Source organism: Pleurodeles waltl, chromosome 3_1, assembly GCF_031143425.1.
Source record: "Pleurodeles waltl isolate 20211129_DDA chromosome 3_1, aPleWal1.hap1.20221129, whole genome shotgun sequence".
Lineage (NCBI taxonomy): Eukaryota > Metazoa > Chordata > Amphibia > Caudata > Salamandridae > Pleurodeles > Pleurodeles waltl.
Genome location: NC_090440.1, coordinates 1,499,855,524 through 1,499,927,612, shown reverse-complemented (window position 1 = coordinate 1,499,927,612; position 72,089 = coordinate 1,499,855,524). Strand labels below are relative to the sequence as shown.

At 45.8% G+C, this 72,089-nt stretch overlaps 1 long non-coding RNA gene across 1 annotated transcript; it reads right to left on the bottom strand.

Moving 5' to 3' along the window:
* Nucleotides 1-18,095: 18,095 nt before the first annotated feature.
* On the bottom strand, nucleotides 18,096-61,822 carry LOC138283378 (uncharacterized). Its single transcript, XR_011201223.1, has 4 exons — nucleotides 61,770-61,822; nucleotides 19,797-19,931; nucleotides 19,174-19,272; nucleotides 18,096-18,597 (listed from the first exon to the last, which is right to left on the bottom strand). It is a non-coding gene; the product is annotated as an uncharacterized lncRNA (long non-coding RNA).
* Between the last annotated feature and the right edge of the window lie 10,267 nt (nucleotides 61,823-72,089).

Here is a 72,089-nt window from a genome sequence, read left to right as displayed (position 1 = left end):
GTTGTGCAACATACAGCATGCCACGATATCTGGCAGACCTTCTTGTGTGACTAGCACAGGGATCCACCTGTTAGATGGAGGCACCAAAACCTGGGCTTCAGGAGGCCAAAGGTACTTTCTATTATCCTTCTTGCATGCCCATGTGCCTCATTGTAACTTTCTTCTGCCCTTGTCCTGGGATTCCTCATAGGGGCAGAAGCCATGATAGGTTGGGGTAACCTGAGTCACCTGTAAATATGGATGGACAATAATTAGCCACACATTATCCCATATGGCCTACACCATACCCATACACCAACATCCACTGTGTGGGAACCAGGGCTCACCTATTAGACACACCCTGTGCCTCTGTAGTTGGGCCATCACATTTGGGATGAAAACTCTCTCGATTTCTGAATATCTGTTCATTTTTTCGGGGTGGGGGACAAATGCAAAATGTGTTCCATCAATTGCCCCAATTATGTTGGGGATGTGTCCTATTGCATAGAAGTCAGCCTTCACTGTGGCCAAATCCTCCACCTGGGGTATTACAATGTAGCTGCACATGTGTTTAATCAGGGCAGATAACACTCTGGTCAGCACTATTGAGAACATTGGCTGTGACATTCCTGCTGCCAAGCCCACTGTCACTTGGAAAGAACCAGTTGCCAGGAAATGGAGCACTGATAGTACAACAGGGGGGATACCAGTGGGGTGACGGATAGCAGATATCAGGTCAGGCTCTAGTTGGGCACACAGCTCCGTGATTGTGGACATGTCAAGTTTGTAGGTGAGGATAATGTGCCTGTCCGCTATTGTTGTCAAGTCCACCAGGGGTCTGTACACTTGGGTATGTCTCCATCTCCTATTCATCCACAGCGGTAGTAATCTATGGGTCAAAACAGTGAGGATTTGGTCACAAACTGAACATTGTAGCCACAACAGTACTATGCATGATGTTAATTTTAAATGTATAAGTGGCATTTGTCCTGTATGTCCAATTGTGAACTGTGACACAGTTATAGACCAGGGCCTGCCCCCCCCCCCCTTGAAATGACCTCCACCTGTCCTGTGTGAAGGGACAGGTGGAAGTGGGGTAATTCCGCTGACGTTGTGCGCCAGTGCAGGAGGCGGTCGGGAACCGCCGTGCAATGCCTCATTGGATAATATTGGCCCCTATGGGGTACAGTGGCCAATGGTGATGTACGCCAGCAGTGAACGTATGCATTGCTGTGGACTACACCGCCATTTTCTATCTGTTCTCTCACTTGCTACTCGACCATCAACAGGAGAGGACCTACAGGGCATGTGCTGCTGCGACCTGTGTCTGGAACCTACCATGGCGAGTGCGACTGGGAAAAGGGCCCCTGCCTTCACCTCAGCAGAGTTGGAGAGACTGCTGGATGGGGTCCTACCCCAGTAGTGACTGCTGTATGGGCCTCCAGACCAACAGGTGAGTACACTGTGAGCACGATGCATGGGGCATGAATGAATGGAGTGGTGTGTGTGAAGGCTTCGTGTAGGAGAGGTTGGTGGATGTCCCCTGGTGGCGTGCAGCTTGTGTGCTAGGCCTGTGTGTGCAAATGGCGATGTGAAAGGGTATGGTGGGCCATAAGTGTAACAGGCTGGATGGTCTGACTAATACCTTTCCCTGTATGTATCTCTCTGCAGGTCAGCACCCATCAAAAGAAGGGTATATGGTGTGCCATAAAAGGGATATCAATAATTTGAAGGGGTTGGAGTGGAGCAGGAATTTGGGAAGAAGGGTTGTATAACTGGCATTTGGGACATTCCGCACAATGTCTACGTATTTCACCATAAACCCCTGGCCAATAAAACCGTCTAAGTACTGCCTCTTCAGTTTTCTCCCGACCCAAGTGTCCTTCCCCGTTATCCCCATGTGCTAGTTGTAATACCTGTTGCCGATGACTTTTGGGTACCACTAACTGAAGGTCATTTCACCGGGTGGGTGTGGGATTGCGATACAGTAATTGGTTATAAATTATGAACCTGGGACCTACCCCTTGTATTTCCCCAGACTGCGCCTGCTGCCATGCGTATTTTAAGGAGGGATCCTCATTCTGATTCCGCCGGAAATCTCCTGTAATCGTACAAATTCTCCCTGATAGAGTAGAGTCTTCATCGGACGGGTGGGTTTGCAAATATGAGTGTCTTTGCTCTCTTTTTTGTCTTTTACTGAGGGTAATCCGTATCCTTCCTGGTCCCTCCGTCATGTCTCCTTTGGGTGCTTCCGCCCACCAAGACGTCAGCATGTGTTCTTGCCCTGCTCGCTCCAATAAGGAGGAAAAATCCAAATAGTCAGTACCAAGGATTATGTCCTCCTCTAGTTTGGAGAGTACCCCGACTCTGAGGTCCTTTGACCGCTCCCTCCACTGCAATTTTATTGTAGCTAAGGGATAGTACCGCTGATCTCCATGTACACATGTGATTAGGACTTGTTGCCCTTTTTCTATTTGTCCTGGCAATACTAGATTTCCTCTTATCACGCTTTGGCTACAACCAGAGTCAATGTGGGCTGTTCTTTTCTCATTATTGACAACAATGGGAAGGATATATTTGGGTTTGTCTCCTCCAGACCAGAACACCCTTCCCTTAGTCAGCCCGATCTCCATGGGTTCTTCGGTTTCCTTCTTATGCGGGCAATTACGGGCAATAAGTCCCCACTCTGAACAACTGTAACATTGGGGTCCAGGGCCCGCATTTCAGGTAGCCCTGGGCCTATGGCGGATGGTCTATCGGTACCATGTGTCAATAGGGGTCGCTGGGGATTATTTCTCGATATAGTTGGTCGCATAGGAGGGGGGGACCGACTAGTGGTAGCACGGAAGTCTGAACCTCTATGATAGTCACAGGCAAGATCTACTGCATTTTCGTTTGTTAGCCCGGGATGTTGTCTTACCCAGTTCCTGGTGATAGGTGGTAAAGCATCCAAATACTGTTCTAATACTATGACATTAAACATATCTTCTTTTGTGTTTTCTGTGGGTTGTAACCACCTCCCGGCAGCATGTTGAACTCGGTAATATAAGGTGCGGGTGTTCTCTTGATGCTTCCATTTCATCTGTCTAACCTTGGTACAATAACTTTCAGTATCTAAGCCCACTCGTTCTAGAATTGTCTTTTTAACGTCCTTATATGGCAAGGTCCCACTTGGATTAATGGCTTGGTATGTGGTTTGTAATTGTCCAGTGAGCAGGGGGGCGATATATTGACCCCATTTGTCCTCAGGCCAGTTAGCAGTGCTGGCCACTCTTTCAAAGTTTGTGAAAAAAGAGTCCGGATCGTCCTGCTCCTGATATTTTTCTAACACACTACTGGGCACCGTAGTATGTACTTTAGTATGAGCAATGGTATCAGTGAGCTTTCTGTGAGAAAACAGGGCTGATTGCAGAGGCCCCCTAACTTTTTGCCCCCATTTTCCACTTTTTGCTGGTGTTTTCCTGACTCTGATGGTGCCCTGGGTACTGCTAACATCAATATGCAAATTAGGCTAATTATAATTGGCTAGGTTAACCTACCTATAAGTCCCTAGTATATGGTAGGGCATGTAGGTTTAGGGACCACAGCATAGGTAGTGCACCCATAGGTGCACTGCTGAGGTGCCCAGTGTCATTTTAAAGGCAGGCCTGCCTTGCTGGCTGCTTTTAAATTAAAGTTATATGCAAATTCGACTTTGGAATTAAAAGTAGTTCCAAAGTCTTAAACTACCTTATTTTTACATATAAGTCACCCCTAAAGGTGTGCCCTACGTGCCCCTAGGGCTGGGTGCCATGTAACTATAAGCAGGGACTTTATAAAAATAGTTTTATAAGCCCTGGTGAGGTAAAAACAGCCAAATTCGTTTTTCCCTCATTGTAGTAAATGGCCTTCATAGGCTAGAATGGGGAGACTTTATTTTAATTTTTAAAGTCTCCTTAAATGATGCATTCCAAGAGTTTGGTATCAAATTAATTGTTGTAATAAATCCCACAACTTCCAGTTGTGGGATTTAATATAACTTGTTCAGGTAAAGAGTTTTAAACTTTACCTGAAAAGTTGGCAATTTCAGCCCTGCATTGTTTTTGCTGCTGTGCTCTGATTGGCCAGCCTTGAGCAGCTTGACCAAGCTGCCTTTATGAGGTGTGAAGTGGCCTGGCTTCACACAAAGGAATGTGCCTGTGGGAGGGAATCTCCCCTCAGCAGATGGTGAGGCAGGAAGGGGGAGGGCTGCCAAACTGGTCTTCAAAGGCAGAGAAGGACATTTGGAGCAACCAGCAACACCCCCACATTCTGCAACCCCAGACAACTAGGTGCTCCCTTGATTAGATTAGGAGAGGGCAGGAGAGGGGAGTGTTTATGATTTTTAGCCACACCAGTGGGTGGGCTCAGCCAGATGTAACCTCCAAAAATCAGATTCAGCCATGATGGATTTTTAGAGAATGTTGCCTCCTGGGACTGATTTTTGCCACACTTCCCAGGAAGTGGTCATCACAGGGGGAAGGACCCTGCACCTGATTGGAGAACCAGGACCCCCCTGCTTTTCCCCCAGGAGCAAGGATAAAACTGGCAGACCTGCACCCACACCTCAGTTCCCTACCACATCCAACAAGGAAGAACAACAGAAGAAGAAGGACTGCCCTGCTGGACCCCTGGCCTGCACCTGGAACCTGCACTCAGAAGGTCTGCGCCAGCTGCACACTTGGGCTTCACCACAAGAAGGACTTTGCCTGGCTTCAACTGGTTCAAGGAGGGACTCCCTGTTTGCTACAGGTGAAAAATTGCTATCCAGAGTCCCCTGCACCAACTCCTGAAGAAAGCGACCAGCTGACCACTGTCCAGTGGCCAAAAAGGAGTTTGTGCCAGGTGCATTCTGGAAGTTGTAGTCCGCACCCCCCAAGGACCATCTCAGAACTTCTGGACCCTTGGGTGAGCTGTGGACCCCAAAAGAACCTTAAAAGGACATCTGGGAAAAGCCCCAGAAGTTTGGAGAAGTTTGGAGAATTTTTGAAAAAAAGCTCCATAGAGGGACCGACCCGCCGCAGCAACTCTAGCCGGCTTGCCTCAACCGCGACCCGGCCTGATTTGCTGGTTCATCCCGGTAAAGAAAAATCTCAGAAAAAGAGACTAAGTCCGAAGGTAAAAAGTTGACCGGGACATCCCAGCCATCGTATCCGAGAAGGGCTCCATGGACGTCGGATCAAGATCCATGTTTACCCCGGTCGAAGGATTTTCACCTCGAAAAAACGACTATGTCCGAAGGTAAAAATCTCCACCGAGGATTCCAGCATCGCGTATCCGGAGAAGGGCTCCAGGAGGTCGGATTGGACTGGCAGGTTCGTCCCGCTGAAGAAAATCTTCGAAAAAAAGACTAAGGGGGTTATTACAACTTTGGAGGAGGTGTTAATCCGTCCCAAAAGTGACGGTAAAGTGACGGATATACCACCAGGAGTATTACGAGTCCATTATATCCTATGGAACTCGTAATACGGCTGGTGGTATATCCGTCACTTTACCGTCACTTTTGAGACGGATTAACACATCCTCCAAAGTTGTAATAACCCCCTAAGTGTGAAGGTAACATTTTAACCGAGGCTTCCCGCGGCCTGTAGCCGAGAAGGGCTCCATCGTGGTCGGTCTGAAACTTTGACTTTGCCCCGGTCGAGGTGCAACCAGATGACCCGATTGGCGCTTTTTGCTTCTAGGCGCAAAAAAAAAAAAATTCTTTAAAAATTCATATCTCCGGTTCCCATTATCTGATTTTATTCGTTTTGGTGTCATTTTAAAGATAAAAATATAATCTATTTATATAAATTGGTTTTGGATTTTTAAACTGTTTCCTGTGTTTTTTTTTTTAATTACTGTCTTGTGATATTTGAATGCTTTACACTCTGTCTCCTAAGTTAAGCCTTGACGCTCGTTGCCGAGCTACCAAGGGTTGAGCTGGGTTTAATTTACTGAGACCTAACTGGACCTTAGTGGAGGTTAGTGGCCTATTGCTAAGTGTAGGTACCTACCTGCCCTTACCAATAACCCATTTTCCAACATTTTTGGTGAGCAGTGGTGGGATCTGTACTTGTGTTCAGTATCACGTTACAGTTTTAAGTAAAACAAATTAAAAATCCTTTAAATTGTCCTAGTGCAAAAATTGTTTTTAATTTTTAATTTGGATTAATTTCAATTATTGAATCTTTGTGATTTTTCTAAATTCTTGTTTCCAATTTTTGCAAAAAGTTTTTGTTGACACAAAACTAGGGAACCATGGAGCTTGATCTGGCTAGCCTACCCACACTGACAGTAGTCCAGTTTAGGGGGTTGTGTACTGAAAGAGGGTTGCCTGCAACCACTGACCTTAGGAAGCATGTCCTGATCAAATCCCTGACAGCATGGGCTGAGGCCCAAGAGGTAGACCCAGAGGAAGCTCCAGAGGAGGGAGAAGTAGGGGAGGATGCTAGCTCTCACCACTCAGGGGAGGGAGGGCATCTGAGCCTAAGTGAGGATGAGGAAGACCGGTCCTCATTACATACAGTCACTAGGGGCAGTCCCAAAGCTAGTTGGGGGAAGGGGGTCCCTTCAGGAGGAGAGAACCTGTCCCTCAGAGAAAGAGAGACGGAGGCCCAGCTAGCATTCATAGCTTTGGAGGCAGAGAAGCTGGCCCTAGAAAAGAAAAAGTGGGCAAAGAGAGAGAAAAGAGATGGTGGCAGCGACAGAGAAGTTGAGGTGTCCCTGGGTGGGGTTTTTTGCCCCAGATTACCCAAGGGGGTGGTTCCTGCTTATGTAGAGGGGGATGATATAGACAAGTGGTTGGAGGCCTTTGAGAGGGCACTCCAAATGAGAAGGGTTAGGCCTCAATACAGGGGTTCCCTTTTGTGGGAGTTGGTCCCCAACTCAGGGAGGGATAGGCTTCTGACCTTAAGGGGGGAGGAGGCAGATTCATACCCTAGTATGAAGAGGTGCTTAACCAAGAAGTTTGGTCTAACCCCAGAGCAGTATAGAGTGAAGTTCAGGGACACCCAGAAGGTCAGTACCCAGTCTTGGGTTGACTTTGTAGACACATCACTTAAGGCACTAGAGGGCTGGACTATTGGTAACAAAGTAAATACTTATGAGGGGTTATACAATCTGATAATGAGAGAGCACATCTTGACCAATTGTACCCAAGAAAGGTTACGCCAGCATCTAGTGGACTCTAAGCTGACCAACCCTAGAGAGCTAGGGGAGGCAGCTGATGAGTGGTTGAGAACCAGGGTGGTTGTCAAGTCCCAGGGGGGAGACTCCAAGAAGGGGGGGTCAGGTCCCCAAAAACCTAAGCAGGGAGGTGGTAAGCCCACCACAGAGACTCCCTCTGTACCCCAGAACCCTAAGAAGGAGGAGAGTAAATCCCACTCCCACTCTGACAAGCAGAGACAGGGAGACCCAGGGTTAAAAAAGCTCTTGGACAGTAAGGCTTGCTTTGACTGTCAGCAGACAGGTCACTTCAGAGGAAATGCAGCCTGTCCAAAGAAGGTGGTTAGCACTGGGCTGTCCAGTGTAGCCATGGAGGAGGACTCCTCAGATGATGAAGTCCTCCTAGCATTGAGCTGGGGGACAGGACGAGATGGTAAGCTGGTGATCCCTGGGGGTGGGAGTAGGCACTTCCACCCCATTCGGGTGAATGGGATCCCTACCACTGGCCTGAGAGACACCTGTGCCAGTCACACTATATTGAGTGACCGGTTAGTGACCCCAGACATGTATGTCCCAGGAGAGACTAGGAAAGTCAGGATAGCCACAGGGGAGGTCACCTCCAAACCAATAGCCATAGTGCCCCTAGAGAGGGAGGGTATCCTTGACTGGTTTAGGGTGGTAGTCAGTGCTGACCTCCCCCTAGATTGTATCCTGGGCAATAACCTCCCAGAGGTGAGTCTGGTCCCAGATGGGGCGGTCGCCCAGTGCGCCCCACCAAACCAAAGTCCTGGGGAGTCAGTCCCTACAGTTAGGAGACAGGGGTCCCCAAGAAAATGAAAGAAGAAAAGGAAGGGTAGGCCACTCTTAAAGAGAGTTCCAGGGAGCCAAAGGCCTTCTGCCCCAGTAGGGGGAGAGCCCAGAGTTGGCACTGGTGAGGCCTCACCTGACCCCAAGGAAGTCCTGAGTAGTCAGGCAGCTGTCCAGATGCAAGGTGTTGCCCCTGCACTGACAGAAGGGAGAGTGGAAGGAGGGTGTCTGCCACAGGAGGTGGTAGCCCCCCACTCTAGACAGCAAGAGGGGTGCCAGGACCCCACAGTTGCCCTTAAAGCAGCTCAGCCACCTGTCAGTGGAGAGCTTAGGGTGTGGTTCTGGGTACTGACAGCTGTCAGTAGCCTCTGCTGGGTGCTAGCCTTCCTGGCAGCACTGTACTTGACCTGGGAGGCAGACCCCAGGGCCAATAGCAAAGTAGGCCCCCTGACCCTGTTGGTCATGGTGGGGTTGCTCAAGTGTTGGGTGACCTCTTTGGGTAAGCTAGGTGTTGCCATAGCAAAGTTAGGAGTAGGGGAGGTTGGCACCTCACTACTCAAGTTGGCAGAGAGAGAGGAGGAAGACCCCCCTAGAGGGAAGTTTCAGTTTGAGATGGGTCCTTTCACTGTTGGGGTGGGTTCACTACCCAGAGGGAGTGACCCTGACAGGAGGATGTAAGGCAGAGTAGGTCCTGCAAAGAGACAGCCAGTTTTCTTCACTGTCTTCCTCGCCTAACAAGCCAGGAAGACTCTCCCAGGGTGGGCTGAGTCTCCTGGGCGTGTGGGCTGGGGGGGCTTGTGTGAGAAAACAGGGCTGATTGCAGAGGCCCCCTAACTTTTTGCCCCCATTTTCCACTTTTTGCTGGTGTTTTCCTGACTCTGAAGGTGCCCTGGGTACTGCTAACCAGTCCCAGGGCCTGTGCTCTGTATAACATCGATATGCAAATTAGGCTAATTATAATTGGCTAGGTTAACCTACCTATAAGTCCCTAGTATATGGTAGGGCATGTAGGTTTAGGGACCACAGCATAGGTAGTGCACCCATAGGTGCACTGCTGAGGTGCCCAGTGTCATTTTAAAGGCAGGCCTGCCTTGCTGGCTGCTTTTAAATTAAAGTTATATGCAAATTCGACTTTGGAATTAAAAGTAGTTCCAAAGTCTTAAACTACATTATTTTTACGTATAAGTCACCCCTAAAGGTGTACCCTATGTGCCCCTAGGGCTGGGTGCCATGTAACTATAAGCAGGGACTTTATAAAAATAGTTTTATAAGCCCTGGTGAGGTAAAAACAGCCACATTCGTTTTTCCCTCATTGTAGTAAATGGCCTTCATAGGCTAGAATGGGGAGACTTTATTTTAATTTTTAAAGTCTCCTTAAATGATTCATACCAAGAGTTTGGTATCAAATTAATTGTTGTAATAAATCCCACAACTTCCAGTTGTTGGATTTAATATAACTTGTTCAGGTAAAGTTTTAAACTTTACCTGAAAAGTTGGCAATTTCAGCCCTGCATTGTTTTTGCTGCTGTGCTCTGATTGGCCAGCCTTGAGCAGCTTGACCAAGCTGCCTTTATGAGGTGTGAAGTGGCCTGGCTTCACACAAAGGAATGTGCCTGTGGGAGGGAATCTCCCCTCAGCAGATGGTGAGGCAGGAAGGGGGAGGGCTGCCAAACTGGTCTTCAAAGGCAGAGAAGGACATTTGGAGCAACCAGCAACACCCCCACATCCTGCAACCCCAGACAACTAGGTGCCCCCTTGATTAGATTAGGAGAGGGCAGGAGAGGGGAGTGTTTATGATTTTTAGCCACACCAGTGGGTGGGCTCAGCCAGATGTAACCTCCAAAAATCAGATTCAGCCATGATGTATTTTTAGAGAATGTTGCCTCCTGGGATTGATTTTTGCCACACTTCCCAGGAAGTGGTCATCACAGGGGGAAGGACCCTGCACCTGATTGGAGAACCAGGACCCCCCTGCTTTTCCCCCAGGAGCAAGGATAAAACTGGCAGACCTGCACCCACACCTCAGTTCCCTACCACATCCAACAAAGAAGAACAACAGAAGAAGAAGGACTGCCCTGCTGGACCCCTGGCCTGCACCTGGAACCTGCACTCAGAAGGACTGCAACAGCTGCACACTTGGGCTTCACCACAAGAAGGACTTTGCCTGGCTTCAACTGGTTCAAGGAGGGACTCCCTGTTTGCTACAGGTGAAAAAATGCTATCCAGAGTCCCCTGCACCAACTCCTGAAGAAAGCGACCAGCTGACCACTGTCCAGTGGCCAAAAAGGAGTTTGTGCCAGGTGCATTCTGGGAGTTGTAGTCCGCACCCCCCAAGGACCATCTCAGAACTTCTGGACCCTTGGGTGAGCTGTGGACCCCAAAAGAACCTTAAAAGGACATCTGGGAGAAGCCCCAGAAGTTTGGAGAAGTTTGGAGACTTTTTGTAAAAAAGCTCCATAGAGGGACCGACCCGCCGCGGCAACTCTAGCCGGCTTGCCTCAACAGCGACCCGGCCTGATTTGCTGGTTCGTCCCGGTAAAGAAAAATCTCAGAAAAAGAGACTAAGTCCGAAGGTAAAAAGTTGACCGGGACCTCCCAGCCATCGTATCCGAGAAGGGCTCCATGGACGTCGGATCAAGATCCAGGTTTACCCCGGTCGAAGGATTTTCACCTCGAAAAAACGACTAAGTCCGAAGGTAAAAATCTCCACCGAGGATTCCAGCATCGCGTATCCGGAGAAGGGCTTCAGGAGGTCGGATTGGACGGGCAGGTTCGTCTCGCTGAAGAAAATCTTCGAAAAAAAGACTAAGTGTGAAGGTAACTTTTTAACCGAGGCCTCCCGCGGCCTGTAGCGGAGCAGGGCTCCATCGCGGTCGGCCTGAAACTTTGACTTTGCCCCGGTCGAGGTGCAACCAGATGACCCGATTGGCGCTTTTTGTTTCTAGGCGCTAAAAAAATAATAATTCTTTAAAAATTCATATCTCCGGTTCCCCTAATCTGATTTTATTCGTTTTGGTGTCATTTTAAAGATAAAAATATAATCTATTTTTATAAATTGGTTTTGGATTTTTAAACTGTTTCCTGTGTTTTTTTTAAATTACTGTCTTGTGATATTTGAATGCTTTACACTCTGTCTCCTAAGTTAAGCCTTGACGCTCGTTGCCGAGCTACAAAGGGTTGAGCTGGGTTTAATTTACTGAGACCTAACTGGACCTTAGTGGAGGTTAGTGGCCTATTGCTAAGTGTAGGTACCTACCTGCCCTTACCAATAACCCATTTTCCAACACTTGCCTAATGCGGTTTCATGTACCAGCTGATTATTGGCCATAATTGTTGCCTGGCTTTTAGGTGCAGTCTGCAACGCCACTCTTTCTTCTTTGGCTTCTTTCATTTGTTGCTCCCATATCATTTGGAGATGCCGTTGCCCTTCAGCCAACTGGGAGATAAGTTGTCGTTTTCTCCTCCATGGTGGCGGTTTCCTTCAAATCCCACTTCTGACACCACTTGTGACCGGATTGTAGGGAAGGAATCACTCCGACAGAGTTCCAAGTGTAAAAACAAAAAGGTTTTATTGGAATAATATGGATGAAGCAAGTGCAGGTACGTGTTTCTGGTCATTAATTGCTGGGTAGAAGGTGGTGAGGGTTTGTCTGTAATCAGGTTTTCACTCTCCTCTTCTCTGTTCCACTTCCGTAGGCATTCCCCGGGAGGTACATGCAAAAAGAAGAGAACAGGAGTGGTAAGTGGTCTAGGTATTCCTGTCGTAGGGTAAGTTTTGAGTTTCTTTTCCTTTTATCCTTACTTTCTATTCCTGATACTAGTCATTCCAGTGTTTATTTTATGTTTAACATCCTTTCTTACTATGGTTTTGTTTTCTCCCCCCCCATAGTGCTCGTGATCCTGTGCGCGATGACTTTGGTGATTTAGATTCTTATTGTACTCTACGGTGTTAGTGGTAAGTGGAGTTTTCAGTCCTCCCCCCTCCCTTCCTTCCACTTCTTTCCCCCCCCCTTGTTGTGCTGTGTTTGTGCCCTCATTTGACTCTCTCTCTCTCTCTATCTCTCTCTCTCCGCTGTTACTCAGGTTCAGGCTCGTGATCCCACGCACCTGTACTGCAACGCTTCTCTGGAAGCGTGGCGGGATGCAGCAACTCGTCCTCCTGGTCCCTGGGCTTCCAGATGTCCGATGCTCGTCCCCAGCCGTCACTGCCAAGATACGAGTGCTCCACCTGCCTCCGTGTAGTCCTTTGGCTCCGTCCTCTGCTCCCGACGTCTGTATGGTTGTCGTCCGTCTCCTTGTTTTGATGGTATTTCACTGATCCTCGATCGCCTCTAACTCCTTCCTCACAAACCCTGGACATCGTAAGCTCCGGTAGCGGCGATTTTAACTTCCTGACCTCCCGCCGCTTGCAAACGTCCAGCCAATCACGGGACGGTAAACTGGGCTGCCTGGGCTCACCAGTGGCAGTGTCAGCACAAATGAAGTCCGAGTACGGGCGAACAGTTTCCAGCCCGTCACAGTGCCAATAAATGCTAATGGGTTTAATAGCAAGAATAATCAGAGACTGGGATAAAGGGCACTCACCAGACATTGAGGTTATTCAATAGACTCATTTTTGTGATAAAAGGGAACTTAAATATATATACGGACACTTCCCATTCCATGTTACCTCCTCTCAAAAAGACAAGGAAGGTAGAGGGGCTCTCATCAGTGGTTTACTCCAGCGATTCCCAACCTTTTGACTTCTGTGGACTCCAACTTTATCATTATTGGAATCTGGGGACCCCCCACTGAGCCATTACCGAAAGCTGGGGATCTAATATGTTAATATTGTTTAATTTTCTAAGCAGTTGCGGACCTCCTGAGGAGACTTTTTGGACCCAAGAGGGATCCCCAAACCGCAGGTTGGGAATGAGGTTTTTCCTCAATAATTCCAGAATACCATAGCTACAATCTATGCTCCTGTCCCCAATGACCCAGCTCCAATGGCTGAACTTTTCAAGGCACTGTTATGCATTCCCCGGCTAGTGGTTGTTGGGGGAAATTTGGATTTTCTTCTGAACCTAGTGCTAGACTCTTTGTCTCAGATGTGATAGCAGAATAAGCAGCAATATATTAGATGACAAATCTGAGCTTGGTTGATCTTTGGCATGAAAAATATGTGGAAAGGTTGGAATACTCATGTTCCTCTGGGAAATATAACTCTGCTGCTAGTTTGGATTTGTTTTATTCTCCCGCGAGTTAAAGCTTACCAGTTATGCACTTATCTCCAATCGTTTTTCTGATTACTCCCTGGCAGAGATGGAAGTCTTAGGGATTGGCTTTAACAAAGTGAGTCTTGGGGATGAAAAATGGTGTAAGGAGATACATAGACCCATATTTATACTTTTTTTGTGCTGCATTTGCATCATCTTTTTACGCAAACGCGGTGCAAATGTACAATATACAATTATATTTTGTAAGTTTGCACCGCTTTTGCATCAAACAATGACGCAAATGTAGTGCAAAAAAAGTATAAATATGGGAAATAATGAGATAACAAGCTATTCTGAGGTGAATGAGCTTACAGACAGGGTAGAAAATACATGGGATGAATTTAAGGCAACTAGTCATGACTGCATAACCTTTCGAGATATCATGCAGAGGAAGCAGCTATTAGCCAGCAGGTCTGGGTTAAAATTTGCACTCTACCATGAGAGCCTGCCATTGTACCACAGTAGAACTTGTCACAATGAATTGGGCCTTGGACATGCGAGAGCACACATGGAAGATTACTATTATGAGCGAGGGTACATTGCTAATACTGTTACAGCCAAAAGGCTTATGATGAAAGTGAATATGAAGGCAAATTCCTAGCCTGTTAGGTTCATGAGCTCCAAGCTCAGAATATTCACATCTCTCTTCAATGGGGAAACAAAAACTTCTATTTCACACCACGTGCTGATTCAAGAAAAGTCCCCACGGTGCTGTGAAGCACTATACAGTGTACAACAGCAGGTCCATGTTGCTTGACTCAGGCATTTTTGAACCCATCTTCCCATTCCAAAAATATGACACAGTCAAATCCAGGACCTACCAGCCAAAACATCCCTCGAGGAAATTGGGGAGGTTGTGAAATCATTGTCTAATGGGAAGGCCTGTGGCGAAGGTGGCCTACAGGCTGAGTTTTCAAAGACATTTGCACTGGTTTTGAATCCAGAGCTATTAAAGTTGATCAAATAGAAGAGGGTGAGGTTCCAGCATCATTTTGCACTGCTATATTGGTCAATTTTCTGAAAAAGGACAAGAAGAAAGAAAATATGAATTCACATAGGCCTTTCAAATGTGGATAACAAGACCATTACAAAATTCCTGGCCAATTGAGTGAGAAGAATTTTAGGCTCTATTATCCATCCAGACTTATGTGGTTTTATTCCTGGTAGGCAGCTACTTTCCAACACAAATGTTTGATAGAAGCATTAGATTATTTCTTACAAAAAAGAGTCCCTGCCCAGGTTCTTTTATTAGATACAAAAAAAGGCATTTGATCTGGTCTGTTGGGAAAGCCTTTTTGATATTCTTAGGGAATTTGGGTTTCCAGAGAGACTCTATAAAGGGACAACAGGCAAAATAATTATTCAGTTTTGTAATATTGGGTTTGGGGCTTGTAGGTTACTAGAGGAATGAGGCAAGGATGTCCACTGTCACCTATCATTTTTGAATTATTTATAGAATCCTTAGCAATAACAGTGCTGACCGACATGTGCATTGGGCTGCCAATAAGTGGCATAACCAAAATTACATTAAATGCTGATGATATAGTTCTATTTTTAAAACCAGACACAGCAAATCAACAGAGAGCTTTTAAAGATTTCAAAGAGTTTCAGGAGCTGGGTAGGTAAAAGATTAATAAACTGAAAATGGAGATTTTATTATGCAACTGCACACTTGACACTTTACCTGCAGAACTTCACCCCTTTAGTTGTCTAAAAGGGCTAAACGATATTTAGGGATAACATTTTCAGAAAATGGAAATGACATTTTTGGTTTGAATTATTCCCCTTTGATTTGCAAGGTGAAGACATTTTTTGCTAAATGGATCGACCTACCCCACTCAATATTGGGGCGTGTTGCTCTGATTCAAATGTCAATCCTACCTTTGTGTACTTTTATATTTGCTGCTACATCGTGTGCTCTCCAGATGAAGTCTATCAAGGAACTGGAGGAAATATTTTCCACCTTTATATAGGACAATAAGAAGCCCAGACTGACAATAGACTAATTACATAACCAGTGAAAGAAAAGGGACGAGCTCTGCCCGACTTAAGAGTATCTTATTGTGCTCACTTCATACATGGTTTATGTAGGTTTTTCAAAACCCCAGAAAGAACTGGGGTAGATAATTTATTTTCTCTACCTGATCTTTTCCAGTTATAAAATTGTTGATTTTCAGCACAATTAAAAAGGTTAGATATAAGGTTTTAGATTGGTCCCTAAAATGCAAAGAACAACTGAATACGTATTTTGATATACTGGCCATTAATGGAGCCACCTCTCTGGGAGATATATATGTTGGTAAGCTACCCCTATTAAATAAGCGGGTCACTATTAGGTAGGAGTGCAATGGGTATGGTAAGGTCTCATATTTTCTAAACTCTTACACCTGGAATGCTTGGGTCAAAATGGAACCCTCTATTGGGTCATTTTAAACAATGATTCACTGGTCCTACATCAGTATAAGACAACTTTTTAATAATTTAGATGTTAGTAGAAGTTGGGCCAGCTTAGACCTAGTGAAAGATTGGATTGAAACTAGAACTGGAAGGTCCATCAGCAGCTGAGTCTGTATCCTTAGACAAAAGAAGGCTGCTGTGCTATACTTGAAAGCTATATTGTGCTATATTTTGATTAGCTGGGTCAATAATCCTTCAAAATTGGCCATCAACAGTGACCCTGACATTCTAACAATTACGGTCTACAATATTAAGTAGTAAGGAGTTAGCGCATGGATATGCTTTAAGATCTGGATCGCATGACACATTTCAGTAATTATGGAAGGCACTGGGATAGGGGGAAATGTAGACAAGCCATCTTACACTTGTAGGGGTAAAATTATACAATGACAAGGCAGAAATTTTATGCTGTGGGAAAGGTGCAATATAATTTTTTTATTGGGTGTGTATGTATTTTATGTTATCTGAATATTGCCTTATATCATGATGTGTTGGTTCATTGAATATGTCAAGGCAGAGGTATGAGGTTGTAGGAAATGAGCTATACAAAATTATTTATTGGTTGTATATGTATTTTAGGGCATTTGAACACTGTCATATCATGATGTGTCGGTTCATTGAATATTTGGATCTGAAGGATGTATGAAATCTTCCAATAAAATATCTATATAAAAAAATGTTAAACACCTCTTCTGTGTTTGTGGTCGGGGTGGCCTGTTGCCTGTAACTGGAGACAGACTTGTGATACCACATAATGTATTCCCCCTGATAAGTGTTATGATGATGACAGTTTTGAAGTTTATCATCTCAGTACATGCAGCTATTTATCTGTGAATTTCTCTCACTTCTCAGTTCATCAATCACACATGGCATGAGTGGTAACAATATTTGAAAGATTGTAGCAGTCTAGGGCCTTGCTCTTCCTCTTAGTCTTTGTGGTACACTCGTCATGAAGCCTACCTTCTGTCCTTCTCTTTGACTCTGCAATATCAGTTCTGTTTACAATCTGCAGGCCTTCTCTTCTCCTACTTGAAAAGCAAGAGCTCTATATCATTCCTGCTTATCTTACCAGACCACTTCAGCCAGGCACTCAAGAGTGACAGACCTTCCAAGAAGAATGCAGATGCACCGTTCACATTAGCAATACAGAATCATTTTTATTTTAACAATCATCATTTTTAAAACTGGTTAGGTTCACTTCACTCCTCCATAAATTGTATTTTTCAAACCTAGATGAAAGAACATTAAGCTATCTGAAAATAACTTGGGTATCTGGGGTTGAAGGACTGTTTGCAATGGATTTAATTGAACTGTGTCAAGCGCATTCCTCCATTTCCTTCCCCAACAGATGATATGCTGCTCATCGCCCTGATGAATATTGTTGTTGTGTAGTGTTTGCCTTAGTTACATCTTTCCCCAAATCCTTTTTCCCATCCAGTCATCATACCACTAACCACCTTGCCATGGTTCTGTGATTTATTGAGGTGTGACTCAATTTACACCATAAATGGATCACACACTTGGTAGGGCGGATGATGTGAAAGTGATCACAACTCACTGCACGATCTTCTCGTACTTGAGCAATAGCCCACACCAGCCCCATTTACCCACCCACGCATAAAGGGGATCCATATTTTAAATATAGAACATAATTTGTCAACATCATCATTCAGCCCTTGTGTTGCATAAAGGATTGACCATGTCTTATCTATTCCTTACTCTGACTCCACTTCTCCTGACTCGAGGATCTTGTAACTTTAGTTTATCTTAAATACTAGCTCCCATTGCTCTGAAAAGAAGACATTACTATTGCTAGTTTTTGTTATAATATCAGGTATTTGTTTCTTTGTTGTATCATGGTGGTAGTAGTTTGGTCTCAGTCTTTGTAAAGATATGATATAAATATACAACCCACTAACACTATGTTTCTCTTTCAATTTATTTGCCGGTAATGGAAAACCTACAGTTGGAGCTCACCTAGGTGGAGGTGGGACCTCACTTGTTGTGAATGTGAGGCCTTCCCTGTTAGCTGTTTAGCCTGCTAATACTATCACCACCATTATGAGGTACTTTGGGAAACCATGCAGAAAGTTTTGGAAGATTGAGAATGGTAGCAGCAATCACTTCATCTATTCAGGTAAAGAAACAATGGAGTGAACTGAATTCATTTAGTTAGTAAGTGACTAATTTCTACTGCAGTCCAAACAAGTACTTTCCTTATTTATTTAGGTTGTTGTAGGCAATGACAGCATACTCAATCCCTGTAATCGTCAAAAATATAGTTAAGGAGTGTAGTAGGACATGGGTATAACTAGCTATAACTTACCTAACTATACATACACTTTGGTAAGCAGATAAAAAAAAAACAGGCTGGGCGAAAAGGCAGCAATGCAAAGTAAAAGTAAAACAGAAAAAAATACTTCAGGCATAAAGTATCAGAACAGAAGTGTAATATTTATTTATTTATTTTGAACAATATGAATAAAAGTTTTAAAACTCACCCTTCTACCAAAACAAATCACCTTGTCCCCAACCAACGTTCCAAAAAATGCCAACTGAAACTAGTCCAACAAAGCCCAAACTCCTAGTCCCTTCCCAATTCCCACCCTCTTCACCCACAATAAGGCCGTCCCAAACAAAAGAAAAAATGAAAAAAGGCATAGAAGAGGCTGTTGTCTATGCAGGTCCTGGGGTCCTCCTGGTTTTGCTTCAGGTGTGCCATCTGATGGGTCAGCAGCTGCAGGATGCTGCACTGAAATTGGCGGTCTGGGTGAGACAGGAGGTAGAAGTGGTTGGCCGAAAGGAAGCTGCCAGTTGCGCTGGAGATGTTGCTGCAAGGTTGGAGGAGCTGGCTGGAATGACTGGGCCCCAGGGCATTGCCAGGTGCCTTAGCCGCCTCCTCCTCCTCCATAACCACCAGCAGTTGGTATTCCATCTATAAAACCAGCAAGCAAAGCAGGTGAGCACACCCTCTCCAAAAAAGCTTCATTGTTTCTTCATCCAGGCAATTATCTATTCATCCTTTCATTGTTCTATTCACCCTTTGATACCCACCACTTAAGCTTTACATTCTCTCACCCAGTCTTTCACAGATCCAATCATCCCTCATCCATCTCTCCATCCATCCATCCTTCAATCATCCATCATTCATCCATCTGTCCATTCACCCTTTCAACCATCCTTTGCTTAAACCCAACCATCCATTTACCCACCCAAGCATCTTTTCACTAATTCACCCTTTCACCCATCCTTTAACCCACCCAAGTATCCTTTCACCCCCCTTTCACCAACCGAGGAATCCTTTCACCCATATACCCTTTTCACCCATCTTTTTACCCTTTCATCCTTCTTTCCCTTTTCCATTAGCCCATCATTTTTAGCATTTACTGTGAAGTTTTGTCTGCTGAGTTGCAGATAGAAGAGGCCTTTAAGAACTCAACCCCCACTGTAGCTTCTAAAGTCGGGGACTCAGAATACTAGTAATTGTCAATAAGCAAGCAATGTGACTAACCACTTCCCGTCCATGTCTCCGCTGGTACTCCCCCTCCAATACCTCCAGAGTCTGCTGCACTGGCACTGCAGCTAGCCCCGTCACTGGTGGTCCTTGTGACTAGAAAGAAATACACAATTTAGATTCAAGATATGCCTCCCCTTATTATTTTTTTAACAAAATACAACCGCAATACATTGCTACATTTAGGTTTGTGTTATCTTCTACCAAAAATATCACTTTGGGCATCTTGTTGGTTGACAATGTTAGAAAACTCAGGTAGTCAAGCCTTCAAAAATGGAGGGGCTGAACTATGATGACTCTGAGTCACTGAGGCGCAATGAAGGGGTTGAATATTTGGTCACTGAAGGACATATGGTTTTGGTTGGCAAATGCAACGGGCCGATCCTTATTCTCATTTCTAGCTATGTTGGGATACTGCTGTATTTATGAATGATAAAAGTTACAACACAACATTACGGGGGTCCACCATGATCATGAAAATAGGATAATGCAGGGGTAACAATAATTTAACAAACAGCTAGAACAAAGAGGAGTAGAAAAAAGGAGACAGGCACAGTAAAAAAGGAAAAACTATTCTAAACGGAGAAAGGTAAAATTTAGGGAAATAATAATAGTATTACCAGGATGTTTTACTGGGCCAGCAGATCCGTCAGCCGTGGCACTTGTGGTGGTGGTACTTCCACGTGCTACAGCAACGATGGTGGCACCCCTGGCTCCCTGACCCACCTCTGAAGCCCTCTTCTTGCCCTTGGATGCTAATGTAAGAAATAGAGAGGGTAAAATAAATAGATTAGTGGTACAGGTAATCTCCAATAATACATTTTGACAGGCAAACACAGTAACATTGTACTTTTCTAAAACAGATTGCCTATAGTATTAGTATTGCGGTGACCTTTTCCTAAATTCGTAAACCTAAGGCCTACTCCAAATTCTCTAAATGGTATTTGGAGCTAATAGCGCATTGAAACAAAAGATATTTGCTACTTATCTTACTCTCAAACCCCTTGAATGGGCCAACCCATTGTCCCTTTTTTGGAGTGCATAGATGCATACTACACATCACTGGAGATTGTTTGAAACTGTACGAGCTACATAAAGGAAGGCACAGAGAATTCTAACTCTCTGATATTCATAATACCACCATCTTAGTGACAGGATGAAGTAGTCTACATGGCTTCTTACATAATCAACCCAAATAAAATTCTACATTTATAATTAGGTAGTGCCGACCACATGGCTAGCTCTAATTGAATCACATAACATTTGTAACGTAAAATTAACTGATGTATGAGCTGGGGCAGCATGCTAGTTGGGAAAAATATCAGCACTGTTGAACATAACAAATAAATAATACTGAGCCCTGCAATCTCAACACCCACACAAGTTATTCTTAGTATAGAAATATAAGGGGCCAATTACGGATTATGAAGGATGATAGGAGTTCCAAATTATTTCAAAAATAATATTCTTACATAAACAACAATGGTGTAAGTTCTCTTATTGACATATACATATAGATTCCTTTACACATATAAAATGTTTTTTATTAAAGAAAACACAAATCATGAAATACAAATCATAACACGACAAAAACGAATACAATGAAGATGAACTAAAATTTAACTGTCACAGAAAACGTTATATATTCCTATTGAAATAATTAAATCTTGAAGTATGTGGGCCTAGAAGGTGTACATTTTATATATGTCAAGGAATCTTTATGTACATGTCAATAAGAGAACTTACACCATTTTTGATAATGTAAGAATATTATTTAGAAATAATTTGGAACTCCTATCATCCTTCATAATCCGTAATTGGCCCCTTATATTTCTATACTAAGAATAACTTGTGTGCTCGGCTATCTTCATTTTTTTGTCTGGATACACTTTTACCTGCCCTCCAATTATTTTCCATCATGGACAAAACCCTATTTCAGGACATTATTCATTATATGTAGGGAACAAGGATGGACTAAATGGCATAACACTAAGTTAAACTTTAAACACAGGTTGGCCCTGTTATCATCTGATATTAACACCTAAATTTTAATTTTAGGTGCAAATGGGTGGGTATAAGAAAACATTTTATTAAAATACTGCATGGTTCCAACAGTAAATATGTTATTCTGTGACCTAGCATAGTTAATGACTTTTGAAGAAGTATACTGCTATTGTAGTTACTTAATATTCATTGCTTTTGTACTTTGAGTACAACTCACAATTGAATAAGCACAGTATTTACACAGTTTTTTTCATAATTCATTTGATTTGTTTTTGCGACTGTTTTATGATGAACAAACTATAATGCTTATCTGCACTCTATTACGTGATACATGATAGCATATATTTGTAACATAGGGCCTGATTTAGAGTTTAGCCAAGGATGTTACCTGCGTAAGGCTCAACATTGTTGTGGTCTTGCCTTACTCAGTTTATAGCAGCTGCAGAACCAGGAGGCGGAATAGTAGTAGATGGTGGTATTACTTGAGTCTGCATGCCCGAAGTAGAAGGTCTAGCAGATGAGGCATCAGCAGCTGGTGTTGATGTTACCCTGTGAATTTGCACCAACTCCCACTCCCTGTTTCACTCAGCTTGAGCCAAACAGGTGAAATGCATGGCACAAAGGTGTTTAAGCATTCTTGTAGTACCCATCACATACTTCTGTCCAGTTCCATGTGAGATGACTTTGTGACATAAGCTGCATGTCACATGTCAGGTGTTGACTTTTTTCTCCCCCACTGGAATAGAAAAAAGCTGTCACACCAATGTAGCAATAGCTGTGGGACCGGAGCAACAGGAAGAACCTGACAATGCTGAAGACAGTCCGGAGACATGGACAGAGGACTGGTGGACACCACCAGATGTGTATATGCAGTTCACAACCCAGGAGAGTTATGGCAGCTCTGTGAGTGTCCTGTGAAGGGTGGGAATGCCCTGATGTGTAGGCGTTGGGTTTTTCTGGTGATCTTCCTGGATTGGGCTTGTATTTATGGGAGTTACACAAAATGGATGAATGCTTTGCTTTGAAAATGTAATGATAACTTATGCTTTTCTTATTTAGTCATTGGGATAAGGCTCACTTTGTGTATGTGCTCATATTGTGACAAAAAGGATACCGAAACAAACCTACCAAGCGAAGTTATAAGCTCTTTCTTTTTACTTTATGGTTATCCTCCTCTCCTTTTCCCTCCCACAGTCTTTGGGGGCAGGTTATTTAATTTCATTGGTTCCTGGTATAATCAAAAGGAATTATTACCACTCTACAGGGTGGCGAGGTGATTTAGGCAGTCACGTGTGAACCACATTTTATAGTCTGCTCACAGGTGTTAAAGTGAAAAAAGAGTCCCAAATAATAAATCCAACAGGATACTTACTTCATTCTTCTCTGGTTTACCTGAGGGTCAAGGTGGTACCCACTGTGATTGAAATCGCAAAGAAGAAAGAGAAGAAAGAAGACCTGGGTTACCATCCATTCCCTATAAGATCCAACAAAATGAAGGCATCTGTTTTACACTATAAATTATACTATAGCTAATAATCCTTCATGATCAGCAAAACAAACTTGCCTCCGAAGCCATATATCCACCCATCTCTCCTACAGTAATCTCCCAGAATTCTCAGGAAATTCTGCATGATGATGCTACATGGGATTACGGGAGTTAGGCCAACCCCTTGAGTTGAGGTGAACTAACCACATTTACAAATTAGTTTCCGAAATTGAGGGAGAATCCTGACATGTGGTACACTCAGATTGACTGATCTGTGAGCATTTCAAAAGAGTTGTGGGAAGAGTTGAACACCTTATTCTGTATAGTGGTTCCCAGTTACTAATGGGTTGAGTACCTAGTATAGATACAGTAGCCAATTATTGAACCTCAGAGGGTAGCTGGGACAAATGCACTGTCTGTCATAGTAGTGCAGAAGTATGAACAAGTGCTGAACGTCTTGAAAAGGATAGTTCCACAAAAGTAGATTGATTTGTTGAAAATGACTAAGTCTAAGGAATCAGTGCATGCTTGTTATGGACATTTGCTGCAGGTTTTTAAATAACATAGTAGTGTTGATATTGGTTAAATTAGTAATTTGTGTCACGGTTTGTTCTTGGATTGCTTCCAGAGATTAGCCTTCATTTTCAGTAGAGTGTGATTTGTTGACAACGTAAGCCTTTCGATGAGATACTGCAATATGTGAAGTATTGCAGTGATGAACGGGAGATGAAGCAAAACAGTCCTGAGGAGAGGTTCATGTTGGCCCAGATCGATTTGACCAAGAGGGATATCAAAATGGTCTATATGTGGGAAATGTTGGTGGAACGCAGATGTTGGATATCAAGGTGGAGGACAGATGATTCACAGTGGAAATGGTGTTTACAGGGTAGAGGTTGTGGTATTCTATATGATCCTAGCACAGAGTTATATGGGGCATTGTTGAAGTGGTGGAATCAATGTCATTATTGCTCTAATTGGATCATTGAAACTGGGAGTGTTGACTGGATCCCACTAGATTTATTGGTGATGGCCAATTGCAAAATTTAAATCATATGCAGTTGTAACATATGCAAATGCAGAGACCCCAGAATCCTAATATGCCTCAAGCTCCAGTGATGCAAGTTCCATTAGCACTGATGCACCAAAAGAATATACAGAATCTGAGGCTCAACGTGAACCAAGTTAGGGGGGTGAATCAGAACTCTTTTAAAAACCAAGCCTCTTTTCAAACAGTTTCTATGTTTTATGCTTTGGATGGCTTCGGTTCTGATCTATAACAATGATGGTACCTGAGGGGAGAGGAGCTTTGGGTACTTGGAACAGTCTTGGTGGTAGACCAGAGTGTTCCATTCATAGAGGTGGGGTAAATGGCCCCCGGTGTACTTTTTGAGAGACATCATTGATACACATCCCAAACCTACCCATCTTATGAAAACGGATCCTTGTTTTAGGTGTTGCATAAATACAGATCATAAATCCTGTGTCGCAGAAGGTTCCAGTAACAATAGGCTCCTTTAGCCCTGCCTATTCCTTGCCTCTGGCAAAATGGATTTGTAGAATCTGTCGAGAAATGGCCTTGAAGCAATGCTGTATAGCAATAAGGGTTTTATAAAGTGACAGTTCTAATGACTTAGGGGGTGATTCCTACTTCGGCGGGCGGCGGTCGGCGCCCGCCAAGCGGGAGCCGCCGAATGACCGCACCGCGGTCAAAAGACCGCGGCGGCCATTCTGGCTTTCCCGCTGGGCCGGCGGGCGACCGCCAGAAGGCCGCCCACCGGCCCAGCGGGAAACCCCCATCTACGATGAAGCCGGCTCCGAATGGAGCCGGCGGAATCGAAGGGGTGCGACGGGTGCAGTGGCACCCATCGCGATTTTCAGTGTCTGCTAGGCAGACACTGAAAATCAATGTGGGGCCCTGTTAGGGGGCCCCTGCAGTGCCCATGCCATTGGCATGGGCACTGCAGGGGCCCCCAGGGGCCCACAACACCCGTTCCCGCCAGCCTGGTTCTGGTGGTGAAAACCGCCAGAACGAGGCTGGCGGGAAGGGGGTCGGAATCCCCATGGCGGCGCTGCTTGCAGCGCCGCCATTGAGGATTCACAGGGGCAGGGTAAAACCGGCGGGAAACCGCCGGTTTCCCTTTTCTGACGGCGGCTTTACCGCCGCGGTCAGAATTGCCCTTGATGCACCGTCAGCCTGTTGGCGGTGCATCCTCCGTCCCCTGCCCTGGTGGTCTATGACCGCCAGGGTAGGAATGACCCCCTTAATTATTTCAGTTAGTACATTTTTAGGGGCAGCTTAGCATGTACGTAATCGTTTTTAAATATCTTTTAGGATGTAATATTAGGTGGATAAGCACTTAGATTTGAGAAGTTTAAGATTTTACGTATTTATTAGTTTTATCTTATATATTTTTATAGGCTTTTTTATTTATTTTAAACCTTGAATCCAAACTGTATTGTGATGCTTTGATGGTCATTTGACCTAATAAAGCTTGTTGTGATGATTATGAGGCTCCTTTGAAGAAAATCATAAGTATGTAATATGTGATTCTAGTGCAGTCACCTTTTTTGCAAGTTAAATTGCACCATATACTGTACTCCAAATGGTTTTGAGAATCAAACTCACGATGAGGATGTTGATTATAAAATAGATAGAATTGCCCTCTGATCTCTAAGACAATGTGAAGTCTGAAGCCGGAGGTTTCTCAGGTAAAGATATCAGACGCATTAATGATGTTTACATTTTAGACAGACCTTGTATTTACAATTTGTTCCTAACCAGCTGAGGTACTCATCATTTGTAAATTATGTAAGTGCTGCTGGTAGCATTTAAAAACCTTCTTTCTCTGTTTTCAATTTATCCTAATATATTAACTGTATTGTTTTTATTGTGTACTCTGTTTTAAATTTATTGTGAATATGTTAACTGTATTGCTTTTCTAGTGTACGTTTATGGTTTTTCATGTGAAAGCCAAATAAATGAATAATAGCTGGGATTGTCCCAGTGATTGAGTCCATGATATGGCACAGAGTATTTAAGGAAATTATAGGTCCATTTAATTCCCTTTTATGGGTTTGCAGAAGCTGAGCAGTAAGTGCAGCATTATGCAGGACCTGTAAAAATGAATAATATTATTCCATGTTTACCTGTGATATTGTTTCAGATACCATGTGAGGCTGAGTGTTTCACAATAATTGACTTCTGTCATGCTTCCTTTTCCATTCTGTTGCACCAAGAGAGTTAGTTTCTGTTTGCTTTTCGGTTCCATTAATTTTTGCATGATGCAGAGTTCCAGAGGGGTATAAGGAAAGTCATTCAAATGTTAACCAAATCCTGAAAAGGAAGTTGGAGACTCTGAAGTTATTTTGTAATTCAGTCCTTTGCATCAATATGGTTAGAGTTTGTAAACAAGACACCATTGTCTTGTTGAACCATTTGTTTAAGAGTGAGCATCAGATGTCCCTGAATAAAATTCAGGACTTTCAGAACGAAGTCTGTTGTTCATGACATACCACTGAGAAGGAAGCATGGAAGATGTCACAAGAGAGAATCTCTTCCATTTTAGAAATGAATGTCCTAATATGCATAGAAAAGTCATGATGTTTCTGGAAATAGTGGGCTACTGTTGTCAGTAGATACCCACATTTTCCCTAGTGGCCAAGGCTCTGTAGTAGGTGACACACAAAGAGATTTCTGATCTGATACTATAGATTAACATCAGAATGATTTCTTTCCTAGAGAAGAGAGAAAATGTCTGCAGTGACCCAGCTTTGTAAATGCCAGATTACCCTAAAAATTTACTTTGTTTTACAGTGAAAGAGAGGGCTGTGCTCTCTCAGTGCTTACCCAAATGAATGGTTATTCTTAAAAACCTGTGGCTTATTTCTCTACTGTACTCAACTTTGTAACCTCAAAACTGCCTGACTACCTTAAAGCGGTGGCAGCCGTAGGTGCCATCGTCAACCAAAGTGACAACGGCACCTATGGCTATCTTCTTACAGTAATGCTTCCTCATTCTGTAGATATATTGCATACTAATTTCAAGACCCTACACTTGACCGGTAGCCAGCTCACTAAGAGCTTGATTTAGATCTTGGTACATGGAATACTCTGTCACAAATGTGATGGATTTCCCATTCGTTGTATTACGATCTCCATGGGATATAATGGGATCAAAATATGTTGGACTGGATATCCGTCACATTTGTGATGAAGTATTTTCCTCCACCCACGTCTAAATCAGGCCCTAAGTATGAGCAAATTATTCTTGCTGATGAGAGTTGTGCCCCTTTCGGAGTCTGAAGTTGAGGAGACAGAGGTTGAGCATGACTATGCCAATGTCACAGTATTCTGCACAGACTTGTGCACCAAGCCAAGGCCCAGTATGAAATATGAACCCCTCACAGAATCAGATTATGTTTTATTTTGTGGATGGCTCCAGCTCAAGAGATGACAAGGGAACTTTAGGAGCTGCTTTTGCTATTTGTACTGTTCAAGGTGTAGTAGAAGAGTTCTGGCTACACAATGTGACATCTGTCAGAGTGGCTGAATTGGTTGCTTTTAGTAGAGATTGCTGTGTCTCAGACCAACTGAAAGTTACAATTTTTACCGCTAGTCAATATGGCTTTGATGTTGTCCATGACTTCTGACAATTGTGGTTACAAAGGGAATTCAGGACATCATCCTGATCTCCTGTAAGAATGTATTCATGAGTTTTTTTTACTTTAACTGGGAATTTCCAAATGAATGTGAGAATGTACTGACTTCAATCTTTTGTTGACTGTAGCTTATACCTGAGATGAAATAAATAAAATAATTAGAGAAGGAAGTATTAGAGGTTGAACAGCAAGGTTGCATTAGAGCAGGATATGTGAAAAATTAGGATGAGATTTGGGTTTCAGCAGATGGAACACTGTGTTGCCTGATAGCTTGTTTTCTGACCTCTCGCTGTTGGCTCTAGGACTATGAGCACTTTATCACTGCTGACCAGTGCTAAAGTGCAGGTGCTCTCCATCTAAAGTTGGTATGATTGGTTTATACCTAATTGGAATATTTAATTTACCTATAAGTCCCTTGTACAGTGGTATTTCTATACCCAGGGCCTGTAAATTAAATACTACTAGTGGGCCTGCAGCGCTGCTTGCGCCACCCACTGAAGTAGACTTTCAAACCTGTCTCAGGCCTGCTAGCGCAGGGCCTGTGTGCGCAGTTTTCTACCACAGGGACCTGGCATCTAGACGTACTTGCTTGGCCCAGAACTCCCCTTTTACTACATGTAAGTCAGCCCCAAGGTACACCCTGGCTAGCCCCATGGGCAGGGTGCCATGTATGTAGAAAGACAGGACATGTGCCATATTGCATGGCCTGTCCTGGTAGTGACAAACAGCCTAACTTGGTGTCTCACTGCTGTGAGTGCTGCCTTCTCATAGGATTGCATTAGAAATGCCCTGCCTTAGGTTTAAAGGGTATTGTCTGATTTATGAGGGGTAGCGTAGGCGTGTTTGGTATGGTTGTGATGGTGCTAATAAATACTGCTTACTGGTGTGGGTGTATTTTTTATTACTATCAAAGAAATGCCACTTCTAGAAAGTGCACATTTATCTCTGCTTATGACTCTGGTGTTTTGCAGTTTGACTCCAATCCATGTCTGGGCAGAGTGACAGTTGGGGCTTTGTGCATACTTTTCAGACAGCCTGTACACAGGGAGGGTGGAGGTGTCACAGAGGTGCATCTGCATACTGAATAGGGTTCCTGGGCTGAGAGAAGGGAGAGGCGGGGCACACCTACATTTGTAAAGGCTGTGCTCTGGCCTCACACAATAGGGTCGTTAACCCCCCACTGATGTTTGGAGCCTGTGCTGAAAGGAGAGAGGGGGCACTCCCAGAACCAGTTGTAACTGTCTGGAACCTCCTCTCCCTACCATTGTAAAACACTGTAAGAACTGACTATAAGTACAGGGAATTTTCCCCACAATTTGGAGACTCTTGGAATCATCTTGGAACTGGACACCAAAGGTTGAAAGGACTCACCAGGAACCGCCATTGGCTGCTGCTGCTGTGCTGACCTGTGACCTGCCTGGTCACTGTGAAGGACTTGCCGCTTGCTGCCTTTCCCTTGTGCTGGCCTGTAGCTGGGTCCTCCACCTGAGGACCTTGTCTTAAGATTCTGCTCCCCAGGGGCAGGGTGCTGTGGCCCCTGACCCCTGCATCCATTTCTTTACGAGGGGTGCTTCTCCGTGGTTGCGGCTGCCATAGCGCTGATTGCAGCGCGCTTATGGAGCCTTGGGAGGTCGTAGGCTCCTTGCTGCATTGTGCCCCTTTAAATAAGATCACTGCAGCGGCCCGGGAAGCTGGAAGAACACTCGTGCACTGCATCGAGTGCAGGCCAGTGTCTGCTTGGGCCCCAGGAGGGGTCTGATCTTCTTGTGGCTTCACGGCAGGACCAGGGGAAGGCACGGGGAGTGCCCCCTTCCCCCTTGCCTCTGCGTTAGGAGCAGGACGCTCCTTTTCTGCTGTTAGGCAAAACGGGCATTATTGTGCCCCCCCACCCTTGGTGGAAGGGCCAGTGGAGGCCCGGGGGGACCCCCAGAGATTGCGGGTCCCGTGAGGGGCCTGTCATTAAACCGGAGGGGGGGTGTGGTGCCCCCCTCCTGCCCTAAGTTGTTTTTGCTGGCTTTGGCCCCCTCGTGAGGGCCAGTTGAGGCCCTGGGGGGCCCCAGTAATCACAGCCCCCAGAGGGGCCTGTCTATAAAAGAGAGGAGGTGCATGTCACCCTCCTCTGATCCCAGAGTATAAGGGAGGCCCCCATTTTGTGCATAGGAGCGCCAGGGGGCCCATTGTTCGCCTTCTAGGCACTGGAGGTGCCTTCATCCAACCAGGTACTGTTTAAAGGACCAATATAGTTGCAATCCAAAGTTCTTTCTACAGACTTTTATTTGATTCATATATTACCTACCTGCGTTTGATGTTTTTACATATGTGTATGCAAATGTTCCTTTTCTGGACATGCTTGCTAATATGTTTTTCTAACTTGCCATATGTTTTCTAATGTTCCTACTATGGGCATTTTATGATATTCTTATGACAAGTGTTGTGATGTAATAACGTGTTTTCCTGACTACTGCTTATGTTGCAGAATACTGAGTAACCTGTGTGTTATATGTGACTACTGCTAGGTTGCAGAGTAACTAATGTGTAACGTTCTGACAACTGCTAAGATAGCAGGATAGTACTGATATGTGATGTTTGGTCTGATAATTGCCTTGTGTACAATACAGTATATTTTCATATAATCTGGTGTTGTGTTTCCTTTGTGGTGGGGATATTGCATCACGTGTGTTGTGTGTGTTGTGCAAACGCTTTACACATTGCCTCTGGGTTGAGCCTGACTGCTCGTGCCAAGCTACCAAGGGGGTGAGCAGGGGTTATCTTGGATGTGTAACTCCATTGCCCTGACTAGAGTGGGTAAGTTCTGCCTGGCTGAGGTGCATACCCTAGCCAACCAGAAACCCAATTTCTAACAGATAGACAATTTAATGATCCAACACAAATATGGAAGGACACAATGGTGGAACTGTTCAGACAAAAATAAATTAACCCCGATTCCAGATAATGACTGAAAACTTGTCCAATAAGGGTGTTGTCTGCAAGTAGATAAATGTAGGGTGATGACCCCCAGTCACTATGAGTCACATAAAGAGATCAGCGGGTCCCTTTAACCGGGTGCAGTTATACTTTATTGAAATACCTGTGTAGCTGAGATACGCCCTGATTAAATTGTATATTTTCTCCTGTTAGTTTGAAGTATATCAGACTAGGTGGAATTTTAGTCTCACCATAGCCAAACAGTTCTTGTGTGAACTGATACCCAGTTTAGTGTTCCTGGTTTCCCTGGAGCCAGACCAAAGGACTCATTTTAAAAATTAAGTCTTGAGAATGCTGTTTGTGGTTTTGCAGATGGAACAGCTACTAAACTGCAGTTATTGACCCAAGACTTTTGGCATTGTGGAGTACATACATGGGATGTTGAAAGTGTGTGTCTCACTGAAATGGCCAAATGCTTTGCCTTGCTGCTAATGAGTCTCTGAAGCACTCCTGATCAGAGAATTGGACTGCCTCTCCATGAAACTCTCAGGGAGATGGTCATGAGATTGTCTGCTTTGCCTGCCATTGCGCTTGTGAATATCATTGATGACATGATGCTAGACTACTATAAAGAGCAGGCTGATGTGGTGTGATCCATCTCTGACCAGGTTCATGCTGCCAATATGCTTCCTCAACAAGGACAGTGCCATGATCTCAGTCTGGGAAACTGGGTCTTGGTTAAGAAACTTGTCCGAACATCATGATAGGAGCCCAATTGGGAATGCCCTTTCCTGGTCATTTTGGTGACCAATGCAGCCGTCAAGTATGGCAGACTGCTATAATGGATGCCGAATTTCATCCCCCATTTTGTGACTACCTTGAAAGAGCAGAAGGAGGTAAAGAGAACATGCAGGAACCTCAGTGTTAACCTCTCATTCAACTTCAGCTGCAACGCAAAGCCAAGTTGCAAGTCTGTAGCTAATTAATCAGGAATAAAGAACATGAATCCACTTCATGCACAGGTGATTGATGACAGAGATCCCAGTGAAGGGCCAAGGAATGTGACCAGAAGTAATCAGCAGAGACAAGAGTGTCCAAACGATTGAGAGAGGTTAAGAACAAGTTTATCAGTTAACAAAATTCCACAAGCTGTCATTGAGGAGACTGAATTGAGTAGATTGCGTGACTGTGAAGATGAACAATTGGTGCTCAAGAGATCAAAAGGAGTGAGGGTGCATTGTCAGTGGTATTCTTCCCCTGAGGCGACTTTATACATTTACAGTGAAGTGATCCGATTATGTATGATCTGGGTGAGCAGGAAACTGTCCAACTGAGCCTCCATGAATCGGGGATACCCAGCAGCAACAATTAGTCTCCTGAACCGACCCTAATGAAACAAACTGTGCCTAAGGACATACCTTCTGATGACATCTGTTGGGAGAAGAGGAGCCTTTGAATCATGTGTGGAAAAATTAGGAAGATGAGTTTAAGGCTATGGGACTTTATGCGAAGTAATTAAGAAATTTGAACTTTTAGGTGACCTTTCTCAAATTCTTAAAGAGAAGATCAAGTGATTCCTGGAGTTTTCTTTGTGAATGGATGGTATTATTATTTTAAGGTACTCAAAAACTGGCCAGACACTTGTTAGCTTTCTCTAGTTTTTCAAAAAATCTATCATGCACAGAATCTGGACATTTTTTAACAAACACTTTGTGATAGTAATGGCTCACAGATAGTATGTGATATTTTTGGAGTCAAGATTCCTTCAGTAGGTTTTCTCAACAATTTCAAGATTAGAAAGCTTTCCATGATAGTGGATAAAATTGTCACTAGTGCAGCTGATGAATTGCTGAATGTAGATACAGAGGTAGTAGCTACTAGGTCTATGGTTGTTCAGAATCTTCTTTCATTACACATATTGCTGGATAAGGAAGGCAGAGTCTGTAGGATGCTGAAGGTTCAAGTATCAGATTTAGCAGAGATAAGAGAGAGGAGATATAAGGATTTGTGAGGAATATCAATATCAAAGGATTGAAGGCCATTTTGAAGGAAGTAGAAGCAACTGGTGCTTTGGCTTGGAAAATGATTTGCTGTTGTAGGTAGTTAGTTTAGTAATATTGGTATTGGACTCTTCTGTGCTATGTTGAGGATTATATTGATTATTGGCATTTGTTTGATTAATGTATTTGCTATCTTTGAGTATTTTAAATAAATGACATTAGATAAAATGGTGATGAAAGGAAAGGGAGTTAAGGGGAAAGGGATGAAGTGGAGTTAGAAGAGAAACAGTGCAAGGCCTATGACGAGATGAAGGAGTTGCAAAAGCAAGGTGCGAGATGTTGAAGACAACAACTATTTGAAGTGGTTACAGAAGGCTCAGTTGATTTGTGCAATGACTATTCTAGCCATCAGAGGAGGATTGGAGCAGCACAATTTTGTGCCCACTTCTTTCATATGCAGCATATATACGCAATAAGTATTTAACTGTATGTGTGTATTTTATTAATCATTTGCCCTAAGTGGCTGTATATTTTTTTTAACAAGAGCTGCTCATCTGTTTAGCTGAATTATAAAGAATGTAATCACCATGAAAGGAATGTATGCTTTCTTCAAAATGGCATTTGATATAAACACTTATGCTTACTCCATTGATTTAGAACATGTTTAAATCTAGTGTTGGGCCTAACCTGTAAACAGGCCTCTGTGTACACATTATGGCCCAGATTTACAAGGAGCTAGCGCTCCATTGGCGCCTCATTTTGTGTCACAACTGCACTAAAAAGTAGTGTTTTATTTACTAAGTGTCGCTAGACCTTTTTTGTGCCACTTCACTGGGTCTTGGGCCATTTTTCATTACCACAGCCAAACCTTCTCTGTTTTACAAAAATGATATGGAGAGTAGACGTTCCCTACTAAAAAATGGTGCAAGCCATGCCACTCCATATTTGCAAGTGTGGCAAAAATTTGCACGCAGATCTGAAAAACAGCGCAAATAACAATTAGTGCCGAAAAAATAGCACCTGGTCAGACCAGGTGTGAAAATGGTGCAAAGGCACAGGTACAAATGGAAAACACACATGAGGCACTCCGACAAACACCAGAGAAACATGGACCTGTTACAGCTCCAGCTAGGCATGAGGAGAAGAAGACAGAGACAATGTTCAGCATTGCCAGACCCAACGCAGGAACCTCCATCACCACTACAACAACCACAAAGGCAGTGCAGGAGGAGAGAGCATATCTATCTACAACAGCCATGTATCCTTGGCCAAAGATAGGAAAATGTCATCAGGTACTACCGGCTGAAGCCAGAGTCTATTGTGAAGCTGCTACATGACATAGTACCAGCTATCACACCGAGGATGCATACGTCAATAATACTGCCCATGACCAAGCGCCTGGTTGTGCTGCACATGCTGGCCTCTGGCACTTTCCAAGCAACTGAGCAGGAATGGGTGGATTATCCCAGAACTCCCTCTCAGCCCGACCACAAAGCTGTGGGATGCCACATCCGCCTTACTGTTCGCCATAACCTGTTCCCCAGCACCCAGCAATTGCATCAGGAGTCCAAACAGGAGCTTTATATAGTTGCGGGAATCCTACATGAGCTGGGTGCCATGGACTGCATGCATGTGCTAATTGCCCCTGCTGGTGACACAGAATACCTGTAAAGGAACAGAAAGCATACACATTCCATCAACGTGCAGGCAATTGTGAACCCCAAGGGACTATTCACAAATATACTGGCCAAGTGTCCGGGAAGTGTGCACGATGCCTATATCTTCTGGCGTTTCACCATCAACCCACAATTCCATGATGGGCAATATAACAATGCCATGCCAGTAGGTAAGCAAACAGCTGTCACTTAACACCTACAACACACATGGTACAAACTATACACAACACATCCCCCACATGGATTGGTACTCATAAAGCAACAATCAGCAATACACATGCAACATCATCACAGCAAACTTACATTACACATCTTCAACACATAAGGACCACTGCACAAGCCCCTAGTGCCATTTGAGTGACATTTACAATGATGATCCTGAATAGCAATACCAGCACATGGTGGTGTAAAACAACTCCTTTGGATCATTAAGCAGCTGGGTCAACGTAGCTGTATCTCATCCACCCATGAGTGTGGAAGGACCTCACACTGTGTCATGATGTGGTTGTGCCACCACATAATATACTACATTCTTGCACTGGCACACATATTTTGCCAAATGTACATCGGACCCATATTAAGCCCACCATATGGGTGCAACAAGTAGTGTGTAAACAGGACAACCAATTTACACTATAATTAATTAACAACTACCAGTGTGTACACCAGAGCACAACACACATAAAAATAGCTGAATGACAACATTGGTATGTCATGTTGTCGTAGTTGGACTCCCACCCCTAGGTGAGACGTCTGGTTTATCATGACAGCACTTTTGTTTCTAGGCAACTGAGTCACTGTCACACACAGGCAATACAGGTGATGCAGGAGAGTTTTAATATATTTATTGAAGAGACTGCAATCTGCGATAAAATACATGAGCTGCAATGATTATGGCAAAGAACAATAAGAGAAGCAGAACTGTGAAGACGAGAGTTGTGAATATAAAACCCCCCACAATACTGCAAAACATGAGATTTGAAAATCCCTAGCAAAGGAGAACATAATCGCCACCCTAATGATAGCTAGGTGTGATAAACCCTAATCTGCCAGTACTATGTCCATGAGAAGCACCCCCCAAACCTCATTACCTTGAAATGAGGTCTCTAAGTCATGGTGACAGGAGGCTGAATTCTAAAGCAAGGTGACGTACAGCATAGATAAGGTTGATGGCACTTGGAATGAACCCCTCTAACGACCTTGTCCGTGTGAGATGTATTTGTACAGATCATGTCAGACCCCTGATGCAGGTATGTTCCCAAACAACTGATAAGAAGACAGACATGTGGCGGCAAATCATTGATTATGATACTGACAGTGATGCCTTCACAGAGTGACACTGCTAATGTAAATCAGAACATTTCTATAACCATAAACAATGACAGTCACATTAAAAGAAAAAAATAGAAAATGGCATAAAACAGAGCAAGCTATGTAGGTTAAAAGTCACCAGGTGACAGGGGCACAGGCCTGCAAGCCAAAGGCTAAGCTCACTACTGAGTCCCTAAAAAAAACTAACATGGATTCACCACAATGTGCATAAAGGTGACAGTATTAAACACAAACAATCACATCTGCAATGCAGCCATCATGGTATCAAGCAGCCAGGGTGCTTGCATAAAGTGTCACAACAGTAGCTGAGGACATCAATGTTCCATATCTAGTAGACATGGCACACTGCTGATAAGTTCCACTGGTGTATGGTGGGATATGAAGGTAATTCCTGTCACATCCAGGGCCACAGTGGCTACCCGCCAAAATAAAATTACAATACATCTCAAGTTACAATGCCACACTTTGTATGATGCCCACACACACATGCATGTGAGTCAGGAAATATGGAAAAAATTAATTTGGGTAGAAGAAGAAGAATACCATGCAAAAGGGGTGTGTGGTTTGAACATACACACAGGGCATAACACCTGTCTCATGGCAGAGACCACACACACAAAGGGATAAAACTCACACTACATGGCTCATTGGTTAGTCACTTGTAAGAATTTACTGCATCCACAGACATCTACATCTTACACAAACAACATAGGTGAACTGTAAAGCTATTCAAACGAACCCATTTGCCACCTGACAAACAGTCTCAGATAAGGCGTATAATGAGGCACACAAAAAGACCAGGAATGTGGCTGAGAGGACATTTGGTATACTAAAGGGCTGTTTCAGATGCCTAGGTTTATCTGGAGGCAAAACTGCTTTACTCACCACCACTTGTGTGCAGAATCTTAGTTGTGTGTGCCATATTGCACAACATATTTGTGAGGATCAATGTCCCCTTGGAGGAACAGGTGGAGGTCCTTAGGCAGGAGGATGAGGACAAAGATCCCCTACAATATGAAGGAAGAATACTGAACACTGCTGATAGGGCACGCAGAAGGGCAGCTTTAGTCTAAAATGTTTTCTCTTAGCTTTAGGACAACATATGTTCAGTATGCACCAACTCTTTAAATAAATTAGTTTTTTAATACTATTGTCTTGAAGTAATTATTGACATAAGTATGCAACAGTAAATCATCCACAAGTCTCATAACATGAATATCCTGTGAATGTTTGTAGACAAGTACTAACACGCAATAGAACTCCCACATACACACAAACAGCACAGTGGAAGACGTATTATTAAAATGTATACACTGTAATATGTACATAGTTTTCACATATTTACATTCAAATTGCACACGTCTGTCAGAATTTACCTTGGCAGCATAAGACTTTGGGATCCAAATGAAGTATTGTATCCATAGGTTACCCACAGTTAAGACTGCAGTAGTCACTGCCTGCATTACCTCTATGTGTAGCCCTATCACACCAAAGGCAGTTGTCAACTTGCATGTATTGAAAAATATGAGAAGTAAAGTGCCTAATCCAAACTAAAATGCAAGTGGAACACAGGACTCAGACATATAACCACAAGCATGTTCCATCTATATCTGTCTGAACTTGTCATACATACTATCCCAAATCATTATGCATCTGACAAAGGATTTTGGATGCATGTGTGTGGGAGTACACATGCGAAAGCCTCACATATTGAGGCACATATGCAGCAACCCTATACTCAATGGCTCCAGCCACTTTGTGTAGGCCACACACAGACTGATCAAGTGTAGTGGTGAAAGTCTGAAAATATGGGGGTTTCAGCCACCAACCAAGTGTACAATGGAAATGCACCTGCAAATGCAGGTAGGCCTTGAACTGAAAACGTTGGTATGTTCTAATTTGATAGCAAGATGTATACTGTAACATGAATGAAGGAAGTGGATAGTGTGTATGAGGAAGATGAGGAACAAATGTGAAAGCTGAAAACGGTGGCAGCCAAGTGTCAACACACACCAACACCACACAAGGTGGCTGCAACATCTGGGAAGTATCACCACATTTCATAATGAGTGTTCAACAAAACACTCTAGCCATGTCAGTCCACACACAAACCTATACAATGTATATGCTACTTTAAATCATACTCCCACTGTGATGAAGACCCACGGTGTGATAGGCTAGCACTAACAAGCATGAGTGAGGCACGTTGGTACTGACAATTATTTGATCCCAGGTTGCTACACCTGCCCCTGTCCCAACGTACACTAATAAGGTATAACAGCACAGATGGAAGACATGTGAACCACATATCACAGTGTCACATAAGTCCCTAATAGTTAATAGGGCATGACTTAGACCAATTCACCACAGAGTCCCAATACATGATGGGCATGGATGACAAGAAAAGAGCTGTAAACCTCTGCTAGATAATGGGCATGATTACCAGCAACCCACCACTAAGTCCAAGAAGAAGAAGGGATATGCATGAAAGCAAATGATCTATAACTCACTAGTAGATAATGGGGAAGGGGAATGCAGGAAATGGTTTAGTGTCACTGCACATCAGTGTGCACTGATGTGTACCCTGCAGTCCTTGTCTGACAACAGTCCTGTCATACAGAGTGAGTGTCAAAAGTGAGTCAGTGAAATGACACCTGGAGCACAAGACCACTGTCACAGTATATTTGTCAGGTACATTTATACAATATAATACCTAATTGTAATCCCTTTTTGCCCCCTGCATTGTGTGTAACACTATATTTCATAAGAACAAATGCAGCTATGCAGCAATGAACCTGGTGTGTAGTTAAAACACTTCTGCACACCTAGGTACAGGAGAGATGTTTAGAAATTGGACTACATGCAATATACCCATATGAGCAAGTATACTGCAGAAAAGGACTGCATAGACCCATCATGCAGTGAAATTGTTTTTAAAGGTTTACTCCCAGAACAACTTTTGTTTGCAGAAGATGTAGATCCACTAAGATAAAATACCTTGCAAATGTTTGTCATGTCAATAATTAATACCCCTTTCTACTTATCTGTCCATCACAACACAAAACATGTCTACAGCCCCAATTTAGCACATTCACACAACCTTTCCTTTTGGCATACACTCTGCACTTAATGAAATTATACACAATATGTGATATCTGGAGCTGTCTATATGTTCCTGTAACAATTAAATTTCATGCCAAGTACATTTCATTTATGTGTATGACATGAGCATTGTAATCTGATAACAACACAATGTCAACAATTTCAACAAATATAATTAGTTTTCATGGACAATACTATCACAAAATGTAGCCTCAAAATGTGCACATCCTTGTAACACTTGTATCATTACCCCTGTCAACAGTTGTCACAGACATTGTACATGTGTGTGGAGGATTATGTACCATACAAGCTTACATAATCAAGACCCACATCCACAAGGCCATGAAATATTGACCCTATGTAGTACATGACATTATATTTCAGCAAATGCAATTTAGACATATTTCTATAAAAATAAATGATGCATTGGTCACAAGCGTGCATTTGATACATGTGGTGCGTGAACAAAATGATGCATACCATGCAGCGCATACTAAAATCCTCATGTTTATGTATTGTGACTGCATGTTAAATGATGCATTTGAGCATTGCACCTAAAAAAACAACACATTTTAAAAAAAAATATACAGAGGGTTAAGTAGCACATCTGATATGATGCCAAACAGGATCTGCTGACTTAGATTTGCTTTAATTTACTAATCACAGTCTTATTGTCTGTCTTTGAGGAAGGGTGGGAGAAGCTGTTGGAGAGATTTGTGGTGTTCTTTGAGTGGTGTGTTGTGCTTTGTGTTGTCCATTTGTTGTCATTTGTGTCCCTTTGGTGTATAGAAATTGTTTTGTTTACTGTGTGCTCATTGTAATGTTGGGTGTTTGTTTTGGGGGTAGTTTAAGGGTTTGGGCAATTGGGATTTGTGAGAAAGTAGCCTGTTTCTAGCAGGTTTATCACCACTTTTGGCCTGTTTGGGAGTGTGTGTCAGTGTGTTTTTACTGTGTCACTGGGATCCTGCTAGCAAGGACACCAGTGCTCATAGATAAAAACCTGTATGTCAGTGTGTTTTGCCTGTCTCACTGGGATCCTGCTAGCCAGGACCCCAGTGCTCATAGTTTGTGGCCTACTGTTTGTGTTGTCAGTAGTGCTTGACTGTGCCACTGAGGCTCTGCTAACCAGAACCTCAGTGCTTATGCTCTCTGTGCTTTTAAATTTGTCATTATAGGCTAGTGACCACTTTTACCAATTTCAATTGGCACACTGGACCCCCCGCTTATAAGTCCCTAATATATGGTACCTACGTACCAAAGGCATTGGGGTTCCAGGAGATCCATATGGGCTGCAGCATTACTTTTGCCACCCATAGGGAGCTCAGACAAACCCTTGCACAGGCTTGCCTTTGCAGCCTGCATGAAATAACACACATGTTATTTCACAGCCATTTTCACTGCACTTAAATAACTTATAAGTCACCTATATGTCTAACCTTCACTTGCTGAAGGTCAGGTTCAAAGCTATTAAGTGTGAGGGCACCCTTTCACTAGCAAAGGTGCCCCCACATAGTTCAGGACCATTTCCCAGACCTTTGTGAGTGCGGGGAAGCCATTACATGCATGCACTACATATAGGTCAATACCTATATGTAGCTTCACAATGGTAACTCTGAATATGGCCATGTAACATGTCTTACATCATGGAATTGTCTCCCCATTCCAAATATGGAATTGGGGAGCCAATTCCATGCATCCTGAGGGCTACACCATGGACCCCATGTACTGACAAACCAGCTCTCTGAGGCTTGCACTGCAGCTACAGCTGCTGCCACCTCACAGACAGGGTTCGGCTCACCTGGGGTCTGGGCAGCCCAGTCCCAGAAAGGCAGAACATAGCATTTCCTCTGAGTGGAGGGTATCACACCCTCTCCCTTTGGAAATAGGTGTTACAGGCTGGGAGAGGTTGCCTCCCCCAGCCTCTGGAAATGCTTTAAAGGGCACAGATGGTGCCCTCCTTGCCTAAGCCAGTCTACACGAGTTCAGTAACCCCTTCTCCTCTTCTCCGGTGTGAAACTGGACAAAGGAAAAGGGAGTGACCACTCCCCTGTCCATCACCACCCCAGGGATAGTGCCCAGAGCTCCTCCAGTGTGTCCCAGACTTCGGCCATTTTGCTTTGCAAGGTGTGGGGGCACTCTGGAGGCCTCTGAGTGGCCAGTGCCAGCAGGTGATGTCAGAAACCCCTCCTGAAAGGTCCTTAGCTGATAAGATATCCAATCCCCCTCTCAGTGCTATTCAGGGTATCTCCTGTGGGTTCTCTTCAGATTCTGCTTGCAAGTTTATGTGGGCTCCCTTCAGATTATGCTTGCAAATTTCCTTCAGGAATCCTCCACATAGTTCAGGGCTAGCCTCCCCCAGCCTCTGGAAATGCTTCGAAGGGCACAGATGTTGCCCTCCTTGCTTAAGCCAGTCTACACCGGTTATGGAACCACTTCTCCCCTGTTCTGGTGCGCAACTGGACAAAGGAAAGGGGGGTGACCACTCCCCTGTCCATCACCACCCTAGGAGTGGTGCCCAGAGCTCCACCAGTGTGTCCCAGACTTCAGCCATCTTTCTTTGCAAGGTGTGGGGGCACTCTGGAGGCCTCTGAGTGTCCAGTGTCAGCAGGTGATGTCAGAGACCCCTCCTGATAGGTCCATACCTAATAACCCAATCCCCCTCTCAGGGCTATTCAGGGTATCTCCTGTGGGTTCTCTTCAGATTCTGCTTGCAAGTTTCCTTCAGGAATCCTCTGCAACAACTTCAGACTCTTCTGACCTCGGATCAACCACAGCCTGCTCCAAGAAATGCTGTAACTGCAACAAAGTGTCTACATAAGACACTTTTCTTCAGCAACCTCAGCTCCAAGTCAGCAACTGCAACATTGTCCATGGTGTGCACACTCTGGGGACTCCCTGTCTTCATTCTGCACCAGAAGGACCAAAGAAATCTCCTGTGGAGTGACAGAGTCACTCCCCTGCTCCAAGCAGGCACCTTCCACGGCGACGACCAGTACCGATGACCAGTAGCAACGAGCATGCTCCTTAGGACACATAGGGTGGACATCATCAACATAGACTATCCTGAGGTTCTGCTGATGCAATTTGGAGGAGGTAAGAACTTGCCTTCCCTGAGAGCAATGGTACTACTGTGTTCTGTGTCTTCTACACCTCCTGAGGCCTCTGTACACTCTTTGCAAAATTCCTTCATGCACAGCCTGGCCCAGGTCCCCAACACTCCATCCTGCGATGCTCAATTCTCCGGGGGCGTGGGATCTTTTGTTGTGCTGCATCGACTGTATTTTGCACCTCCTTTGTCCCCAGATTCTGCAACTCCTGAGGGTGCTGGTTGGCATCCTGGGGGCTCTCTAAAGTGCTGGTAGATCCCTCTTCATCCTCATACAGACGTGAGGCACCCAGGTCCCTCCTAGGTCCATCCAGCACCATTTTAACAGAAAACGCACTTTTGTCGTAACCAAGGCTTGTTGGCAACTTCTAACATGAAATCACATCTGCAACAATCTTCATGTCGTGGGACATCTTTTGCATCATTCAGGAATCCACTGGCATCTTCCTAGGGTGCATTTCTGCAGTCTTCGACTAACCATGGACTCTTCTTTTGCACCCTCTTCTGGGTTGGCAGGGGCTGCTGTCCTTCCTGGAACTTCTTTCGCCTTCTGGACTTGGTCACCTTCCTTTGCAGGTCTTCAGGTCCCGGAATCAAGCAGTTGATCTTTGCAGACTTGGTTGGCTGCTGAAAAATCCCAATCACAAGGTGTAGTGTGTCCTAAGGAAACTTGCAGTAGTTTACTCCGGTTTTCTGGGCTCTGGGGTAGGGTAATTTACTTACCTTTACTGTATTCTTACTCTCCCAGTGATTCTGCCCACACTACACTTGTCTAGGGGGAAATTTGTGATTCGTATTCCACTTTCTCAGTATATGGTTTGTGTTGCCTCTAGACCTATTTTCTGCCTTTGCATTCTATAGCATGTCCTATTGTTTGCATTGTTCTGTGACTATTTACTTGTCTAATTTTGGTGTCTAGTGTATATATTGTGTATAATACTTACCTCCAGTAGGAGTATTGTCTCTAAGATATTTTTGGTACTGTGTCACCAAAATAAATACCTTTATTTTTGGTAACACTGACTATTGTCTTTACTTTTCTATAAGTACTGTGTAACTATAAGTGGCATTGCATGAGCTTTGCATGTTTCCTACTTCAGCCTAAGCTGCTCTTCTATAGCTACCTCTATCAGCCTAAGCTGCTAGAACACTACTACATTTCACTAATAAGGGATAAGTAGACCTGGTATAAGGTGTAAGTACCTAAGGTATCCACTATAAACCAAGCCAGCCTCCTACAGGATTAGGGTACAGTTTGGGTATTTAGGGTGCTTTGGGAGAGTAGGATGTTGGGGAAGGGAATGTTCATTTGAGCCCAGATGAGGTTTGGGGCTTTTTTATGGTTGGTCCTGCACTACCTTCCCCACATGGTGGCCCAGTGTGGAAGAGTCATCCAGGGATACAGTACTGAGGCCAGGAAGATGTGTTGGGGCAAAGTCCTGGCCCATATGATACAGAGTGGAGTGGACGATCCGTCAGCTAATGCATCGATGGGTAGACCTGATTGCATGTGAGGCTGACTTGCTAGACTTCCTCGGAGTAGAGGTTGGCGGAACAGTCGGTGAGTATGAGTACTTACTATGTTATTACACATGTGTGAATGCTACTGCATGTCTGTTTAAAATACATCCAATTATTTTTGAAGTTAAACATCTGGATGACCCAGTGTGTGAGGTCAATTTAGTACAAATGCACGCATCAAAAGGCCAATGCAGCAAAATTATTTTCAAATCATTCAATTAACTCAGCTTTTCCCAACTTTGGCATGAGGCTTTTTTGACACAGATGCTGTGTATAAACATTGACACCACTGTGCCATGGACATCTAGTACACGTTCACAAGTAAAACATTTTTGGACCAGCCAGGAATTTCATTATGTATTATGTGGCAATCTGTAGCATATGTTATGATGGAAGTCCTGCTGGAGTCAAGTGACCAAGCCTGAGTGTGTCCCTTGAGTCCTGTATGTACTGGGTGACAGTGTCAATGATTTCTTAATGCAGCACTGATGAGACCTATGCATAACTGTGTATAATGTGTCTGAGACACATATGTTTTGTCCATGCACACGTTACCATGCAAAGGAGACATTTGAAATGTATTGTTAACATTTACATCACATTTTGGGTCAGATTGAAAAGCAAGTTGCACAGTGCGGTGTTACACCAAGTTCTGCAGCGCCACGCTGCGCCAGTTGAGTAATGGAGGGCTGCAACGTATGCACAAGTATACAGTGTAGCCATCCATTTTGGCCTATGCCAGCACAAACTAAAGCTGCCCTGCACTAACACAGGCATCCTTGCACCAAAGTGTAAAGGTGTCTACGTTGGGGGAGTGATTGTTTATCCAAAGTCACCTACGTCTTTTATGTAAATCTGTGTGATGTGCAAAATGTAACAATGAAGTTAGATGCCTTAAATCCACTAAGCAATGTTTCATGCTTCTTTTTGCAGGTGGTAAACCTCCCTACACCATTAGAGAAGTCACCACTTTTGCAGACCCCACCATGCCAGTAAGTGTCACAATACTGTATATCTTCTGTGGTGATAGCATGAGTCCGACGTGACATGGTCAGCTGTGATGATGTACACATTTTGCATGTATGCCATTGTAGTCCTTAGATGCCAAACATGGTTGTAGACTGATTAGCTGCAAATGTGTTAGACATGAGAATCTCCAGAACAAAATGGCCTGCTGTCTACATGTTCTGGTAGAGACTGGTTACAATGTGTAATACTCTCAGATTTCCATGAACATTGTTGATTGTAAGCAAATCTCCAAGTATTTAGCAATTTGACATACATTTGGACAATGTTCATGTGTCATTTGCTCCATATCTGACGCATGACTTGTTCCATGTAGAACACGTCTACTACCAACAGGGTGAGATGTCTATTGTTTCAATACTAACCAGAGGATGATGTATTTGAGGCAGAAAACAACATTTCAGTACAACACACTTCTCAACCAGTATGATGGTGTCAAAGTCCAGAATCATTGTTGTTATCAACTACGTTAGCAACACATGTGATCCTCAGATACCTTGACTTTTGTGAGGGCTAAGACGTGTCCACACAACCCTGTCAAACCGGATTCCAATCTGTCATACATTCGCTGTCAGTGAATGACCTATAAGTATCTATGATGTGATTCCACTTGCTTCGCATTGTGTGAAGCATTAGCCAGTACTGAACAAAAGTCCCATGGCAGAATAGGTTTTTGACATCTGTACCCCTTCAAATGAGATGGTGGCTGTTGGACTTTTGGCCATACGCATGGTCATCCCTAGTCTTTTTGCCTCCTTCCTCCTGGTTTTTCTGACCTTTCGCTGTTGGCTCTAGGACTCTGAGCACTTTATCACTGCTGACCAGTGTTAAAGTGCAGGTGCTCTCCCATCTAAAGTTGGTATGATTGGCTTATACCTGATTGGCATATTTAATTTACCTATAAGTCCCTTGTACAGTGGTATCTCTATACCCAGGGCCTGTAAATTAAATACTACTAGTGGGCCTGCAGCGCTGCTTGCGCCACCCACTGAAGTAGACTTTCAAACCTGTCTCAGGCCTGCTAGCGCAGGGCCTGTGTGCGCAGTTTTCTGCCACAGGGACCTGGCATCTAAATTTACTTGCCAGGCCCAGAACTCCCCTTTTACTACATGTAAGTCACCCCTAAAGTACGCCCTGTGGGCAGGGTGCCATGTAAGTAGAAAGGCAGGACATGTGCCATATTGCATGGCCTGTCCTGGTAGTGACAAACAGCCTAACTTGGTGTCTCACTGCTGTGAGTGCTGCCTTCTCATAGGATTGCATTAGAAATGCCCTGCCTTATGTGTAGGGGTATTGTCTGATTTATGAGGGCTAGCGTAGGCGTGTTTGGTATGGTTGTGATGGTGATAATAAATACTGCTTACTGGTGTGGGTGTATTTTTTATTACTATCACAGAAATGCCACTTCTAGAAAGTGCGCATTTATCTGTGCTTATGATTCTGGTGTTTTGCAGCTTGACTCCAATCCACGTCTGGGCAGAGTGACAGTTGGGGCTTTGTGCATACTTTTCAGACAGCCTGTACACAGGGAGGGTGGAGGTGTCACTGAGGTGCATCTACATACTGAATAGTCTTCCTGGGCTGAGAGAAGGGAGAGGCGGGGCACACCTACATTTGTAAAGGCTGTGTCCTGGCCTCACACAATAGGTTCGTTAACCCCCCACTGATGTTTGGAGCCTGTGCTGAAAGGAGAGAGGGGGCACTCCCAGAACCAGTTGTAACTGGCTGGAACCTCCTCTCCCTACCACTGTAAAACACTGTAAGAACTGACTATAAGTACAGGGGAATTTTCCCCACAATTTGAACATTCTTGGAACTTGGAACTGGACACAGAACGCTGATGAATGGACTCACCAGGAAACCGCCATGGACTGCTGCTGCTGTGCTGACCTGTGACCTGCCTGGTCACTAGGAGGAACTGCCACCATCTGCACCCTTTGTGCTGGCCTGTAGCTGAGCCCACCAGCCCTGTGCTCCTTTTTACTTAAGTTGTTCCCAGGGGCAGGGTGCTGTGGCCCCTGACCCCTGCACCGATCTCCTACAGCGTTGCTTTAGCGCTTAGGGAAAGCGCTCTTCCTTATAGCTGCTGCAGAGGATCACCGCCGCAACCGGGGCTGTTGAGGTGTCGTAGCGCTTTGAAAGCGCCTTTCTTATGCCCAGAGAAATCACCGCCGCAGCCCGGGCTTTTAATGGTGCCCTCGCGCTGTCTGGAGCGCGTTTCTGCTACAAAGAAAATCACCGCCGCAGCCCGGGTAGGGCTGTCTGTTTAAAGCGCGAGGATCGCGCTGACTTTAGTGCCCCCGGGGCACTGCGCGGAGTAAAGGAAGGAGCTATCACGCTCCTATCGTGCTCCCGGGGGACGCGCGCTTTGTGGAGCGCCCCCGGGGCACCAGCAGGCCCCACCTGGGGCCGCAACGTCATCCGAGGGAGAGGAGGACGCCTCTCCCTCCCTCACAGGAGTCCCGGAGGCAGAGGGAGAGGAGGACGCCTCTCCTTCCTTGCAGGAGTCCCGGAGGACTCTCCTGCCATTTCGGGCCGGGCGGCAGCCTCACTGGAGGCTCGCCCTGGCCACCGGCTCTTTTGTTGGCCCCCTCGTGGGCCAGTAGCATTACACCTGGGAGTCTCCCCGGTGCGAGGGCCAGTATAGGCCCCGGGAGACCCCAGGAGTTAGCGGGTCCCCGGTGGGGCCCGCGTTTCACCCAGGAGGGGGTGCGAGGCGCCCCCCTCCACCTTCAAGGGTTTCCCTGACCTTGGCCCCCACAGGAGGGCTGGTGGAGGCCCGGGGGGCCCCCAGTGATTACGGGTCCCAGGAGGGGCCCGTCAGGAACGTTGAGAGGGTGCGTGCCGCCCCTCTTTGGCCCAAATATGCACAGGAGGCCCCCGTTTTGCGCAGAGGAGCGCCGGGGGCCCCATTGGTTGTTTAGGCACTGGAAGTGCCACCCCATTATTCGTTTTAGGCACTGGAGGTGCCTTTTCATCATTTTTCAGGTACTTTAAAACGGACTAATGTAACGTTGATTTAAAGTTCTTTTTACAGACTTTGTAATTATGTTATATTGCCTGCCTGTCCTATGATGTGTTTACATATGTGTGCACATGTTCCTTTTATGGGCATGACTTGCTAATATGTTTGCTTAACTTGCCATAGATTTTCTAATGTTCCTACTATGGACGTTTTATTCTTATGACAAGTGGTCTAATGTGATAACGTGTTTCCTGACTACTGCTTATGTTGCAGAATACTGAGTAACCTGTGTGTTATGTGTGACTACTGCTAGTTTGCAGAGTAACTAATGTGTAACGTTCTGACAACTGCTAAGGTAGCAGGATAGTACTGTTATGTGATGTTGGTCTGATAATTACGTTGTGTACAATACAGTGTATTTTTATATAATCTGGTGTTGTGTTTCCTTTGTGGTGGGGATATTGCGTCACATGTATGTGTGTGTTGTGCAAACGCTTTACGCATTGCCTCCGGGTTAAGCCTGACTGCTCGTGCCAAGCTACCAAGGGGGTGAGCAGGGGTTATCTTGGACGTGTAACTCCCTTGCCCTGACTAGAGTGGGTAAGTTCTGCCTGGCTGAGGTGCATACCCTAGCCAACCAGAAACCCCATTTCTAACATTGGAAGTCAGCGGTGAGGATAGGACTTGCGCTTGCACAATACCATTGTGACTCATTATTTCACTACAAGGATTGCGTTTAGACCATCACATGTTTGGCTTCTCTTAACTTTCTCTCTTTGGTCATTTTTCCTGTTTTCAGTTCTCACGCTTGGGTATTGTGGTTGTCACAGTTGAGTTATTTGTACCTTTTCAAGATGGGGCTTACCTTTGATTTAGAGGACCTGCCGTTTTATACGCAGGGGGAATTAGAGGGGTTCTGTAGAGAGAGAGGGCTGCCTGTAGAAGGGGACCTCAGGAGATCTCTGAATTTCTTTGAAAGGTTTGTGACATTTACCCAGGGAGGGAGTGTGCGTAGGGGGTACCCAGAGGATCCTGAGTGTAGCGAGGGTTCCCAATGGGAGGGCTCCCAGACCTCATCCCTAGAGAGTGGTAGAGAGACTGATCAGGAGGGTGAGAATGACCGGTTGGGGACGCCAGTTGACAGGGAAGGCCCCAGTGATAGGGAGTCCCTTGCTGGGTCCAGTGTAAGAAGCAGGGCTACCTCTCATTCCTTGACGCCTGATGAGCTAAGAGATAGGCGGGAAGAGAGGGACCTGAAGTTGCAGTTAGCGCGCCTAGCTGTTGAGGAGAGAAGGGCTGAGGTAGAGAAGGCCTTAGTACAGGAGAGAATGGCAGAGGCAGAGAGGGCCTTTGCCAGAGAAAGACTCGCTCTAGAGCGCAGTCTGAAGGTTCTGGACTCACCAGCGTTGCAGGTGGAGTCCAGTGGTGGCAGCAATGTACAGTGCTGTAGCAAAGATGTTCCTCACATACCCATAGATCTGGTACCTAGGTTCCAAGAGGGGGGTGACCTACGTCAGTGGTTAAAGGAATATGAGAGGGCTCTGGTAGAGCGCAGGATCCCTGAGAAGGATTGGGGAACTGGCCTAGGGAGTTTTATTCCTGAGGAGGGGAGGGATGCCCTACTGACTCTAGAAGAGAGTGACGGGGAGGGGTACTCCGCTGTGAAGAACGCACTGATTGTGAAGTATGGTTTTTCCCCTGAGGAATACAGAAAAAGGTTTAGGGGTGGTAAGAAACTGTCCCACCAGTCTTGGGAGGAGTTTGTGGAGGCTTGCTGCATGGCACTAGATGGATGGGTGAAGGGTAGCACAGTAAACAATTTTGAAGGGCTGTTTAATCTGATTCTCAGAGAGCACCTGTTTCGTTGTTGTTTTTCAGAGTTACGCCAACACTTGTCAGTGTGTGAGCTCTCTGACTCCAGGGAGCTTGCAAAGGAGGCAGACTTCTGGTTGCGTACCAGAGGGTCTGGTGTGACATTAGGGGTGTTCCTAATGAGAGTGGTCTAGGTGTTTCCCAACCAGGTGTGGTGGGAAAGGCTTGTGTCCCAGGTAGGTCCCAGTGTATTGGGGCGGGTAAGGCACCCCATGTCCAGTCTCAGAGGAGAGGGAATGGGGTTGGGCTGAGGCCCAGGGTACCCGAGCTCCAGTCCCAGGTCCTGGAGGGTTCCATGAGTGAACGCCAGGAGGTGAGCCTAGCCTGTGCCGTAGGGCCAGCTGTTCAGAAGGATCCCATTTTGTCATTAGGATTTAGGCGGGTGGCTGGTGATAGCGTTCCGCCGGTCCTGGTGTCTGGTAGTCTAGCTCTACAGCGGAGGAGGCGGAAATCCAGACATAGGGTTGAGAGGGGGCTGCGGGCCCCAGTGGAGAACCTGGAGGGTCAGGGGTCAGCTCTGAGTGCAGAGCCCCCCAGGAATGACCTTGGTGAGACCATTTCTGGGCTGGGGGGAATCCAGACTCTGTCCGATGGGCAGAGGTCAGGAGACCTGCGCCAGCCAGACTCTTGTGTGGCCCTTGGGGAAAGTGTTTCCCTGATGGGGGGTAGGTGTGCCCCCCAGGAAGTCCTGGTGCGCCAGGCAATGATTCAACCGCAGGGTGGTGACTCTGGGTTGGATGATCAGGTTCAGGGGGTAAACTCTGACCTGATGGGGAGTACGTGTGCTCCCAAGGAAGTCCTGGTGCGCCAGGCAGTGGTTCAACCGCAGGGGAGTGACTCTGGGTTGGATTGCCAGATTCAGGGGGTAAGCTCTGATCTGGTAGGGGGTAGGAGTGCTCCCAAGGAAGTCCTGGTTCGCTGGGCAATGGTCCAGTCTAAGGGTGTCGTCCCTGGACTAGATAGACGGGTTCAGGGGGTAAACTCTGACCTGGTTGGGGGGGCGGTTAGTGTGCTCACCCCCCTGTGTGAAACTTCTGGTGGCTTCTCCCGAGGTGGGGAGACGCAGGACTCTGGAAGTGGGGTTCAGGGAGGGGGAAGCCCGCCCTGGACCCCGGTGCAACCCAAGGGTGTCGTCCCTAGGTTGGGTGGTCAGTCGCCAGGTAGTGATCCTGGGCTGGCGAGAAAGTTGTGCAGGGCTGCTGTACCCAGCACCCTGGCAAGTGTGGATTCTGGTGATACCCCTCCTAGGAGAGGAGGGCGGAATCCTAGAAGGAGGGGTAGAGGGAGGAGAGCCTCGCCTCTAGCCCCTGTAGAACCTATGGGTGCGGACCCTAGGTTGGTGGATCAGTGGCAGGGTAGAGCCCCTGAACTGATCAAAAATGGAGTGGAGACAGGTTGCTTTGCACCTGGGGCTACCGCCCCCCACTCATTATGGTTTCAGAGACCAGAGGCTCCTAGATGGCCTGGGGCCTGGTTCTGGCCATTGGCAGCTAGAGAATCCCCGTGGGTTGGTCTAGGCTGCCTGGGACGCATTGACAGAGAGATCCCAGTGGAGTCAGGAAGGCGTAGAACTGGAACATGCCCCTGCTGTTGTGGGCCTGGGTCCTTGTTCTATCGCCCCAATCAGGAAAGTACATCAAGGTATTGATTGTTCTCCCCTGGATTTTGGCTGGTAGGGGGTTGTGTTGGACTTTTGGCCATACGCATGGTCATCCCTAGTCTTTTTGCCTCCTTCCTCCTGGTTTTTCTGACCTTTCGCTGTTGGCTCTAGGACTCTGAGCACTTTATCACTGCTGACCAGTGTTAAAGTGCAGGTGCTCTCCCATCTAAAGTTGGTATGATTGGCTTATACCTGATTGGCATATTTAATTTACCTATAAGTCCCTTGTACAGTGGTATCTCTATACCCAGGGCCTGTAAATTAAATACTACTAGTGGGCCTGCAGCGCTGCTTGCGCCACCCACTGAAGTAGACTTTCAAACCTGTCTCAGGCCTGCTAGCGCAGGGCCTGTGTGCGCAGTTTTCTGCCACAGGGACCTGGCATCTAAATTTACTTGCCAGGCCCAGAACTCCCCTTTTACTACATGTAAGTCACCCCTAAAGTACGCCCTGTGGGCAGGGTGCCATGTAAGTAGAAAGGCAGGACATGTGCCATATTGCATGGCCTGTCCTGGTAGTGACAAACAGCCTAACTTGGTGTCTCACTGCTGTGAGTGCTGCCTTCTCATAGGATTGCATTAGAAATGCCCTGCCTTATGTGTAGGGGTATTGTCTGATTTATGAGGGCTAGCGTAGGCGTGTTTGGTATGGTTGTGATGGTGATAATAAATACTGCTTACTGGTGTGGGTGTATTTTTTATTACTATCACAGAAATGCCACTTCTAGAAAGTGCGCATTTATCTGTGCTTATGATTCTGGTGTTTTGCAGCTTGACTCCAATCCACGTCTGGGCAGAGTGACAGTTGGGGCTTTGTGCATACTTTTCAGACAGCCTGTACACAGGGAGGGTGGAGGTGTCACTGAGGTGCATCTACATACTGAATAGTCTTCCTGGGCTGAGAGAAGGGAGAGGCGGGGCACACCTACATTTGTAAAGGCTGTGTCCTGGCCTCACACAATAGGGTCGTTAACCCCCCACTGATGTTTGGAGCCTGTGCTGAAAGGAGAGAGGGGGCACTCCCAGAACCAGTTGTAACTGGCTGGAACCTCCTCTCCCTACCACTGTAAAACACTGTAAGAACTGACTATAAGTACAGGGGAATTTTCCCCACAATTTGAACATTCTTGGAACTTGGAACTGGACACAGAACGCTGATGAATGGACTCACCAGGAAACCGCCATGGACTGCTGCTGCTGTGCTGACCTGTGACCTGCCTGGTCACTAGGAGGAACTGCCACCATCTGCACCCTTTGTGCTGGCCTGTAGCTGAGCCCACCAGCCCTGTGCTCCTTTTTACTTAAGTTGTTCCCAGGGGCAGGGTGCTGTGGCCCCTGACCCCTGCACCGATCTCCTACAGCGTTGCTTTAGCGCTTAGGGAAAGCGCTCTTCCTTATAGCTGCTGCAGAGGATCACCGCCGCAACCGGGGCTGTTGAGGTGTCGTAGCGCTTTGAAAGCGCCTTTCTTATGCCCAGAGAAATCACCGCCGCAGCCCGGGCTTTTAATGGTGCCCTCGCGCTGTCTGGAGCGCGTTTCTGCTACAAAGAAAATCACCGCCGCAGCCCGGGTAGGGCTGTCTGTTTAAAGCGCGAGGATCGCGCTGACTTTAGTGCCCCCGGGGCACTGCGCGGAGTAAAGGAAGGAGCTATCACGCTCCTATCGTGCTCCCGGGGGACGCGCGCTTTGTGGAGCGGCCCCGGGGCACCAGCAGGCCCCACCTGGGGCCGCAACGTCATCCGAGGGAGAGGAGGACGCCTCTCCCTCCCTCACAGGAGTCCCGGAGGCAGAGGGAGAGGAGGACGCCTCTCCTCCCTTGCAGGAGTCCCGGAGGACTCTCCTGCCATTTCGGGCCGGGCGGCAGCCTCACTGGAGGCTCGCCCTGGCCACCGGCTCTTTTGTTGGCCCCCTCGTGGGCCAGTAGCATTACACCTGGGAGTCTCCCCGGTGCGAGGGCCAGTATAGGCCCCGGGAGACCCCAGGAGTTAGCGGGTCCCCGGTGGGGCCCGCGTTTCACCCAGGAGGGGGTGCGAGGCGCCCCCCTCCACCTTCAAGGGTTTCCCTGACCTTGGCCCCCACAGGAGGGCTGGTGGAGGCCCGGGGGGCCCCCAGTGATTACGGGTCCCAGGAGGGGCCCGTCAGGAACGTTGAGAGGGTGCGTGCCGCCCCTCTTTGGCCCAAATATGCACAGGAGGCCCCCGTTTTGCGCAGAGGAGCGCCGGGGGCCCCATTGGTTGTTTAGGCACTGGAAGTGCCACCCCATTATTCGTTTTAGGCACTGGAGGTGCCTTTTCATCATTTTTCAGGTACTTTAAAACGGACTAATGTAACGTTGATTTAAAGTTCTTTTTACAGACTTTGTAATTATGTTATATTGCCTGCCTGTCCTATGATGTGTTTACATATGTGTGCACATGTTCCTTTTATGGGCATGACTTGCTAATATGTTTGCTTAACTTGCCATAGATTTTCTAATGTTCCTACTATGGACGTTTTATTCTTATGACAAGTGGTCTAATGTGATAACGTGTTTCCTGACTACTGCTTATGTTGCAGAATACTGAGTAACCTGTGTGTTATGTGTGACTACTGCTAGTTTGCAGAGTAACTAATGTGTAACGTTCTGACAACTGCTAAGGTAGCAGGATAGTACTGTTATGTGATGTTGGTCTGATAATTACGTTGTGTACAATACAGTGTATTTTTATATAATCTGGTGTTGTGTTTCCTTTGTGGTGGGGATATTGCGTCACATGTATGTGTGTGTTGTGCAAACGCTTTACGCATTGCCTCCGGGTTAAGCCTGACTGCTCGTGCCAAGCTACCAAGGGGGTGAGCAGGGGTTATCTTGGACGTGTAACTCCCTTGCCCTGACTAGAGTGGGTAAGTTCTGCCTGGCTGAGGTGCATACCCTAGCCAACCAGAAACCCCATTTCTAACAGTGGCACTGACTGTTGCACTGCTACATGCAAAGATATGTTTTGGAACACTACACAAAGGAGCATATTTAGAAGCTCGTACTGGCACACTGTGCCACTGGAGCGTCAAATTGTCATGACACCCGGTGGCGTAGTGTGTAATTCCATATTTACAAAGACACACAAAGCCACCTTGCGTGACTTCTAATGGCCTAGTAAGTATGGGCCTGTAATGTATATCTCTGCGTGGAAGGGGCATTGCATGGGTCTTGCTGTGGGTGTTCCCACTGCAACACCCATGGAACGTTAAGGAATCTCACCCATTCCCAGATTTACAACTCTGGAAATGCATAAGATTGCTACGCCACTTCAAAGGTGGCATAGACACTGAGATTTTGATTGGCTGTTGGTTCTAGGGCTGTGATTGGTGGATAGGGCTGAGATTCTGATTGGCTGTTGGTTCTAGGGCTGTGATTGGTGGATAGGGCTGAGATTCTGATTGGCTGTTTGCTCTAGGGCTGTGATTGGTGGATAGGGCTGAGAATCTGATTGGCTGTTGGTTCTAGGGCTGTGATTGGTGGATAGGGCTGAGAATCTGATTGGCTGTTGGTTCTATGGCTGTGATTGGTGGATAGGGCTGAGATTCTGATTGGCTGTTGTTTCTAGGGCTGTGATTGGTGGATGGGGCGGTGATTCCGATTGGCTGTTGGTTCTAGGTCTGTGATTGGTGGATGGGGCGGAGATTCTGATTGGCTGTTGGTTCTAGGGCTGTGATTGGTGGATAGGGCTGAGATTCTGATTGGCTGTTGGTTCTAGGACTGTGATAGGTGGATAGGGCTGAGAATCTGATTGGCTGTTGGTTCTAGGGCTGTGATTGGTGGATAGGGCTGAGATTCTGATTGGCTGTTGGTTCTAGGGTTGTGATTGGTGGATAGGGCTGAGATTCTGATTGGTTGCTGGTTTTAGGGATGGGGCTGTGATTGGTGGTCAGGAATAGGGCTATGATTGGTGATTAGGGCTGGGTCTCCCATTAGGTGTTTGAATCAGGGCTTGAAATAGGATTGGCTAGGGTTAGGACCAGCTTCTTATTGGTCAGTAGGGCTATTAAAGGCTAGGACTCAGGGCGTCTCAGCCCGGGCGTCGAGGCAAAGGGCGGAGAGGACAATGGCAGTTGCTTTTTTGGGCCTTTTCGGGACAGGTAGGGACTAGGGCCTAGGGCCAGAAATGCTGCCCAATCCTCAATTGACCAGGAATGGTTTCAGCCCCTACACATCCCTCAACATGCAAACACATATTCTACAAAGGCATCCAACTCATGCATCACAAACTGACCACAGAGAGATTGCATTGCCCCATCACGCAACACAATACCCTTTATACAACACATATACACATATCCCCCACAACTACTACAGTCAAACACCTGCCTTCTCGCAGCAAACACTACTCTGTCCACTCACACTAACACAACCCGCCATCACCCACACAACACAAAACTACAGTATACATTTCTCTCAGTCTCAGCCTTCCACTCTCTGCTCATACTAACCAACAACACTATCTGCTGTTTGCTCCACACAGACCAACTGTCATCATAACAATGCCCAAACCCTGCTTTCAAACACACCATCTACAAACACTCTTCCTCTCTCTTCACCAATTACACACAACCATACAATCCCCACATTTCACTCTACCACACATATTACCTCTTCCAGTCATCGCAACTAATACTAACTCCCCTGACACATATCCATCACCTCTTACACACCTTGTACATTCATCTCCAAAACACATCAACACCCCATCTAACACTCAAATTCCTCTCACCAGCACTAACTCACATACAAATCCCTCACCAAAAACAACTACACCAATATCCCCTCTTACTATTCCACAAAAACAATACCGACCACACAAACATCAGCACATCAAAACAACACAAACTTACATTACACTTATCGTCATACCCACTCCCACCCTTAGGACTACACAAAGAATACAAATTCCATCCTATCTCCACCCCTACTTTCTCACTCTTCACAAACACCTACCACAAGCACCCCAACCCAGCAACTTTCATTCACTCGCCTCTCCTCCATTGCACAATTTAGAGCCTTACATCATGATCCACATGCTCATCCACCACCCCTAAACCATACTCCATCCACACTAAACAAACGCAAACAAAATAACAAACATGCCCCTCATAGTACCCTCGCATCCACTTGTCTATTAAATAATAAGACTACCCTCCAAAAAACAGTACACTCTTCATGGCTCTCTCAGCCACCAAGTCCACCACCCACACACACAGACTCAACAAAATGACTCCTTAACCTGTTGGAAAAGGAACACTATATTGAAAAGCAAGAATATTGTGAGCCTCAAACAGTTATCACAACTAGCAACACTCCTGCTTCAAGCTCACATTATACTACTTACCCTTTTCCTAAACAAAACAACGCTACCACTAACACACCTTTTCTAAACTGCCAGCTCATAAATGCTCAATCACTCTAAAAAAACAAGCACCACATCTATGACCTGCTCACAGACACACAACCTGACTTACTATTCATAACAAAATCCTGGTTGGGAGATGACATGGCCCCAGCGTTGCACGAAGCCGTTCCTCCAGGCTATCAAACCATCACACAAAACCGTATAGGCAAGAGAGGAGGTGGACTAGCTATCATATTCAAACAGACATTGAACCTCAGTAAAACAGACAACATCTCCATACAAGGTTGTGAAGCCCTCCTTACCAGATGCCACTCTACTCCAATTTCCTCCTGTAACTTTCTCCTCCTTTACAGACCTCCACCTACCAACTCCACATTCCCAGATGCTTTTCTAGACACAGTCTCAAACCTTATTACACTATACTCCAACCTATGCATTCTAGGGGATCTAAACATTTGGTTTGACAAACCCAATATGCCCCATCCAAAGGCTATCACCACTGGGCTAGTCGCATTGAACCTACATCAGATTGTACACAATCCCACACACATCGCTGGTCACATCCTAGATGTCATTTTTTCTAAGCCTGAACGAGTTACTATTCATAGCATCACGCCAATCACTTGGTCAGACCACCATTTGAAAACTTTCTGACATACAACTCCACAAATCAACACATCCCACAACTACTTACATACATACACCTATCGACCATGGAGCAAACTCAATTTGGATGACTTAGAAACACAACCAACAGCCAACACAGGTCTAGATACAATTAATTCTGTGCCAAACCTTTATGAGTGGCTACAGGAAGCTTTTGATATCCTAATACCATTCAGAAAAACTAAACACAACAAAAGAAAACCAACACCTTGGAGAAACACAGAACTTAAAAAGATAAAGCAACAAATCAGAAAGTTGCAGGGGACCTGGCACAAAACAAACAACAGTCAAGACAAACTGCAGATACACAATCTTAACAGGATATACAAATCATCAATCAAAAAAGCTAAAAAAAAGGTACCACTCAGACAGAATTCAAAATGCTCAATCTACAACCAAGGAATTTTATAAAATTCTGAATTCATTTCGAAAACCTACATGCATGGAAGGAAGTCATCCCACTACTCAAGATTTCACAAGCAAATTGGCAACTCACTACACAACCAAGGCAAACACATTGGACTCCTATTTAAAACAGAAGATAAACATCAGCACCAACCCCTTTCCTAAAATACCCTCTAAGAATAAACCAACCCAACCTCTACAGTCCTTCAAACAAATAACCCAGGATGAATTTATGGATTTGGTCAAAGCAAGCAGACCTTCTGGTTGCCCTTCTGACCCTTGCCAACCACAAATCTTCAAGAACATTCTTCTATCTACTTCTGCTGCCACACCTGTAAGAAGAATCATCAACAACTCTTTAACTTCAGGAACTTTTCCTGTAGACCTGAAAAAGGCATTCATACAACCTTTATTAAAGAAAACAAACCTAGACCTGCAAGACCCCAACAACTACAGACCAATCACAAATGGACCTTTTCTGGGCAAATTGATAGAAAGAGCAGCATTCGCCCAGATGTCGCAATTCATTGAAGACAATTCGATACTTTCAGACTTCCAAACTGGATTCCGCCCAGGAAGAAGCACTGAATTGGCACTCATAGCAATCTGGGATGATCTTAAAAACACATTCGACCGAAATGGAGTTGCTGCACTACTTCTCTTGGACCTCTGAGCTGCCTTTGATACGCTTGACAATGACACCCTAATTCAAAGACTCCACGAAGCCGGCATACAAGGGATTGCTCTCGACTGGATTACTTCCTATCTTTAAAAAAGATCTAATATCATCCACTCGCCCCCATCTCGTCCTAACCCTACCTCACAAAAGCAGGGGTCCCCCAAGGGTCAATCATCTCACCTTTGCTTTTCAACATCTACATGATATCTTTACCAGAACTGATCAATGATTTCCATCTCACATGCTACAACTATGTAGATGACACACAAATACTACTTAAATTAGAATGCCCCAAAAACATTGAAAACTCACAAATCTTCAGTTGCCTCAGAGCTGTTGATCAGTGGATGACCTGGAGGCATCTCAAACTAAATACCTCCAAAACAGAAATACTCATATGTGGTGACTGGAAAATTTATGACCCTCAATGCGTCTGGCCTGATGATCTCGGACCACCTCCTCAATTATCCAAGGAAGTTAAAAACATAGGAATCACCATGGATTCCAAGTTAACTATGAATGCCCAAGTGGACAAATCAGCACAAACAAGCTTCATCACCTTAAAGACTTTACGACGCATCTTCCCCCACATTGGATTTCAAGCTACTATCTCGCTTGTACTATCTAAACTGGATTATGCCAATGGCCTCTACCATGGATCATCTCTATCTGTTATGAAAAAACTACAACTTATCCAGAATTCCGCAGCCAGGCTACTATTACATGTAAAGCCGCAAGCCCACATCTCCCCTGCCTTGAGAGAACTACACTGGTTACCCATTGGCAGAAGTTGCACTTTCAAGGTGCTTTGTATCACCCACAAATCTATACATGGAACAGAACCGCTTTTTATCAGAAACAAAATAACCAAATACATCCAATAAAGAAACCTCCGCTCAAGATTGGCACCCCGCCTTAGAACACCACCATACAAGAAAAAGACTGTAGGTGGTATATCCTCCGTTCAAGCATCCAAACTATGGAATTCATTACCCTCAACTATAAGAGCCACAGATAAATGTCTTGTCTTCAGAAAACTACTCAAGAGTTGGCTCTTTCCTTCATAACCACCATATTCAAACAACTATGAACTGCATATGCCTATGCTGATAAATATTTTTTTTCAAATTATGTGTGTATTTCTAATTATGTATAGTTCCTTTAGAAAATATGTATTGCTACTGTGTCATAACAATAAAATACGCACACACTCTTTAAACCTGTTTGACTAAGTATATTTTACCCATAGTTCTAATTATGTATTGTATGTGTATATGTGTGTTTATTCATGTGTGTGTGTATGTATATATATATATATATATGTGTGTAAATTTTGTTTCTGTGCTTGGCATGTTCGTGGGTCACTGCATGGCTCCTGGGTGGGTTGTTATACTAGATATCTATGAATTCCTGCTCTCATCTTATCACACTTATCTACCCATCATCATATGTCATGTCTCTATCTAACTATCCTCCAGTCTCACTCTTACTCATCCCAAATCCTTTCTACTACTTTCGTCTCCTAAATAACTCTGCCTAAGCTCTTCCCTCCGCTTCCACATCTAACTCACCAAAGCTCACTCTACTACTGTGACCTCCCACACAACCCTACTAAATTCTCCCGCATTTATCTCACCCTGCAACTATGCTCTCCCTAACCCTTCCACATACTCTCCCCTCCTCCATCCCCCTTTACTCATCCCAAGCCTTTGGGTTGAGTAAATTAAGGATATACTCCCAATTAAAACTTCTGGATTTCTTTCCTCCTCCACCCCTCCATCACTCCAGTCAATCTAACTAACAAACTCTCATATCTGCGGCTCAAATTAACTCATAATAATACTGAAACTGTACTCATTATTTCCCGATACTAATCCATCACTAATTTTTGTTGGGTTCCAGAGTAGCGTGCTACTCACCGAAAAGCGCTTCGACGCCTCGTCAGGGGTAGTAAGTGCTATATAAATACGATTATAATACAATACAATAGAGGGGATGCAACGGGGAGAAATACCTCTATTTTTCTCCATTTTTATGCTTTCTAGGTGTGCTGTATTCTGGAGCAGACGCAGTAAGAGGAAAATGTCTCTCATGATTGTTTTTGTACAAAAAGGTGTCCCTTCCTGCATGAAAATCAGTCATCCCTACACTACATGCATCCTTGGCTAGGCAGCAGTTTGTTGACCAGTGCAGGGAAAGAGGACAGGAATGTGCCTTATTTTGTAGATATGGCACATTCCTGCCGTTTCCTAGTGGCGCAGGGCAGCACAGCAAGATACTTGTACACAAGGCCCAAAGTATGCTTAACATATTTCTAGGCATGAAGGTACTCTTGGATTCTCTCCACACTTAAGGAACAAGTAAAGTGGTACAGAGCTGTATTGAGATGTGGAACGTGTCACCCTCCTGTGTGTGACATGTGTGACTGGTGTTCCCATCAATCTCCAAAGACACATGTTTGACAGACCTTTTCCTTGTAGGAAGTGATCAAACAAAATCCCTGTCATAACAGACACAAACTGTTGTGATGTTACCTGTTCTTAGCGCTATTTGCTCAGAATTATTTGTATGCAAATAGAGCATGGATCTATGCTGCATGAGTGAGGGTCAAACAAGAACTATTCCACATAAGGAGCATTAGATACCATGGACACATGGATGCTGTGTGTGATAATAGTTGACAATGGTGTTATCGACCTTAGCAGATGAAAAAGGACATTGTTTCACTACTGGCCCACAGTTGATACCTGAGGCATCCTGAATACAATCAATTTATAAGACGTTTTGATAGCTGCAAGATTGGCCTTACTTTGTCCCTCAAAGTTATAATTATTTAACAGTATACATCAATCTCATATCTTTGCAGTTGCCTGTTTTCTCGACATGTCTGTTTGTCATTTGCCAGACATCTTCATTCAGCTGGAACATGTCCCCAGAACTAAAAACAAACTTAAGCAGAAGGGCAAAGCATCTTTGCCACATTAGGCAGGTCGGCAGGGGTCCACAGGATGAAGGTCCTCTATGACCGGGAGAAGGGCTCAGGGAGGTGGAAGGCTTTCAGTCTGGAGTGAGCATGAAGCAACAACTTGGGTTCCACCAGCCAACCAGCAGGCAACTCTGCATCAATGGATGTTGGAGGACCGTAGGGAGCATCCTGGGCACCTATGCCACTGATTTTGTACCCACAACATGCTGGATCACATCCAGGGCAACAATATGTGGAGCCGCCCTACACATATTCAAATTGGCACTGTGGCACTGTGGGTGCCACTACCCAAATGTACATGTTTTGCACCCCTGCAGCTGGGTAATGTGGTAGAGGGGCATTCAATGGGTAATGTTTAGGCCATACCCAAGCAAAAATCATGATGTTTAACTCAGCATCAGCCATACCATAACCTGTACCTAAGGCAAAGGATAATTTAATGACACCAGCCCAGGAGTGTGTTTTGGAAGACACATTTGTGAACAACTAATTTACTTTTTTTTACTGCAGTCCTTTGTAGGAATTGTCATCACACTAGTGCCCATATTACAATATGCAATATGTAATGCATGTTCCCTGTTTGCACCACAGGACTCCTTAAAACAGGTGCGCCAGGGAAAGTGTTCCCTATTATGGTGAATGTGCTACCCTCTGTTGCCTCAAAACCCCTCTGTGTTTCACAGTGTAGATGGATCCTGTCTGCACTTTCAAGAGGGAATAGTTCTGTTAACTGGATTTCTTTTGTTTTGATGTCATTTTATTTCTTTAAAAATCTCTATTTTTCTAAATTGGTTTGGGATTGTTCATGTGATGTATTTTTATTTTAATATTGTTTGTGTGCTGCATAAATACTTAACAAGAGTGCCTGTAAGTTAAGACTGACTCCTCTTGTTCCAAGCTACCAGCATGTTAAGCACAGTGTTTATTTTAGTGGCTTGTGTGTGTCAACCTGACAAGGACTGTAGTTGGTGCTTGAGTAGGGTTTTCACCCTACTCAATCAAAAAGGCAATTTCTTACAAGTAGGGTTTAAAAAAAAGATGTTTTTCTGTTCTAGCGTTCTCAGGTGGCTGTTACTCAATGGGGGGGGGGGGGGGGCAGGGGGTATAAAAAAGAGTAAAATTAAATGAAAAAAACACAGACCTTTTCTGTCATGAAAAACAGGTCTGTCTCTCCTTCGTCCTCTTCTCTTCCCCGACTCCTCGCAGCACTGAAGCACACAGACTCCCAGACTACCCTGAGCCAATTATGACGCTGCTGTCACCAGTATGGCAGCAGCATTGTGATTGGGCTGAGCAGTCTGGTTTGGCGCTCAGACAAGGCGTGGGAGCTTGTGAATGTTCACCTCTCGGCTGAGTGGAGAAATGCTAAGTGCACATGACCGTTTGGCTGGCCCAACATGGCCGGCCTAAAAGTCGTGCACACTTATGGTGCACATAACTCTCGTCCCTGTGAGGCAGCACAGCCCCACCCAACCCTAACTTGGCACCTGAGGAAAAATAAAAATGATAATAACTTCGCATTATTATCATTTTATTTTTCATTAGCGGAGGAGCCGCTGCTGCTAGCACCCATATGAATTATTGTTTATGACTACAGCAAAAACCACTGAATGATTTACCCAGAAAACATGCCTTTTGTTGTTTGATGTAACCGTTCAGTAGTTGTTGAGACATAACAATTTGAAAAAGATGCCAAATTAGCTTGAAAGCGCTAACACTTTTGTGTAACTTGACAGTTCCAAAGGCATTTTATTTATTTTCTCATTTCTTTAGTGCATTTTGATGAATGTGTGAGAAATGTTATAGACACTTCGCATGTTGAGCTTATTCTTGGTGTTTTCAAATTCACACAGATCTACCAGATGGTCCAATAAAAGAAGCAAAAAGTATTCATTTGACAGTAATGTTGGATGTGTGTGACACATTTACACAAAATTTGTCAGAAACCTAAAAAATGTATTTTCATTTGGCATGTCGAGTTTTGTGTAAGCCCATCAAACTTGGGCCAAAGCTAAGAGGAAGCAAACATATTTTCATTTTTGAATAACATTGGCCTTGCGTAATGGATTTGCATGATTACGACAGGCAAATTACAATTTACACCCATTGCAGGGATTTCAGGCTTTGTTCAGTTTCAACAAAGGAGACAGATAAACTGGGAATCGAACATATTTGATTTGCTAACAACGTCAGGGTGTGTTAGATCTGTACAAAATTAGACTTACGGTGTTTAGCTTACTCCTGGAATTTTCAGTTCCATGCAGGTCCATCACAGTTCAAAAAGGGTTAATTTCTCAATACATTCAGCACTGTGTGATGAACGTGCACACAACTTGAAGGACATTTAGCAGCTTAAACTTTTTATTTTTAAGTTTTGAGCACATCCATAAAGGGCATCAGAATATAATGATGGTAATATAGCTTACTAAGAACTCTGGTGCTGTTTGATGAATATATGAAATTTTGCAGAGAGCAAATTAACCTCAAACGAAGACGAAGACAATCAAATGTCCTCTAGTATGGGGGCTGAGGAAGGTAAAGGGTGGGGCCAATAAGGTCAGGGCCTGTGTCAATCCCTGCTGTACGTGGCCAAATCTGTAGCTGAGGATATCTGTCCACAGAGCCTGGCATTGTCATTATAGGGGACAGTCTTGTAGATATTTGGTCACAATTCTGCTGTTAGATTAATAAATAGACCAGTTAAAGGAGTACTAGCCAATGTGTGGAAATTTTAGCGTTTCTACTGTAAGAAATACCTCTCATAAGAAAGTTCATATACATTGTAATTGTTTTTTCTTGCATGATCATCAAATGTAGAAACTAGAAATAAGGATGCTTTACATGGTTTCATTTTTTCACATATCTAGCCGTAGTTCGTGTGAGTTTATAAAACAAAAATCAAAAGTGTTATGGATTAGTGAAAAAAACATATTTTATCAGGGAATTAAAACATGTTTGCTTATTGAATATTAGTGTGTTTTGAGATAGTGCCATTCTATCTATGGTTTAATTCCCAGTTTTTATTTTTGTCCAATTTTGCTCTTAATTTGAGGAAGTATTGCTAAACCGTGGTTGAAGGGAATTGTCATGTATTTATGTGTTGAGAGGTTATCATTGTGACAAAGGTATTTCTAGAGTATGATGTGTATGATCCCTTAATTCATGAGAATGTTTGCCTGCGTCAGTTTTGATGTATTGTATATTCTGCATATCACACTTGCCAACAATCTCCCCCATGGCAACCAAGTCAATGCTATAATCTCCTCTTCTTTATCTACACTAAGGATAAAAGGATATGCCCATGTATTCTAACTGATTTAAAGAACACTGTAGGTACAGCCTTAGTTCTGTCTAAGTTAGACTATTATAATGGTCTCTACTTAAACATGCAACAGCGTTTTGTGAATTAGCTCCAAACACTGCAGAATGCTGCAGCATGCATGCTTTTAGGGATTCCTAAATGTCAATTGGCATCTCAAGCTTTGCAGTAGCTACACTGGCTACCAGTGATGCAGTGGATTACTTTCAAGGTCTAGTGCATTTTCTATAAAGCACTTCACAACATAGGCCTTGAGTACCTGAGAGGAATCTTTAAATGGTACTGTCCCAGTAGGACTTTGTGTTATACTGGGACCAAAAATATTAAGGCACATATTTATACTTTTTAGTGCCGCATTTGCATTGTTTTCTGACGCAAAAGCGGCGCAAACTGTCAAAATATAATTGTATTTTGTAAGTTTGCACCTCTTTTGCGTCAAAATGTGGCACTAAAAAATTATAAATATGGGCCTAAGTCTCTAAGTTCAAATGCTCCTCCTAGGGCAGGAGAAGCTGTCATCTGTACAACTAAAATATAGAACACTATCCCCTTAAACATAAGATCCATGACTAATCTTCTATCCTTCAGGAAGACTTTAAAAACCTGGCTCTTCGGTAATCAGTTATGGTTTATTTTTTACCTTTGTCACATGGCAGGGCCAAGACACAGTTGGGTATTTGTGCACTTTAAAATTACCTTTAACATAACATAAAGCAGGGAAATATTAATGTAGATGTTTCAATACGGTTTTACTACTGTATGTTTTGCTACAAGCCATATTCTATTAGTTCTAGTTGCTTGGTGCGTTGACAATATGTGAACCTAATTAACAAAGATAAACGTATACCTTTGTTTCAATTCATGACTTTTTTCAATTCATAATGGAATTTTATGAGTAGTATCTTTACAACTGTGGAGTCACCCTACAGGTAGCTGAGACTACTTACATAAAATGATAGGCTATTAGGGATTCCTTAATTTAAATCGGCATCTCCAGCTTTAAAGAAGCTGCATTGGATTCCTCTTAAGCAGCTGGTTACTTTTAAGGCTCTGTGCAGGGCTTATAAAGCACTTCAGGATATAGGCCTGGAATACCTGAAAGGCAGATTTATATGGTACTGTCCTAGCAAATCTTTTCAAAAATGTTATAAAGCCTAAGTTCAAATGCTCCTCCTGAGGTGGGAGAAAGTTTGTCATCTGTACAACTAAAATATGGAACACTTTCCCCTTAAGCATCATTTCCATGACTAATCTTCTATCCTTCAGTAAGGCTTTAAAAACCTTGCTCTTCTCTAATCCGTAATGTTTTTTTTCACCTTTGTGACAGTGGCAAACACACTTTTCCATACTGAGGGAGGCCTTGACCTAGCCTGCACTACATTTACCGGCACTATTCGCACACAGGATGCCAGCTGGGAGGAGCAAGCGCCTGGAGGTGCATAAAAAGGGGCAGGCAGCCCGGCAGCACAGGATGCGCTTTTCCATGGAGGGGGAGACCTTGACTTTGCCTGGACTTCATTTGCAACATGGGACACGTGCGGGACGTGCCCGGGTGAAGACCAGGCCATGGGCAGGCCTGTCTTTGCCCGCCATTGCCTGGAAAAGGCTGGGCTGGACCACCCCTCTAATGCCTATAGTTGCCCAGCGTTTAACAGTAAGAGGTGACTAGTTGAAGATCAAGATGGGGAAACGCAAAACAGTTGCAGTGCATGACAGTTCACTAGGGAATAACATCCTAGATGGGTTTTTACAGAAGGATGTCAGTGTTTTAAAGAGGGCCATTGAGTCGGCTTAATGATGACTGTCCATTGTAGCTCCCCAGACGGCCCTTCCACATCATCTCTGCCCTTGCCAATTTCCCAACCTATTTTGCTACCTTATCAGCAGAGCGCAGTGCAAGTTGATTGCCAGGAGAGGCTGGTTGTTAACCTCTCAGACTCCCCCATAGCAGACCCTGTGCTGGACCAACACAGTTATGAAGCTGGCCCACCTAGAAAACTGGACTCAAAGGGGAAAAGAAAGCGCAGTGAAAAACCATTAAAGTGTAAGAGTGCATGTAATGCAGGACCAATAAGCCCAGGTACAGATGAAAGAAGGGGCCACGGGGGTGCTGATGGTCTTTTGGCGGGACAGCTTATGCAGGAGCTTGACAAGAGACTGCACCCAATTGAAGAATGCTTAACATCCATTAAAGAGAAACTTGGGGAAAGTTATCTTGTTGCCTAATCATGCTCTTCCATTAAAACTGCCTCCCTTTCGGTTACTGCCTTCGTGCAGTTCTGCTTCGGTAGGGGCATTACCTGGGGTTCTCCACGGTTCTAATGGGACTTAAGTATGCTTGGAGCCACAGCCTATGGCCGACTGCCCCAACCCTGCACCTACCCCCGGATCTACTATCTGTGTTAGCCATGGAACAATGCCAACAGAACAATGTAGACCAAAATAAGGCAGGCTGGGGCAGGGATGATTCAGGGAACACCAGTGGTCAGTAGACTGCTAATTCCCAGGTTGTAAAGTCTGGCAAACCTAGCAAGGAAGTAGGGGACTGTGAGAAGGGACAGGGAGTTCTCCACCTTCCAACTCAGGTGAGTCCATTGGTAGCAGTAATTACAAATGTTGATATTCCCAAGTCTAAGAGTACAGAGGGGGTCATTCCAACCCTGGCGGTCGGTGTTAAAGCGGCGGCCAACCCGCCAACAGGCAGGCGGTAAAAAAAATAGAATTCTGACCCTGGCGGGAACCGCCAACACAAGCCGCCACTTTAACACTCCGACCGCCACGGCGGGGCAAACAAACAGCGCGGCGTTCACCGCCAACAGACAGGCGGCAGACAATGTACCGCCCACCCTATCACGACCCACCAATCTGCCACCTTTTCCGGGGCGGGAGCCCCGCCGATAAAAACACGGCGGAAACAGACCACGAACGGGAAAACGCTCACCTTTATACACTCCACGAGGAATCTGGACAGCATGGAACCCGAATTAAACATCCTACCAGCGATTGTCTACCTGCTCCTCTACCAGGAGCACGAACGCCGCCGCAGGAGACAACGGTGAGTACTGCACCTACGACACAGGGGAGGGGGGAGGAGAAAAGATTACGGGCATACACATACGCGACCCCCCCCCCCCAAATCCCCACACACCAGTGCAGAGCAACAAGTCAGATTTACACCCCCCAAACCCCCCGGAATAATTCAAAGACAAAATAAAATGATCATTAAAATAGAAGTATATTAAAGCATATTTGAACTGAAGTGAAATATGAGATTTTTAAAATAAATAAATCACAACATGAACAATGTATACATAGTCCAAAAGTCCGGCACATATTGGCTACATGCCATTGTTCGTGGGCCAATGTGCATTAACACATGGGCAAAGCCCACACACGAGACCCGATTCCATTGGAGAGAACACTGCTGGGGCATCAGATAATAAAACCACAGGCACCTCAGGGGGAAGGGAAGGGGGCACCTCAGCCACAAGAGTCCACGACGCCAGATCCACGAGGGGCCTCCGTGCCCACTGTACCATCCTGGGGAGTGCAAAGCCACAGTCTCTCAAGTCTCTACAGTGGGTGAGTTGCCCACTGTACCATCCTGGGGAGTGCAAAGCCACAGTCTCTCAAGTCTCTACAGTGGGTGGGTTGCCCACTGTACCATCCTGGGGAGTGCAAAGCCACAGTCCATCTGGTGGATTACAGACTCCACTGGTTATGGAGGTGGCATGGTGCCCAGAGTGCTTCGTGAAGCCGTGCCCGACACAGATCCGGCCCTGCCAATGGGCCAGCAGTGCTTGAGATGAAGGGCCCAGCGGAGCGGTGCTTGACATGAAGGGCCCAGCGGAGCGGTGCTTGAGATGAAGGGCCCAGCGGAGCGGTGCTTGACAGGAAGGGCCCAGCGGAGCGGTGCTTGAGATGAAGGGCCCAGCAGAGCGGTGCTTGAGATGAAGGGCCCAGCGGAGCGGTGCTTGAGATGAAGGGCCCAGCGGAGCGGTGCGTGACAGGAAGGGCCCAGCGGAGCGGTGCTTGAGATGAAGGGCCCAGCGGATCGGTGCTTGAGATGAAGGGCCCAGCGGAGCGGTGCTTGACAGGAAGGGCCCAGCAGAGCGGTGCTTGAGATGAAGGGCCCAGCGGAGCGGTGCTTGACAGGAAGGGCCCAGCGGAGCGGTGCTTGAGATGAAGGGCCCAGCAGAGCGGTGCTTGAGATGAAGGGCCCAGCGGAGCGGTGCTTGACAGGAAGGGCCCAGCGGAGCGGTGCTTGAGATGAAGGGCCCAGCGGAGCGGTGCTTGAGATGAAGGGCCCAGCGGAGCGGTGCAGAGACGGCGGGGCCCTGTTCAGCGGTGCTTCTCACGGCGGGGCCCTGTTCAGCGGTGCTTCTCACGGCGGGCCCTGTTCAGCGGTGCTTCTCACGGCGGGGCCCTGTTCAGCGGTGCTTCTCTTGGCTGGGCCCTGTTCAGCGGTGCTTCTCACGGCGGGGCCCTGTTCAGCGGTGCTTCTCACGGCGGGGCCCTGTTCAGCGGTGCTTGTCTTGTGTTCCTAGGGAACCAGATCTGGGCAATCATTCCCGCTCAGTCGCCATCCGACATATCGCTTGCGGGGCCCTCCTGTGCAGGACTCCTGGGCCCGTGGGTGTCCTCCGTCACACCCCAAATGGGGCTGGTGGGGCCCTCCTGGGCAGCTCGCCTGCTGCCGGACTTGTCCGCCCTGCTGCCCTTGCCCGCCTTGGCGGAATCTCTGGGGCCCTTGCCTCCCTTTGTGGATGGGCCAGGTGACGGTGCAAGGGTGGTGTCCTTGGGGCAGCTGTCTCAGGCCTGTCGCGCCGGCCCTTCCCTTTTTTGGTTCTTTTCCCAGGGGGTGGGTTGGCTGTCCCCTTGCTGCTGGCTGATGTTCCTGTCCTAGGAGCTGGTGGACTCCAATAGCCCTGAACGATGGTCCTAGTAGGTGCAGGGCTTGTGGTGGCTGAGGTGCTGTTTGGACTCTTACGAGATGGAGGGGGTGGGTCAGGTGATGCAAAGAGGTTAATTTTGGAGAGGAACAACTTTTTAGGAGCAATGGGAAGGGTAGGTGCAGTGGGTATGGGAGTGGAGGGAGAGGATGTGGTTATAGGAGAGTCAAGTGTGCTGTCTTTGGGTGCAGGTGCTTATGCTTGAGGCTGTGGTGAGGTGGATGGCTGTTGGGTGGGTGGCTGCCGGCGTTTGTGTGGCTTGGAAGAGGGAGTGACAGACACACTGGGAGAGGACACAGGGGACGTGTAAATGGCAGTGGGGGTGGTGACTGCACGTGTGTGGACTGTTCTGGTGGGTGTGGTGGTGATGGATGTAGTGGCTGATGGCGGTGTGCATGCAGGTGTGAGTGGAGACGTCACAGGGAGGGAGGAGGGAGACGAGGAGGAGGGGGACACAGAGGAGGCAGTGGCTGTTGGCATGTCTGCATGTGGATGTTGCTTGGGTGAATACTTGTGTGATCTGTGGTGCTTATGTCTGGATGAGCTGCCCTTGGGTGTTGAGGTGTGTGCAGGCTGGTTTGTAGGTGTGTCTGGGATAGGCAGAGGAACAGGGGAGTGGGACTGGGTTGAGGAAGTTGGAGGGGGGAGGCTAGAGACAGGGACAATTGCTGCCGTCAGTGCTGAGGCCAGAGCGTTGAACGATCGCTGATGGGCAGCCTGACCCGAATGAATGCCCTCCAGGTATGCATTGCTCCGATGCACCTCCCTTTCTACCCCCTGGATGGCATTCAAAAGGGTAGACTGCCCAACAATGAGCGTCTGGAGGAGGTCAATGATCTCCGCACTGAGGGCAGCAGGGGTAACTGGGGCAGGACCTGAGGTGCCAGGGGCGAAGGAGATGGCCGGCTTCCTGCCCGAGCGGGCACGGGGCGGAAGCTGAGGGGCTGCTGGGAGGGCGGAGCTGGTGTGCTGGGTGGCGGCTGTACCTGTTGTTGCGGTGGGCACAAGGGAGCTCCCTTCCGAGGACGTGTCGGTGTCGCTGATGTCTCCACGGGTCCCCTTTGTGGAGCCCCCCTCGCCCTCCGTCTCACTGGTTAACTCCGAGTTGGTTGCAGGGCCCTCCGGGGCCATGTGAGATGCAGCTCCCTCGTGCGCCGATGCCACTTCTCCTCCGCCTGATGATGCTAATGCACACATGAACAGGAAAACCAACAAACAAGGGGGGGGAGAAGAAAGAAAGACATGTTGAGTGCATGCATTGGCGGCACCGTTGGCGGAGAGGACAGACACAGAAGCCCCCTGCACTACGCCGCGCACTCAGGGTACACTACTCAATTATAGTGACTTGGCCTACAAGTCTATGGACGACAAATGCACACATAGGTGAGCCCGGGCCATGGATAGCTGTACTTAGCACCCTACAGAGGTGGGGGGCGGGGGCACAGGGCCATGTCTAACGGAGGGGCCTAGCCTACAGAAACCGCCCTGGCCTAGCGATAGCCACAGCCCTCCTCCCCCACCCAGACGCCTCCAATGTGCGCTAATATAGCGGAATGTGCTGAGACTCACCCCCTTGTGTCTGCTGTGATGTCCTCACGCACCCATCCAAATCGGGGTAGGCCACCGCCAGGATCCAGGACATCAGGGGGGTCAATTGACGAATGGCACCCCTCCTACGTTGGGAGGCCATCCCCAGCAGAGCCTCCGCGGTCTTCCTGCTCCCGCGGCGGATGTCCTCCCACCTCTTGCGGCAGTGGGTGCCCCATCTGTTGTGGACCCCTAGGGCCCGGACGTCCTTGGCGATGGCACGCCAAATGTCGATCTTCTGATGGGCGCTGACCTATGTGACATGTACAGGGTTGAAAAATAAATATCATCACTTTTCTGCATGGTCGATGTGCGCGGCCCCCCTTCCCAACCTTGCCATGTGGCACATGCTCTCATCTGTCGTGCGTTACACTCCTCATTCGCTCCCCTCCCCACCATCTTACATCCACCCAACTCAACACAGGCATAGCCCATACTACGTGCTCCCAGTGTACTTACCTGTTGGTCTGGAGGACCGTAGAGTAGCGCATACTGGGGGAGGACCCCATCAACAAGTTTATCCAATTCCTCAGATGTGAAGGCAGGGGCCTTTTCCCCAGTCGCAGCAGCCATTGTCTCTTCCAGACCGAGTTCACAGCAGCACATGCAGTATAGGTCCTCTCCTGTGGATGATCAGGTCTCGAGTGATTAAGCAAGTAGAAAATGGCGGTCACGCCCGCGGCGGTGCGTACCGCGGTGGTGCGTACCGCGACCGCCGGCGCACATGGTCATTGGCTCCTGAGACCCATAGGGTTCAATGTTAACCAATGCTGCTTTGCGGCGCGGTCTTCGACCGCCTACCGCCACGGTGTGCCACGCCAGCGCATTGACCTCACATCCCATTGTCACACTTCACAGGTCAGGCAGCCGCCATTTGAAGGGCCCACATGGCTTAATTTGTACTGCGTCACACAGGCCTAGGCCTTGCATTGCCACTCATACAAGCCATTCATTGCATAGCGAATCGTGCACTGTGCAAGCTGTGGTTACGTACCTGTGGGTTGCTTGACTCTGTGCTCTATGTTGTCCTTCCTAGGCACCGTCCGCTGGGACTTGCGAGGAGATGGAGGAATCCTCCCGTGTACAGACCGCTGGTGGACCTGTCGACAATGGAAGAACGACATGTCATACTGACATACAGACTGGACCGAGCCACTATACAGGAACTGTGTGCCCAGCTGGAGCCAGACCTGATGTCCCCCATTCGCCAACCCACAGGGATTTCCCCTCTGGTGCAGGTTCTGTCAGTACTCCATTTTTTGGCAAGTGGATCATTCCAAACAACAGTGGCTATATCATCAGGGATGTCTCACCCTATGTTTTCTAAGGTTTTGTCCAGAGTGTTGTCTGCCCTGATGAAATACATGCGGAGCTACATTGTTTTCCCTGAGGTGGCCGATTTGCCTACAGTGAAGGGTGATTTCTATGCCCTTGGACATATCCCCAACATCATTGGTGCCATTGATGGGACCCATGTGGCCTTGGTTCCCCCCAGTGGAAGTGAGCAGGTGTACAGGAACAGAAAAAGTTATCATTCTATGAATGTCCAGGTGGTCTGTTTGGCTGACCAGTACATCTCCCATGTAAATGGCAAGTTCCCTGG